This window comes from Scyliorhinus torazame, chromosome 3 (genome assembly GCF_047496885.1).
Source record: "Scyliorhinus torazame isolate Kashiwa2021f chromosome 3, sScyTor2.1, whole genome shotgun sequence".
Lineage (NCBI taxonomy): Eukaryota > Metazoa > Chordata > Chondrichthyes > Carcharhiniformes > Scyliorhinidae > Scyliorhinus > Scyliorhinus torazame.
Genome location: NC_092709.1, coordinates 220,338,392 through 220,410,480, shown reverse-complemented (window position 1 = coordinate 220,410,480; position 72,089 = coordinate 220,338,392).

Here is a 72,089-nt window from a genome sequence, read left to right as displayed (position 1 = left end):
ATCAGGACTCTCCCCATCCCTACAAGCATCAGGATACACCCCACCACAACAAGCATCAGGATACTCCCCCACCTCAACAAGCATCAGAATAACTCCTCAGAAAAATAAGCATCAGGATACTCCCCATCCCAACAAGCATCAGAATAACTCCCCACCCCAACAAGCATCAGGACTCTCCCGCATCCCAGCAAGTATCAGGATACTCCCCATCCCAACAAGCATCAGGATACTCCATATCCCAACAAGCATCAGGATACTCCCCATCCAGAACAAGCATCAGGACGCTCCCCACCCCAACAAGCACCTGGACTCTCCCCCATCCCAACAAGTATCAGGATACTCCCCATCCCAACAAGCATCAGGATACTCCCCATCCCAACATGCATCAGGATTCTCCCCTACCCCAACAAGCATCAGGACTCTCCCCCATCCCAACAAGTATCAGGATACTCCCCATCCCAACAAGCATCAGGAAACTCCCCACCCCAACAAGCATCTGGATACTCCCCCACCCAAAAAGCATCAGGATACTCCCCATCCCAACAAGCACCAGGATAATCCCCACCCCAACAAGCATCAGGACTCTCCCCCATCCCAACAAGCATCAGGACTCTCCCTCATCCCAACAAGCATCAGGATACTCCCCATTCCAACAAGCACCAGGACTCTCCCCATCCCAACAAGCATCAGGATACTCCCCACTCCAACAAGCATCAGGACTCACCCCATCCCGACAAGCATCAGGATACTCCCCACCACAACAAGCATCAGGACTCTCCCCCACCCCAACAAGCATCAGGATACTCCCCCACCCCAACAAGCAGCAGAATAACTCCTCACCCCAACTGACATCAGGATACTTCCCCACGCCAACAAGCATCAGAATACTCCCCAACCCAACCAGCGTCAGGATACTCCCCACCCCAACAAGCATCAGGACACTACCCCACCCCAACAAGCATCAGGACGCTACCCCACCCCAACAAGCATTAGGATACTCCCCCACCCCAACATGCATCAGGATACTGCCCCACCCCAACAAGCATCAGGATACTCCCCACCCCAACAAGCATCTGGACACTACCCCACCCCAACAAGCATCAGGACGCTACCCCACCCCAACAAGCATCAAGACTCTCCCACACCACAACAAGCATCAGAATACTCCCCCACCCCAACAAGCATCAGGATACTCCCCACCCCAACAAGCATCAGGAAACTCCCCCACCCCAACAAGCATCAGGATACTCCCCATTCCAACAAGCACCAGGACTCTCCCCATCCCAACAAGCATCAGGATACTCCCCACTCCAACAAGCATCAGGACTCTCCCCATCCCTACAAGCATCAGGATACTCCCCACCACAACAAGCATCAGGACTCTCCCCCACCCCAACAAGCATCAGGATACTCCCCCACCCCAACAAGCAGCAGAATAACTCCTCACCCCAACAAACATCAGGATACTTCCCCACGCCATCAAGCATCAGGATACTCCCCACCCCAACAAGCGTCAGGATACTCCCCACCCCAACAAACATCAGGACACTACCCCACCCCAACAAGCATCAGGACGCTACCCCACCCCAACAAGCATTAGGATACTCCCCCACCCCAACAAGCATCAAGATACTGCCCCACCCCAACAAGCATCTGGATACTCCCCCACCCCAACAAGCATCTGGACACTACCCCACCCCAACAAGCATCAGGACGCTACCCCACCCCAACAAGCATCAAGACTCTCCCACACCACAAGAAGCATCAGAATACTCCCCCACCCCAACAAGCATCAGGATACTCCCCACCCCAACAAGCATCAGGAAACTCCCCCACCCCAACAAGCATCAGGACACTCCACCACCCCAACAAGCATCAGGATACTCCCCACCCCAACAAGCATCAGGATTCTCTCCCACCCCAACAAGCATCAGGACTCTCCCCCATCCCAACAAGCATTAGTATACTCCCCACCCCAACAAGCATCAGGACTCTCCCCATCCCTTCAAGCATCAGGATACACCCCACCACAACAAGCATCAGGATACTCCCCCACCCCAACAAGCATCAGAATAACTCCTCACCAAAACAAGCATCACGATACTCCCCATCCCAACAAGCATCAGAATTACTCCCCACCCCAACAAGCATCAGGACTCTCCCGCAACTCAACAAGTATCAGGATACTCCCCATCCCAACAAGCATCAGGATACTCCCCATCCCAACAAGCATCAGGATACTCCCCATCTCAACAAGCATCAGGACGCTCCACACCTCAACAAGCATCAGGATACTCCCCATCCCAACAAGCACCTGAACTCTCCCCCATCCCAACAAGTATCAGGATACTCCCCATCCCAACAAGCATCAGGATACTCCCCATCCCAACAAGCATCAGGATTCTCCCCTACCCCAACAAGCATCAGGACTCTCCCCCACCCAACAAGCATCAGGATACTCCCCATCCCAACAAGCATCAGGATAATCCCCACCCCAACAAGCATCAGGACTCTCCCCCATCCCAACAAGCATCAGGATACTCCCCATTCCAACAAGCATCAGGACTCTTCCCATCCCAACAAGCATCAGGATACTCCCCACTCCAACAAGCATCAGGACTCTCGCCATCCCTACAAGCATCAGGATACTCCCCACCACAACAAGCATCAGGACTCTCCCCCACCCCAACAAGCATCAGGATACTCCACCACCCCAACAAGCATCAGAATAACTCCTCACCCCAACAAGCATCAGGATACTCCCCATCCCAACAAGCATCAGAATAACTCCCCATCCCAACAAGCATCAGGACGCTCGCCACCCCAACAAGCATCAGGATACTCCCCATCCCAACAAGCACCTGGACTCTCCCCCATCCCAACAAGTATCAGGATACTCCCTATCCCAACAAGCATCAGGATACTCCCCATCCCAACAAGCATCACGATTCTCCCCCACCCCAACAAGCATCAGGACTCTCCCCCATCCCAACAAGTATCAGGATACTCCCCATCCCAACAAGCATCAGGATACTCCCCACCCCAACACGCATCAGGATACTCCCCCACCCAACAAGCATCAGGATATTCCCCATCCCAACAAGCATCAGGATAATCCCCACCCCAACAAGCATCAGGACACTCCCACATCCCAACAAGCATCAGGATACTCCCCATTCCAACAAGCATCAGGACTCTTCCCATCCCAACAAGCATCAGGATACTCCCCACTTCAACAAGCATCAGGACTCTCCCCATCCCTACAAGTATCAGGATACTCCCCACCACAACAAGCATCAGGACTCTGCCCCACCCCAACAAGCATCAGGATACTCCCCCACCCCAACAAGCATCAGAATAACTCTTCACCCCAACAAGCATCAGGATACTCCCCATCCCAACAAGCATCAGAATAACTCCCCACACCAACAAGCATCAGGATCCTCCCCCACCCCAACAAGTATCAGGATACTCCCCATCCCAACAAGCACCAGGATACTCCCCATCCCAACAAGCATCAGGATTCTCCCCTACCCCAACAAGCATCAGGACTCTCCCCCATCCCAACAAGTATCAGGATACTCCCCATCCCAACAAGCATCAGGATACTCCCCCACCCAACAAGCATCAGGATACTCCCCATCCCAAAAAGCATCAGGATAATCCCCACCCCAACAAGCATCAGGACTCTCCCCCATCCCAACAAGCATCAGGATACTCCCCATTCCAACAAGCATCAGGACTCTTCCCATCCCAACAAGCATCAGGATACTCCCCACTCCAACAAGCATCAGGACTCTCGCCATCCCTGCAAGCATCAGGATACTCCCCACCACAACAAGCATCAGGACTCTCCCCCACCCCAACAAGCATCAGGATACTCCCCCACCCCAACAAGCATCAGAATAACTCCTCACCCCAACAAGCATCAGGATACTCCCCATCCCAACAAGCATCAGAATAACTCCCCATCCCAACAAGCATCAGGACGCTCGCCACCCCAACAAGCATCAGGATACTCCCCATCCCAACAAGCACCTGGACTCTCCCCCATCCCAACAAGTATCAGGATACTCCCTATCCCAACAAGCATCAGGATACTCCCCATCCCAACAAGCATCACGATTCTCCCCCACCCCAACAAGCATCAGGACTCTCCCCCATCCCAACAAGTATCAGGATACTCCCCATCCCAACAAGCATCAGGATACTCCCCACCCCAACACGCATCAGGATACTCCCCCACCCAACAAGCATCAGGATATTCCCCATCCCAACAAGCATCAGGATAATCCCCACCCCAACAAGCATCAGGACACTCCCCCATCCCAACAAGCATCAGGATACTCCCCATTCCAACAAGCATCAGGACTCTTCCCATCCCAACAAGCATCAGGATACTCCCCACTCCAACAAGCATCAGGACTCTCCCCATCCCTACAAGCATCAGGATACTCCCCACCACAACAAGCATCAGGACTCTCCCCCACCCCAACAAGCATCAGGATACTCCCCCACCCCAACAAGCAGCAGAATAACTCCTCACCCCAACTGACATCAGGATACTTCCCCACGCCAACAAGCATCAGAATACTCCCCAACCCAACCAGCGTCAGGATACTCCCCACCCCAACAAGCATCAGGACACTACCCCACCCCAACAAGCATCAGGACGCTACCCCACCCCAACAAGCATTAGGATACTCCCCCACCCCAACATGCATCAGGATACTGCCCCACCCCAACAAGCATCAGGATACTCCCCACCCCAACAAGCATCTGGACACTACCCCACCCCAACAAGCATCAGGACGCTACCCCACCCCAACAAGCATCAAGACTCTCCCACACCACAACAAGCATCAGAATACTCCCCCACCCCAACAAGCATCAGGATACTCCCCACCCCAACAAGCATCAGGAAACTCCCCCACCCCAACAAGCATCAGGATACTCCCCATTCCAACAAGCACCAGGACTCTCCCCATCCCAACAAGCATCAGGATACTCCCCACTCCAACAAGCATCAGGACTCTCCCCATCCCTACAAGCATCAGGATACTCCCCACCACAACAAGCATCAGGACTCTCCCCCACCCCAACAAGCATCAGGATACTCCCCCACCCCAACAAGCAGCAGAATAACTCCTCACCCCAACAAACATCAGGATACTTCCCCACGCCATCAAGCATCAGGATACTCCCCACCCCAACAAGCGTCAGGATACTCCCCACCCCAACAAACATCAGGACACTACCCCACCCCAACAAGCATCAGGACGCTACCCCACCCCAACAAGCATTAGGATACTCCCCCACCCCAACAAGCATCAAGATACTGCCCCACCCCAACAAGCATCTGGATACTCCCCCACCCCAACAAGCATCTGGACACTACCCCACCCCAACAAGCATCAGGACGCTACCCCACCCCAACAAGCATCAAGACTCTCCCACACCACAAGAAGCATCAGAATACTCCCCCACCCCAACAAGCATCAGGATACTCCCCACCCCAACAAGCATCAGGAAACTCCCCCACCCCAACAAGCATCAGGACACTCCACCACCCCAACAAGCATCAGGATACTCCCCACCCCAACAAGCATCAGGATTCTCCCCCACCCCAACAAGCATCAGGACTCTCCCCCATCCCAACAAGCATTAGTATACTCCCCACCCCAACAAGCATCAGGACTCTCCCCATCCCTTCAAGCATCAGGATACACCCCACCACAACAAGCATCAGGATACTCCCCCACCCCAACAAGCATCAGAATAACTCCTCACCAAAACAAGCATCACGATACTCCCCATCCCAACAAGCATCAGAATTACTCCCCACCCCAACAAGCATCAGGACTCTCCCGCAACTCAACAAGTATCAGGATACTCCCCATCCCAACAAGCATCAGGATACTCCCCATCCCAACAAGCATCAGGATACTCCCCATCTCAACAAGCATCAGGACGCTCCACACCTCAACAAGCATCAGGATACTCCCCATCCCAACAAGCACCTGAACTCTCCCCCATCCCAACAAGTATCAGGATACTCCCCATCCCAACAAGCATCAGGATACTCCCCATCCCAACAAGCATCAGGATTCTCCCCTACCCCAACAAGCATCAGGACTCTCCCCCACCCAACAAGCATCAGGATACTCCCCATCCCAACAAGCATCAGGATAATCCCCACCCCAACAAGCATCAGGACTCTCCCCCATCCCAACAAGCATCAGGATACTCCCCATTCCAACAAGCATCAGGACTCTTCCCATCCCAACAAGCATCAGGATACTCCCCACTCCAACAAGCATCAGGACTCTCGCCATCCCTACAAGCATCAGGATACTCCCCACCACAACAAGCATCAGGACTCTCCCCCACCCCAACAAGCATCAGGATACTCCCCCACCCCAACAAGCATCAGAATAACTCCTCACCCCAACAAGCATCAGGATACTCCCCATCCCAACAAGCATCAGAATAACTCCCCATCCCAACAAGCATCAGGACGCTCGCCACCCCAACAAGCATCAGGATACTCCCCATCCCAACAAGCACCTGGACTCTCCCCCATCCCAACAAGTATCAGGATACTCCCTATCCCAACAAGCATCAGGATACTCCCCATCCCAACAAGCATCACGATTCTCCCCCACCCCAACAAGCATCAGGACTCTCCCCCATCCCAACAAGTATCAGGATACTCCCCATCCCAACAAGCATCAGGATACTCCCCACCCCAACACGCATCAGGATACTCCCCCACCCAACAAGCATCAGGATATTCCCCATCCCAACAAGCATCAGGATAATCCCCACCCCAACAAGCATCAGGACACTCCCCCATCCCAACAAGCATCAGGATACTCCCCATTCCAACAAGCATCAGGACTCTTCCCATCCCAACAAGCATCAGGATACTCCCCACTTCAACAAGCATCAGGACTCTCCCCATCCCTACAAGTATCAGGATACTCCCCACCACAACAAGCATCAGGACTCTGCCCCACCCCAACAAGCATCAGGATACTCCCCCACCCCAACAAGCATCAGAATAACTCTTCACCCCAACAAGCATCAGGATACTCCCCATCCCAACAAGCATCAGAATAACTCCCCACACCAACAAGCATCAGGATCCTCCCCCACCCCAACAAGTATCAGGATACTCCCCATCCCAACAAGCACCAGGATACTCCCCATCCCAACAAGCATCAGGATTCTCCCCTACCCCAACAAGCATCAGGACTCTCCCCCATCCCAACAAGTATCAGGATACTCCCCATCCCAACAAGCATCAGGATACTCCCCCACCCAACAAGCATCAGGATACTCCCCATCCCAAAAAGCATCAGGATAATCCCCACCCCAACAAGCATCAGGACTCTCCCCCATCCCAACAAGCATCAGGATACTCCCCATTCCAACAAGCATCAGGACTCTTCCCATCCCAACAAGCATCAGGATACTCCCCACTCCAACAAGCATCAGGACTCTCGCCATCCCTGCAAGCATCAGGATACTCCCCACCACAACAAGCATCAGGACTCTCCCCCACCCCAACAAGCATCAGGATACTCCCCCACCCCAACAAGCATCAGAATAACTCCTCACCCCAACAAGCATCAGGATACTCCCCATCCCAACAAGCATCAGAATAACTCCCCATCCCAACAAGCATCAGGACGCTCGCCACCCCAACAAGCATCAGGATACTCCCCATCCCAACAAGCACCTGGACTCTCCCCCATCCCAACAAGTATCAGGATACTCCCTATCCCAACAAGCATCAGGATACTCCCCATCCCAACAAGCATCACGATTCTCCCCCACCCCAACAAGCATCAGGACTCTCCCCCATCCCAACAAGTATCAGGATACTCCCCATCCCAACAAGCATCAGGATACTCCCCACCCCAACACGCATCAGGATACTCCCCCACCCAACAAGCATCAGGATATTCCCCATCCCAACAAGCATCAGGATAATCCCCACCCCAACAAGCATCAGGACACTCCCCCATCCCAACAAGCATCAGGATACTCCCCATTCCAACAAGCATCAGGACTCTTCCCATCCCAACAAGCATCAGGATACTCCCCACTCCAACAAGCATCAGGACTCTCCCCATCCCTACAAGCATCAGGATACTCCCCACCACAACAAGCATCAGGACTCTGCCCCACCCCAACAAGCATCAGGATACTCCCCCACCCCAACAAGCATCAGAATAACTCCTCACCCCAACAAGCATCAGGATACTCCCCATCCCAACAAGCATCAGAATAACTCCCCACACCAACAAGCATCAGGATCCTCCCCCACCCCAACAAGAATCAGGATACTCCCCACCCCAACAAGCATCAGGATACTCCCCCATCCCAATAAGCCTCAGGAGACTCCCCCACCCCAACAAGCATCAGGATACTCCCCCACTACAACAAACATCAGGATACTCCCCATCCCAACAAGCATCAGGTCTCTCCCCCACCCCAACAAGCATCAGGATACTCCCCATCCCAACAAGCATCAGGACTCTCCCCATGACAACAACCATCAGGATACTTCCCCATCGCAACAAACAACAGTATACTCCCCACCTTAACAAACATCAGGACTCTCCCCCATCCCAACTAGCATCAGGACTATGCCCCAGCCCAACAAGCATCAGGATACTCCCCCATCCCAACAAGCATCAGGACTCTCCCCCACCCCAACAAGCATCAGGACTCCCCCACACCCCAACAAGCATCAGGATACTCCACCACCCCAACAAGCATCAGGATACTCCCCACCCCAACAAGCATCAGGATACTCCCCCATCCCAACAAGCATCAGGATACTCCCCACCCCAACAAGCATCAGGACTCTCCCCCACCCCAACAAGCATCAGGATACTCCCCATCCCAACAACTGTCAGGATACTCCCCCACCCCAACAAGCATCAAGATACTCCCCATCCCAACAACTGTCAGGATACTCCCCCAACTAAACAAGCTCCAGGACTGTCCACCACCCCAACAAGAATCAGGATACTCCCCACCCCAACCAGCATCAGGATACTCTCCCATCCCAACAAGCCTCAGGATACTCCCCACCCCAACAAGCATCAGGATACTCCCCACCCCAACAAGCATCAGGATTCTCCCCCACCCCAACAAGCATCAGGACTCACCCCCATCCCAACAAGCATCAGGATACTCCCCATTCCAACAAGCATCAGGACTCTCCCCATCCCAACAAGCATCAGGATACTCCCCACTCCAACAAGCATCAGGACTCTCCCCATCCCTACAAGCATCAGGATACTCCCCACCACAACAAGCATCAGGACTCTCCCCCACCCCAACAAGCATCAGGATACTCCCCACCTCAACAAGCATCAGGATACTCTCCCATCCCAACAACTATTAGGATACTCCCCCAACCTAACAAGCTTCAGGGCTCTCCCCCACCCCAACAAGAATCAGGATACTCACGATCGCAACATGCATCAGGATACTCCCCCATCCCAACATGCATCAGGATACTCCCCCATCCCAACAACTATCAGGATACTCCCCCAACCAAACAAGCTCAGGACTCTCCCCCACCCCAACAAGTATCAGGATACTCCCCATCCCAACATGCACCAGGATACTCCCCCACTCGAACAATCATCAGGACTCTCCCCCACCCCAACAATCATCTTGACTCTTCCCCACCCCAACAAGCATCAGGATACTCCCCTCCCCAACAAGCGTCAGGATACGCCCCCACCCCAACAAGCATCAGGATACTCCCCATCCCAACAAGCATCAGGACACTCCCCCACCCCAACAAGCATTAAGATACACACCCACCCCAACAAGCACCTGGACTCTCCCCCACGCCAACCAACATAAGGCTCTCCCCTGCCCCAACAAGCATCAGTACTCTCCCCCATCCCAACAAGCATCAGGATACTCCCCACCCCGACAAGCATCAGGAAACTACCCCACCTCAACAAGCACCAGGACTCTCCCCCACCCCACCAAGCATCAGGATACTCCCCCACCTCAAAAAGCATCAGGATACTCCCCCACCTCAACAAGCATCAAGATACTCCCCCACCCCAACAAGCATCAGGATACTCCCCCACCCCAACAAGCATCAGGACTCTCCCCCACCCCAACAAGCATCAGGATACTCCCCACCCCAACAAGCGTCAGGATACGCCCGCACCCCAACAATCATCAGGATACTCCCCATCCCAACATTCAGCAGGACTCTCCCCCACCCCAACAAGCAACAGGATACTCCTCACCACAACAAGCATCAGGGCTCTCCCCCACCCCAACAAGCATCAGCATACTCCCTCACCCCAACAAGCATCAGGACTCTCCCCCACCACAACAAGCATCAGGACTCTCCCCCGCCCCAACAAGCATCAGGATACTCCCCCTCCCCAACAAGCATCTGGATACTCCCTCACCGCAACAAGCATCAGGATACTCCCCCACCACAACAAGCATCAGGATACTCCCCCATCCCAACAATCATCAGGATACACCCCCATTCCAACAAGCACCAGGACTCTCCCCATCCCAACAAGCATCAGGATACTCCCCACTCCAACAAGCATCAGGACTCTCCCCATCCCTACAAGCATCAGGATACTCCCCACCACAACAAGCATCAGGACTCTCCCCCACCCCAACAAGCATCAGGATACTCCCCACCCCAACAAGCAGCAGAATAACTCCTCACCCCAACAAACATCAGGATACTTCCCCACGCCATCAAGCATCAGGATACTCCCCACCCCAACAAGCGTCAGGATACTCCCCACCCCAACAAACATCAGGACACTACCCCACCCCAACAAGCATCAGGACGCTACCCCACCCCAACAAGCATTAGGATACTCCCCCACACCAACAAGCATCAAGATACTGCCCCACCCCAACAAGCATCTGGATACTCCCCCACCCCAACAAGCATCTGGACACTACCCCACCCCAACAAGCATCAGGACGCTACCCCACCCCAACAAGCATCAAGACTCTCCCACACCACAACAAGCATCAGAATACTCCCCCACCCCAACAAGCATCAGGATACTCCCCACCCCAACAAGCATCAGGAAACTCCCCCACCCCAACAAGCATCAGGACACTCCACCACCCCAACAAGCATCAGGATACTCCCCACCCCAACAAGCATCAGGATTCTCCCCCACCCCAACAAGCATCAGGACTCTCCCCCATCCCAACAAGCATCAGGATACTCCCCATTCCAACAAGCATCAGGCCTCTCCCCAACCCAACAAGCATTAGTATACTCCCCACCCCAACAAGCATCAGGACTCTCCCCATCCCTACAAGCATCAGGATACACCCCACCACAACAAGCATCAGGATACTCCCCCACCCCAACAAGCATCAGAATAACTCCTCACCAAAACAAGCATCACGATACTCCCCATCCCAACAAGCATCAGAATTACTCCCCACCCCAACAAGCATCAGGACTCTCCCGCAACCCAACAAGTATCAGGATACTCCCCATCCCAACAAGCATCAGGATACTCCCCATCCCAACAAGCATCAGGATACTCCCCATCTCAACAAGCATCAGGACGCTCCACACCCCAACAAGCATCAGGATTCTCCCCTACCCCAACAAGCATCAGGACTCTCCCCCACCCAACAAGCATCAGGATACTCCCCATCCCAACAAGCATCAGGATAATCCCCACCCCAACAAGCATCAGGACTCTCCCCCATCCCAACAAGCATCAGGATACTCCCCATTCCAACAAGCATCAGGACTCTTCCCATCCCAACAAGCATCAGGATACTCCCCACTCCAACAAGCATCAGGACTCTCGCCATCCCTACAAGCATCAGGATACTCCCCACCACAACAAGCATCAGGACTCTCCCCCACCCCAACAAGCATCAGAATAACTCCTCACCCCAACAAGCATCAGGATACTCCCCATCCCAACAAGCATCAGAATAACTCCCCATCCCAACAAGCATCAGGACGCTCGCCACCCCAACAAGCATCAGGATACTCCCCATCCCAACAAGCACCTGGACTCTCCCCCATCCCAACAAGTATCAGGATACTCCCTATCCCAACAAGCATCAGGATACTCCCCATCCCAACAAGCATCACGATTCTCCCCCACCCCAACAAGCATCAGGACTCTCCCCCATCCCAACAAGTATCAGGATACTCCCCATCCCAACAAGCATCAGGATACTCCCCACCCCAACACGCATCAGGATACTCCCCCACCCAACAAGCATCAGGATATTCCCCATCCCAACAAGCATCAGGATAATCCCCACCCCAACAAGCATCAGGACACTCCCCCATCCCAACAAGCATCAGGATACTCCCCATTCCAACAAGCATCAGGACTCTTCCCATCCCAACAAGCATCAGGATACTCCCCACTCCAACAAGCATCAGGACTCTCCCCATCCCTACAAGCATCAGGATACTCCCCACCACAACAAGCATCAGGACTCTCCCCCACCCCAACAAGCATCAGGATACTCCCCCACCCCAACAAGCAGCAGAATAACTCCTCACCCCAACTGACATCAGGATACTTCCCCACGCCAACAAGCATCAGAATACTCCCCAACCCAACCAGCGTCAGGATACTCCCCACCCCAACAAGCATCAGGACACTACCCCACCCCAACAAGCATCAGGACGCTACCCCACCCCAACAAGCATTAGGATACTCCCCCACCCCAACATGCATCAGGATACTGCCCCACCCCAACAAGCATCAGGATACTCCCCACCCCAACAAGCATCTGGACACTACCCCACCCCAACAAGCATCAGGACGCTACCCCACCCCAACAAGCATCAAGACTCTCCCACACCACAACAAGCATCAGAATACTCCCCCACCCCAACAAGCATCAGGATACTCCCCACCCCAACAAGCATCAGGAAACTCCCCCACCCCAACAAGCATCAGGATACTCCCCATTCCAACAAGCACCAGGACTCTCCCCATCCCAACAAGCATCAGGATACTCCCCACTCCAACAAGCATCAGGACTCTCCCCATCCCTACAAGCATCAGGATACTCCCCACCACAACAAGCATCAGGACTCTCCCCCACCCCAACAAGCATCAGGATACTCCCCCACCCCAACAAGCAGCAGAATAACTCCTCACCCCAACAAACATCAGGATACTTCCCCACGCCATCAAGCATCAGGATACTCCCCACCCCAACAAGCGTCAGGATACTCCCCACCCCAACAAACATCAGGACACTACCCCACCCCAACAAGCATCAGGACGCTACCCCACCCCAACAAGCATTAGGATACTCCCCCACCCCAACAAGCATCAAGATACTGCCCCACCCCAACAAGCATCTGGATACTCCCCCACCCCAACAAGCATCTGGACACTACCCCACCCCAACAAGCATCAGGACGCTACCCCACCCCAACAAGCATCAAGACTCTCCCACACCACAAGAAGCATCAGAATACTCCCCCACCCCAACAAGCATCAGCATACTCCCCACCCCAACAAGCATCAGGAAACTCCCCCACCCCAACAAGCATCAGGACACTCCACCACCCCAACAAGCATCAGGATACTCCCCACCCCAACAAGCATCAGGATTCTCCCCCACCCCAACAAGCATCAGGACTCTCCCCCATCCCAACAAGCATTAGTATACTCCCCACCCCAACAAGCATCAGGACTCTCCCCATCCCTTCAAGCATCAGGATACACCCCACCACAACAAGCATCAGGATACTCCCCCACCCCAACAAGCATCAGAATAACTCCTCACCAAAACAAGCATCACGATACTCCCCATCCCAACAAGCATCAGAATTACTCCCCACCCCAACAAGCATCAGGACTCTCCCGCAACTCAACAAGTATCAGGATACTCCCCATCCCAACAAGCATCAGGATACTGCCCATCCCAACAAGCATCAGGATACTCCCCATCTCAACAAGCATCAGGACGCTCCACACCTCAACAAGCATCAGGATACTCCCCATCCCAACAAGCACCTGAACTCTCCCCCATCCCAACAAGTATCAGGATACTCCCCATCCCAACAAGCATCAGGATACTCCCCATCCCAACAAGCATCAGGATTCTCCCCTACCCCAACAAGCATCAGGACTCTCCCCCACCCAACAAGCATCAGGATACTCCCCATCCCAACAAGCATCAGGATAATCCCCACCCCAACAAGCATCAGGACTCTCCCCCATCCCAACAAGCATCAGGATACTCCCCATTCCAACAAGCATCAGGACTCTTCCCATCCCAACAAGCATCAGGATACTCCCCACTCCAACAAGCATCAGGACTCTCGCCATCCCTACAAGCATCAGGATACTCCCCACCACAACAAGCATCAGGACTCTCCCCCACCCCAACAAGCATCAGGATACTCCCCCACCCCAACAAGCATCAGAATAACTCCTCACCCCAACAAGCATCAGGATACTCCCCATCCCAACAAGCATCAGAATAACTCCCCATCCCAACAAGCATCAGGACGCTCGCCACCCCAACAAGCATCAGGATACTCCCCATCCCAACAAGCACCTGGACTCTCCCCCATCCCAACAAGTATCAGGATACTCCCTATCCCAACAAGCATCAGGATACTCCCCATCCCAACAAGCATCACGATTCTCCCCCACCCCAACAAGCATCAGGACTCTCCCCCATCCCAACAAGTATCAGGATACTCCCCATCCCAACAAGCATCAGGATACTCCCCACCCCAACACGCATCAGGATACTCCCCCACCCAACAAGCATCAGGATATTCCCCATCCCAACAAGCATCAGGATAATCCCCACCCCAACAAGCATCAGGACACTCCCCCATCCCAACAAGCATCAGGATACTCCCCATTCCAACAAGCATCAGGACTCTTCCCATCCCAACAAGCATCAGGATACTCCCCACTTCAACAAGCATCAGGACTCTCCCCATCCCTACAAGTATCAGGATACTCCCCACCACAACAAGCATCAGGACTCTGCCCCACCCCAACAAGCATCAGGATACTCCCCCACCCCAACAAGCATCAGAATAACTCTTCACCCCAACAAGCATCAGGATACTCCCCATCCCAACAAGCATCAGAATAACTCCCCACACCAACAAGCATCAGGATCCTCCCCCACCCCAACAAGTATCAGGATACTCCCCATCCCAACAAGCACCAGGATACTCCCCATCCCAACAAGCATCAGGATTCTCCCCTACCCCAACAAGCATCAGGACTCTCCCCCATCCCAACAAGTATCAGGATACTCCCCATCCCAACAAGCATCAGGATACTCCCCCACCCAACAAGCATCAGGATACTCCCCATCCCAAAAAGCATCAGGATAATCCCCACCCCAACAAGCATCAGGACTCTCCCCCATCCCAACAAGCATCAGGATACTCCCCATTCCAACAAGCATCAGGACTCTTCCCATCCCAACAAGCATCAGGATACTCCCCACTCCAACAAGCATCAGGACTCTCGCCATCCCTGCAAGCATCAGGATACTCCCCACCACAACAAGCATCAGGACTCTCCCCCACCCCAACAAGCATCAGGATACTCCCCCACCCCAACAAGCATCAGAATAACTCCTCACCCCAACAAGCATCAGGATACTCCCCATCCCAACAAGCATCAGAATAACTCCCCATCCCAACAAGCATCAGGACGCTCGCCACCCCAACAAGCATCAGGATACTCCCCATCCCAACAAGCACCTGGACTCTCCCCCATCCCAACAAGTATCAGGATACTCCCTATCCCAACAAGCATCAGGATACTCCCCATCCCAACAAGCATCACGATTCTCCCCCACCCCAACAAGCATCAGGACTCTCCCCCATCCCAACAAGTATCAGGATACTCCCCATCCCAACAAGCATCAGGATACTCCCCACCCCAACACGCATCAGGATACTCCCCCACCCAACAAGCATCAGGATATTCCCCATCCCAACAAGCATCAGGATAATCCCCACCCCAACAAGCATCAGGACACTCCCCCATCCCAACAAGCATCAGGATACTCCCCATTCCAACAAGCATCAGGACTCTTCCCATCCCAACAAGCATCAGGATACTCCCCACTCCAACAAGCATCAGGACTCTCCCCATCCCTACAAGCATCAGGATACTCCCCACCACAACAAGCATCAGGACTCTGCCCCACCCCAACAAGCATCAGGATACTCCCCCACCCCAACAAGCATCAGAATAACTCCTCACCCCAACAAGCATCAGGATACTCCCCATCCCAACAAGCATCAGAATAACTCCCCACACCAACAAGCATCAGGATCCTCCCCCACCCCAACAAGAATCAGGATACTCCCCACCCCAACAAGCATCAGGATACTCCCCCATCCCAATAAGCCTCAGGAGACTCCCCCACCCCAACAAGCATCAGGATACTCCCCCACTACAACAAACATCAGGATACTCCCCATCCCAACAAGCATCAGGTCTCTCCCCCACCCCAACAAGCATCAGGATACTCCCCATCCCAACAAGCATCAGGACTCTCCCCATGACAACAACCATCAGGATACTTCCCCATCGCAACAAACAACAGTATACTCCCCACCTTAACAAACATCAGGACTCTCCCCCATCCCAACTAGCATCAGGACTATGCCCCAGCCCAACAAGCATCAGGATACTCCCCCATCCCAACAAGCATCAGGACTCTCCCCCACCCCAACAAGCATCAGGACTCCCCCACACCCCAACAAGCATCAGGATACTCCACCACCCCAACAAGCATCAGGATACTCCCCACCCCAACAAGCATCAGGATACTCCCCCATCCCAACAAGCATCAGGATACTCCCCACCCCAACAAGCATCAGGACTCTCCCCCACCCCAACAAGCATCAGGATACTCCCCATCCCAACAACTGTCAGGATACTCCCCCACCCCAACAAGCATCAAGATACTCCCCATCCCAACAACTGTCAGGATACTCCCCCAACTAAACAAGCTCCAGGACTGTCCACCACCCCAACAAGAATCAGGATACTCCCCACCCCAACCAGCATCAGGATACTCTCCCATCCCAACAAGCCTCAGGATACTCCCCACCCCAACAAGCATCAGGATACTCCCCACCCCAACAAGCATCAGGATTCTCCCCCACCCCAACAAGCATCAGGACTCACCCCCATCCCAACAAGCATCAGGATACTCCCCATTCCAACAAGCATCAGGACTCTCCCCATCCCAACAAGCATCAGGATACTCCCCACTCCAACAAGCATCAGGACTCTCCCCATCCCTACAAGCATCAGGATACTCCCCACCACAACAAGCATCAGGACTCTCCCCCACCCCAACAAGCATCAGGATACTCCCCACCTCAACAAGCATCAGGATACTCTCCCATCCCAACAACTATTAGGATACTCCCCCAACCTAACAAGCTTCAGGGCTCTCCCCCACCCCAACAAGAATCAGGATACTCACGATCGCAACATGCATCAGGATACTCCCCCATCCCAACATGCATCAGGATACTCCCCCATCCCAACAACTATCAGGATACTCCCCCAACCAAACAAGCTCAGGACTCTCCCCCACCCCAACAAGTATCAGGATACTCCCCATCCCAACATGCACCAGGATACTCCCCCACTCGAACAATCATCAGGACTCTCCCCCACCCCAACAATCATCTTGACTCTTCCCCACCCCAACAAGCATCAGGATACTCCCCTCCCCAACAAGCGTCAGGATACGCCCCCACCCCAACAAGCATCAGGATACTCCCCATCCCAACAAGCATCAGGACACTCCCCCACCCCAACAAGCATTAAGATACACACCCACCCCAACAAGCACCTGGACTCTCCCCCACGCCAACCAACATAAGGCTCTCCCCTGCCCCAACAAGCATCAGTACTCTCCCCCATCCCAACAAGCATCAGGATACTCCCCACCCCGACAAGCATCAGGAAACTACCCCACCTCAACAAGCACCAGGACTCTCCCCCACCCCACCAAGCATCAGGATACTCCCCCACCTCAAAAAGCATCAGGATACTCCCCCACCTCAACAAGCATCAAGATACTCCCCCACCCCACAAGCATCAGGATACTCCCCCACCCCAACAAGCATCAGGACTCTCCCCCACCCCAACAAGCATCAGGATACTCCCCACCCCAACAAGCGTCAGGATACGCCCGCACCCCAACAATCATCAGGATACTCCCCATCCCAACATTCAGCAGGACTCTCCCCCACCCCAACAAGCAACAGGATACTCCTCACCACAACAAGCATCAGGGCTCTCCCCCACCCCAACAAGCATCAGCATACTCCCTCACCCCAACAAGCATCAGGACTCTCCCCCACCACAACAAGCATCAGGACTCTCCCCCGCCCCAACAAGCATCAGGATACTCCCCCTCCCCAACAAGCATCTGGATACTCCCTCACCGCAACAAGCATCAGGATACTCCCCCACCACAACAAGCATCAGGATACTCCCCCATCCCAACAATCATCAGGATACACCCCCATTCCAACAAGCACCAGGACTCTCCCCATCCCAACAAGCATCAGGATACTCCCCACTCCAACAAGCATCAGGACTCTCCCCATCCCTACAAGCATCAGGATACTCCCCACCACAACAAGCATCAGGACTCTCCCCCACCCCAACAAGCATCAGGATACTCCCCACCCCAACAAGCAGCAGAATAACTCCTCACCCCAACAAACATCAGGATACTTCCCCACGCCATCAAGCATCAGGATACTCCCCACCCCAACAAGCGTCAGGATACTCCCCACCCCAACAAACATCAGGACACTACCCCACCCCAACAAGCATCAGGACGCTACCCCACCCCAACAAGCATTAGGATACTCCCCCACACCAACAAGCATCAAGATACTGCCCCACCCCAACAAGCATCTGGATACTCCCCCACCCCAACAAGCATCTGGACACTACCCCACCCCAACAAGCATCAGGACGCTACCCCACCCCAACAAGCATCAAGACTCTCCCACACCACAACAAGCATCAGAATACTCCCCCACCCCAACAAGCATCAGGATACTCCCCACCCCAACAAGCATCAGGAAACTCCCCCACCCCAACAAGCATCAGGACACTCCACCACCCCAACAAGCATCAGGATACTCCCCACCCCAACAAGCATCAGGATTCTCCCCCACCCCAACAAGCATCAGGACTCTCCCCCATCCCAACAAGCATCAGGATACTCCCCATTCCAACAAGCATCAGGCCTCTCCCCAACCCAACAAGCATTAGTATACTCCCCACCCCAACAAGCATCAGGACTCTCCCCATCCCTACAAGCATCAGGATACACCCCACCACAACAAGCATCAGGATACTCCCCCACCCCAACAAGCATCAGAATAACTCCTCACCAAAACAAGCATCACGATACTCCCCATCCCAACAAGCATCAGAATTACTCCCCACCCCAACAAGCATCAGGACTCTCCCGCAACCCAACAAGTATCAGGATACTCCCCATCCCAACAAGCATCAGGATACTCCCCATCCCAACAAGCATCAGGATACTCCCCATCTCAACAAGCATCAGGACGCTCCACACCCCAACAAGCATCAGGATTCTCCCCTACCCCAACAAGCATCAGGACTCTCCCCCACCCAACAAGCATCAGGATACTCCCCATCCCAACAAGCATCAGGATAATCCCCACCCCAACAAGCATCAGGACTCTCCCCCATCCCAACAAGCATCAGGATACTCCCCATTCCAACAAGCATCAGGACTCTTCCCATCCCAACAAGCATCAGGATACTCCCCACTCCAACAAGCATCAGGACTCTCGCCATCCCTACAAGCATCAGGATACTCCCCACCACAACAAGCATCAGGACTCTCCCCCACCCCAACAAGCATCAGAATAACTCCTCACCCCAACAAGCATCAGGATACTCCCCATCCCAACAAGCATCAGAATAACTCCCCATCCCAACAAGCATCAGGACGCTCGCCACCCCAACAAGCATCAGGATACTCCCCATCCCAACAAGCACCTGGACTCTCCCCCATCCCAACAAGTATCAGGATACTCCCTATCCCAACAAGCATCAGGATACTCCCCATCCCAACAAGCATCACGATTCTCCCCCACCCCAACAAGCATCAGGACTCTCCCCCATCCCAACAAGTATCAGGATACTCCCCATCCCAACAAGCATCAGGATACTCCCCACCCCAACACGCATCAGGATACTCCCCCACCCAACAAGCATCAGGATATTCCCCATCCCAACAAGCATCAGGATAATCCCCACCCCAACAAGCATCAGGACACTCCCCCATCCCAACAAGCATCAGGATACTCCCCATTCCAACAAGCATCAGAACTCTTCCCATCCCAACAAGCATCAGTATACTCCCCACTCCAACAAGCATCAGGACTCTCCCCATCCCTACAAGTATCAGGATACTCCCCACCACAACAAGCATCAGGACTCTGCCCCACCCCAACAAGCATCAGGATACTCCCCCACCCCAACAAGCATCAGAATAACTCTTCACCCCAACAAGCATCAGGATACTCCCCATCCCAACAAGCATCAGAATAACTCCCCACACCAACAAGCATCAGGATCCTCCCCCACCCCAACAAGTATCAGGATACTCCCCATCCCAACAAGCACCAGGATACTCCCCATCCCAACAAGCATCAGGATTCTCCCCTACCCCAACAAGCATCAGGACTCTCCCCCATTCCAACAAGTATCAGGATACTCCCCATCCCAACAAGCATCAGGATACTCCCCCACCCAACAAGCATCAGGATACTCCCCTTCCCAAAAAGCATCAGGATAATCCCCACCCCAACAAGCATCAGGACTCTCCCCCATCCCAACAAGCATCAGGATACTCCCCACTCCAACAAGCATCAGGACTCTCGCCATCCCTGCAAGCATCAGGATACTCCCCACCACAACAAGCATCAGGACTCTCCCCCACCCCAACAAGCATCAGGATACTCCCCCACCCCAACAAGCATCAGAATAACTCCTCACCCCAACAAGCATCAGGATACTCCCCATCCCAACAAGCATCAGAATAACTCCCCATCCCAACAAGCATCAGGACGCTCGCCACCCCAACAAGCATCAGGATACTCCCCATCCCAACAAGCACCTGGACTCTCCCCCATCCCAACAAGTATCAGGATACTCCCTATCCCAACAAGCATCAGGATACTCCCCATCCCAACAAGCATCACGATTCTCCCCCACCCCAACAAGCATCAGGACTCTCCCCCATCCCAACAAGTATCAGGATACTCCCCATCCCAACAAGCATCAGGATACTCCCCACCCCAACACGCATCAGGATACTCCCCCACCCAACAAGCATCAGGATATTCCCCATCCCAACAAGCATCAGGATAATCCCCACCCCAACAAGCATCAGGACACTCCCCCATCCCAACAAGCATCAGGATACTCCCCATTCCAACAAGCATCAGGACTCTTCCCATCCCAACAAGCATCAGGATACTCCCCACTCCAACAAGCATCAGGACTCTCCCCATCCCTACAAGCATCAGGATACTCCCCACCACAACAAGCATCAGGACTCTGCCCCACCCCAACAAGCATCAGGATACTCCCCCACCGCAACAAGCATCAGAATAACTCCTCACCCCAACAAGCATCAGGATGCTCCCCATCCCAACAAGCATCAGAATAACTCCCCACACCAACAAGCATCAGGATCCTCCCCCACCCCAACAAGAATCAGGATACTCCCCACCCCAACAAGCATCAGGATACTCCCCCGTCCCAATAAGCCTCAGGAGACTCCCCCACCCCAACAAGCATCAGGATACTCCCCCACTACAACAAACATCAGGATACTCCCCATCCCAACAAGCATCAGGTCTCTCCCCCACCCCAACAAGCATCAGGATACTCCCCATCCCAACAGGCATCAGGACTCTCCCCATGACAACAACCATCAGGATACTTCCCCATCGCAACAAACAACAGTATACTCCCCACCTTAACAAACATCAGGACTCTCCCCCATCCCAACTAGCATCAGGACTATGCCCCAGCCCAACAAGCATCAGGATACTCCCCCATCCCAACAAGCATCAGGACTCTCCCCCACCCCAACAAGCATCAGGACTCCCCCACACCCCAACAAGCATCAGGATACTCCACCACCCCAACAAGCATCAGGATACTCCCCACCCCAACAAGCATCAGGATACTCCCCCATCCCAACAAGCATCAGGATACTCCCCACCCCAACAAGCATCAGGACTCTCCCCCACCCCAACAAGCATCAGGATACTCCCCATCCCAACAACTGTCAGGATACTCCCCCACCCCAACAAGCATCAAGATACTCCCCATCCCAACAACTGTCAGGATACTCCCCCAACTAAACAAGCTCTAGGACTGTCCACCACCCCAACAAGAATCAGGATACTCCCCACCCCAACAAGCATCAGGATACTCTCCCATCCCAACAAGCCTCAGGATACTCCCCACCCCAACAAGCATCAGGATACTCCCCACCCCAACAAGCATCAGGATTCTCCCCAACCCCAACAAGCATCAGGACTCACCCCCATCCCAACAAGCATCAGGATACTCCCCATTCCAACAAGCATCAGGACTCTCCCCATCCCAACAAGCATCAGGATACTCCCCACTCCAACAAGCATCAGGACTCTCCCCATCCCTACAAGCATCAGGATACTCCCCACCACAACAAGCATCAGGACTCTCCCCCACCCCAACAAGCATCAGGATGCTCCCCACCTCAACAAGCATCAGGATTCTCTCCCATCCCAACAACTATTAGGATACTCCCCCAACCTAACAAGCTTCAGGGCTCTCCCCCACCCCAACAAGAATCAGGATACTCACGATCGCAACATGCATCAGGATACTCCCCCATCCCAACATGCATCAGGATACTCCCCCATCCCAACAACTATCAGGATACTCCCCCAACCAAACAAGCTCAGGACTCTCCCCCACCCCAACAAGTATCAGGATACTCCCCATCCCAACATGCACCAGGATACTCCCCCACTCGAACAATCATCAGGACTCTCCCCCACCCCAACAATCATCTTGACTCTTCCCCACCCCAACAAGCATCAGGATACTCCCCTCCCCAACAAGCGTCAGGATACGCCCCCACCCCAACAAGCATCAGGATACTCCCCATCCCAACAAGCATCAGGACACTCCCCCACCCCAACAAGCATTAAGATACACACCCACCCCAACAAGCACCTGGACTCTCCCCCACGCCAACCAACATAAGGCTCTCCCCTGCCCCAACAAGCATCAGTACTCTCCCCCATCCCAACAAGCATCAGGATACTCCCCACCCCGACAAGCATCAGGACACTACCCCACCTCAACAAGCACCAGGACTCTCCCCCACCCCACCAAGCATCAGGATACTCCCCCACCTCAAAAAGCATCAGGATACTCCCCCACCTCAACAAGCATCAAGATACTCCCCCACCCCAACAAGCATCAGGATACTCCCCCACCCCAACAAGCATCAGGACTCTCCCCCACCCCAACAAGCATCAGGACTCTCCCCCACCCCAACAAGCATCAGGATACTCCCCACCCCAACAAGCGTCAGGATACGCCCGCACCCCAACAATCATCAGGATACTCCCCATCCCAACATTCAGCAGGACTCTCCCCCACCCCAACAAGCAACAGGATACTCCTCACCACAACAAGCATCAGGGCTCTCCCCCACCCCAACAAGCATCAGCATACTCCCTCACCCCAACAAGCATCAGGACTCTCCCCCACCACAACAAGCATCAGGACTCTCCCCCGCCCCAACAAGCATCAGGATACTCCCCCTCCCCAACAAGCATCTGGATACTCCCTCACCGCAACAAGCATCAGGATACTCCCCCACCACAACAAGCATCAGGATACTCCCCCATCCCAACAATCATCAGGATACACCCCCATTCCAACAAGCATCAGGACTCTCCCCACCCCAACAAGCATCAGGACACTCCCCACCCCAACAAGCATCAGGACTCTCTCCACAAGCATCAGGACTCTCCCCCACCCCAACAAGCATCAGGATACTCCCCCACCCCAACAAGCATCAGGATACTCCCCCACCCCAACAAGCATCAGGATACTCCTTATCCCAACAACTGTCAGGATACTCCCCACCACAACAATCATCAGGATACACCCCCACTCCAACAAGCATCAGGATACTCCCCATTCCAACAAGCATCAGGACTCTCCCCACCACAACAAGCATCAGGACTCTCCCCCACCCCAACAAGCATCAGGATACTCCCCACCCCAACAAGCATTAGGATACTCCCCATCCCAACAAGCCTCAGGATACTCCCCACCCCAACAGGCATCAGGACTCTCCCCCACTCCAACAAGCATCAGGATACTCCCCATCCCAACAAACCTCAGGATACTCCCCACCCCAACAAGCATCAGGACTCTCCCCCACTCAAACAAGCATCTGGATACTCCCCACCCCAACAAGCATCAGCAAACTCCCACATGCCAACAAGCATCAGGATACTCCCCATCCCAACAACTGTCAGGATACTCCCCACCCCAACAAGCATCAGGACTCTCCCCCACCCCAACAAGCATCAGGACACTCTCCAACCCCCCATACAGAATGAGGTACCCCCTTGAATGGTGTTCCCCAGAAGACCCACCCTTGGCACTGCACCCTGGTACAGCCATGGGGATTGTAAAATCTATGATTCTAAATCACGCCCATAGTTTCAAGTCAGGATGCTCTGTGGTTTGGAAGGGATTTGCTGGTGATTATGCTTCTAACCATCTATTGCCCTTGTCCTGCAAGGTGATAGAGCTTGCAGCTTTGGAAAGTAATGTTGAAGGACTCACATTTTGGGCTTGTGGCAAGAGCATGAATGAAATGCAATGTAACATATTGTCAAGTTATCCACCTGTGAGGATAATTCAAAAAGCAGAATATTTTGAGGATAATGAGTGAAGAAAAATCTTGTCACTCGGAGGGTCCTGGGTGGCTTAGTACATTGATGACTCTTCGTCAAAGCGATGAGGATGATATTTATACTGTTCTGAGATTGAGGTGGAGGGGTGGAGGCTGAGGCGGTTGGGGGGGGGGGGGGGGGGGGGCGGTTAGGGGGGGCTGCTGAGGGGGTGTTGTTTGGGCTGGAGAATTTGAAATTGGATTAGACTCAACAATGCCATTTTTCAATCATTGCAGAGTAACAACCAACAAAGCAAACTGAACACTGAACTACATAAATGAAGAGGGTTAAACACCATTGTGATAGATAGATGAGAGAAATTGGGAGATTTGTGTTTTCCAATTCTTGTATTTCTGGTATATCTGGAGTTAAAATGGAAGCTGTCTTCCTGTCGTAAACTGCAAGCTAAAGGTCATAAACTAATTGTTTTCCAGGCCTGGTCAGGTTCATTAATTTGGAAATTAATCCAAAGATGGGAGCTAGTTGCAGGCGCTAATTAAATACTGCATGGCCAAGACATTAACAGGTCAATGAAAGATCGATCACCTGTTCACCATTGTTTCAAACAAAAACTCATCTTTTGTCAGGGATAATTAACTGGTCTGACTTCAGGGGCGTCATTCTCCGACCCCCTGCCGGGTCGGAGAATGGCCGTTGGCCGCCATGAATCCCGCCCCCGCCGAAGTCTCCGAAGGGAGAAAAGTCGGCGGGGCGTTAATGGCGCCGCTGCCGCGGAGAATGTCACGGGTCTGCGCAAGGCAGCCGATTTTCGGCCTGCCGATATTCTCCCTTCCGGATGGGCCGAAGTCCCGTCGACGTGATGACCGTTCACGTCGACGTGAATCAAACCTCCTTTTCATCGGCGTGACCCGGTGCTCCAGGCTCACGCTGACCAGCGAGGAGGTGAGTGACGGCCTGGGGGGTTGGCTCTGGGCAGGAAATGGCGTGGCCGCAGACTGATTGCGTGAGGAGAGGTGTGTCTCGGCTTGTGTGTGTGTGTGTGTGCGGCGGCGGGGGGGGGGGGGGGGGGGGTGGTTAGAGTAGGCTGGGCTCCGGGGGAGTGCCGGGAGGGGGTCCGTGCTGGGGTGGAGGTTGGGGGTTGGAGGGGGTCCGTGCTGGGGTGGAGGTTGGGGAGTTGGTCCGTGTTGGTGTGGAGGTTGGGGAGGGGGTCCGTGCTGGGGTGGAGGTTGGGGAGGGGGTCCGTGCCGGGGTGGAGTTTCGGGAGGGGGTCCGTTCTGGGGTGGAGGTCGGGGGTTGGAGGGGGTCCGTGCTGGGGTGGAGGTTGGGGAGGGGGTCCGTGCTGGTGTGGAGGTTGGGGAGGGGACCCGTGCTGGGGTGGAGGTTGGGGAGGGGGTCCGTGCCGGGGTGGAGTTTGGGGAGGGGGTCCGTGCCGGGGTGGAGGTTGGGGGTTGGGGGGGTCCGTGCTGGGGTGGAGGTTGGGGAGGGGGTCCGTGCCGGGGTGGAGGTTGGGGAGGGGGTCCGTGCTGGGGTGGAGGTTGGGGAGGGGGTCCGTGCCGGGGTGGAGGTTGGGGAGGGGGTCCGTGCTGGGGTGGAGGTTGGGGAGGTGGTCCGTGCTGGGGTGGAGGTTGGGGAGGGGGTCCGTGCTGGGATGGAGGTTGGGGAGGGGGTCCGTGCCGGGGTGGAGTTTGGGGAGGGGGTCCATGCTGGGGTGGAGGTTGGGGGTTGGAGGGGGTCCGTGCTGGGGTGGAGGTTGGGGAGGGGGTCCGTGCTGGTGTGGAGGTTGGGGGGGGGGTCCGTGCTGGGGTGGAGGTTGGGGGGGGGTCCGTGCCGGGGTGGAGTTTGGGGAGGGGGTCCGTGCCGGGGTGGAGGTTGGGGGTTGGGGGGGTCCGTGCTGGGGTGGAGGTTGGGGAGGGGGTCCGTGCCGGGGTGGAGGTTGGGGAGGGGGTCCGTGCCGGGGTGGAGGTTGGGGAGGGGGTCCGTGCTGGGGTGGAGGTTGGGGAGGGGGTCCGTGCCGGGGTGGAGGTTGGGGAGGGGGTCCGTGCTGGGGTGGAGGTTGGGGAGGGGGTCCGTGCCGAGGAGGGTGATGGGAGGGCAAATGAGTTGGTCCACCTGGCCAGGTGCCAGCCTCCAACAGTTGGACCCATGCGGTCCATGCCACCTGGCTGGGGGGAGGAGGGGATATGGGCAATTATGACATGTCGTCGTTCCCCTCCCCCCCCACCAGACCGTCATGTTTTCAGACCATCCAGCGATCTTGGCCGCCGTGGTGGCAGCCGCTCATGCCTATGTTGCCCTGGCTGAGGAGGAGGAGGAGGAGGAGGAGGAGGAGGAGCGTGCCAGAGAGGCGGCGCAGGCTGCCGCAGAGGGGCAGGCGGCAGCCGCCCAGGCTGGAGGGACACCTGACCGACAGGACGAGGAGGGGGAGGAGGACGTCGCGGCCCCACGGCAACGGAGGCACCCGAGGGCGCCCCGTGTGTACCGGCCCCGGCAGTCATACCAGGACCTCACAGACCGGGAATGCAGGAGGAGACTCCGGATGAGCCGGGAAACCGTGGCACACATCTGCCACCTGCTGGCACACCTGTCACCGCGTGGCACTGGCGGGGGACACCCTCTCCCCGTGTCCGTCAAGGTTACGGTGGCCCTAAACTTTTATGCAACGGGGTCATTCCAGGCACCGAGTGGGGACCTGTCCGGCATATCGCAGACATCGGTGCACCAGTGCATCCGGGCAGTGACAGATGCCTTTTATGCCATGGCGCACCGCTACATCCGCTTCCCCGTGGACCGGGCCAGCCAAGATGCCCGGGCCGTGGGCTTCTCTGCCGTTGCCGGGTTCCCCATGGTCCAGGGCGCGATCGATGGGATGCACGTCGCCGTGCGGCCACCTGCAGATAACAGGGCCGTGTTCACTAATAGGAAGGGGACCTATTTGATGAACGTACAGGTGGTCTGCGACCACCGCATGATGATCCTGCACGTCTGCGCCCGTCACCCAGGCAGTGTACACGACTCATTCGTGTTGTCGCGGTCATCCATCCCCGGCATGTACGAGGGACGCCATCCCCGGCTGAGGGGCTGGTTGCTGGGCGACAGGGGCTACCCATTGCGATCGTGGCTGATGACGCCTATATGGAGGCCACGCAATGAGGCGGAGAACCGCTACAATGATGCCCATGTAGCGACAAGGGGAGTGATCGAGAGGTGCTTTGGCGTGCTGAAGATGCGTTTCAGGTGCCTGGACCTCTCTGGGGGCGCCCTCCAGTATGGTTAGATAGGGTCGGCCGCATCATTGTGGTGTGCTGCGTCCTGCACAACATAGCCCAGCAGAGGGGCGATGGGCCGCAGGCAGAGGAGGGCGGAGTGGAGGAGCAGCAGGAAGAGGCACAGTCCTCCCCAGATGAGGGGGATGGGGGCAATGGTCAGGGCAGACGGGGTAGACACAGGCGGGTGGCTGTCCACCGTTACCGGCTGGCCCAGCGGGCACGGGACAGACTGATAGCCGCCCGCTTCACTGACTAGATGGGCGTGGGAATCGGGTAGTATGGCCACAGACCGCACACCATGGCAACAGCCGACCACCCACACCCCCCACCCATCCACCCACCCAGCACCCTCACCCCCCTCCCCAACCCCACACACCCCACCCGCATGCACACCCCCCCCCCAATTGCCGATCCACCGGCGGCACAACGGGCCGGGCTCACCCAGTTGCGGGTGGACGCGTGTCTATCGCAGGCCATGGAGGATGATGACAACCCGCCCTGCGATGAGCTCCTGGCTCTACATCGTTGGACTATGTCTGACCCATGGCCACAGTACCACCATCCACCCGGACCATCCCTGCATGCGGCTGTGACACTGCAGCGCACGGTCCCGTCCTCTGCCCGGGGGATGTTGATGGCGGCCCAGGGGGAAGGGGGCAGATTCACCTGGGGCTGAGGTAAGACCACCCCTCACACACACACTTGCGCTCAACGTACATGACACGCCCGCACACTTTGGACAGAGCACAAAGGCAGCTTCGGTAGGTGTAACATTGACTTTAATAACCAAAGGAGTTCATGCACGTGCCCTAGCCCCTAAAATTCATCTGTGCCCTGCACCCGTGCCAACTTACTCAGTGTCTAATTGTTTGGCCTTACGGGCCCTTTGACTACGTCTACGTGGTTCCCCAGACGGTACAGCAGAACTGGAGGTGGACTCCTGTGATTCCTGCCCTCTGACACTGGATCCCTTTGGCGGCCATTTCCTGGGGCGTCCTGGCCTAGATGGGCCAGGCTGCGGCCCGGGCGACTGGGATGGCGAGCTGCCAGCCTGTCCTGCCCGTTGCCCACCCGATGCACCTGGGACGGAAGGGGGGGAGTCCGAGGTGTCGCGGTGTACTGGGACCTCCCCTACAGAGGGAGCCGGGATGGACCACACCACCTCCTCCTCCCTCGGGGTGCCCGATGGCCCCCAGGCCTCTACATGGGTGGGGGATGCGAACGGACTGGCCATCCGACGCCCCCCCCCGACATCTGGCGCTGCCAGTCCTGGAGGCCCGTGCTGGTATCGACAGGGGTCTGCAGGTTTGCAGCCATGGAGCCCAGGGTGTTGTCAAACCCTGTCTGTGACAGTGCGACGCCGGCTCGCACATGGCCACTGGCGCCGATGCCCTCAGCGATGGCCTGCTGAGACTGGGCCATGGCCTGCAGAGACTGGGCCATGGCCTGCAGAGACTGGGCTATGGCCTGCAGAGACTGGGCCATGGCCTGCTGAGACTGGGCCATGGCCTGCTGAGACTGGGCCATGGCCTGCTGAGACTGGGCTATGGCGTTGAGCGCCTCTGCCATCTGGCGCTGGCACTGGCTCATGGCCTCTTGTGAGAGGGCAGCCATTTCCTGGGCCACAGACGCCGCCTGCACGGAAGGCCCCAGGCCTCGCAAACCGTTCCCCATGTCTGACACCGTCGCACCCATTGCCTCCACCGCGGACGCCACCCGTGCGGTGTCAGCCTGGGTGGCATGTATGACCGGGACCACTCCCAGCTCCTGGACGCGGGTGGACTCCTCCACCTGCGACAGCAGCCGCCGCAAGCCACCCGTCACCCTATTCGCTCGTCTCCGTGTCGGTGGTTGCATCGGATCTATGTGTGGGTGTGGTAACTCCAGGAACCCGGGATCCATCTGAGCGGCAGATGTTCGCTTGGCCTGAGCTGCCCTCCGACCGCCCGGTCCCTCTGCTGCTCCTACCTCCACCTGCTGTACCGGGACGGCTGTGTTGTGCGCACCAGTGAGTGTACCATGCGCCTCATCACTAAAGTGCCCAACCGTGGTGAGTGTTTCTGCGATGGTGGAGGGTGTTGGTGACAGCAGTGGCGTTGTGTCGTGCTCTTCGTCCCACTCTGACTCCATGGCACTTTGGGGTGGGGGTTCGTCTCCACCCATCCACTCTGAGTCACTGTCCGGTATTTCGTCTTCCCGGGTAGGGGTGTCCTGGGTAGTGCTGTCCCGGGTACTGCTGTCCCGGGTAGGGGTGTCCTGGGTAGTGGTGTCCCGGGTAGGGGTGTCCCGGGTAGGGGTGTCCTGGGTAGTGGTGTCCCGGGTAGGGGTGTCCTGGATAGTGGTGTCCTGGGTAGTGGTGTCCTGGCTCGGATGTGACGGGGGCCTGTGGCTGCCCCCCTCATCGCTGGGTGGTCGCTCCCGCACGTGACGGGGGTGTCGTCTCCCTGTTGCTCCAGGTCTCTCCGTCTCCCGTGGTGTGCGAGGGGCATCCTGCAGGCGTCGCATGCTGGAGGGTCCGGGTCTCTCCGTCTCCCGTGGTGTGAGAGGGGCATCCTGCGGGCGTCGCATGCTGGAGGGTCCGGGTCTCTGCGTCTCCCGTGGTCTCCGAGGGGCATCCTGCGGGCGTCGCATGCTGGAGGGTCCGGGTCTCTCCGTCTCCCGTGGTCTCCGAGGGGCATCCTGCGGGCGTCGCATGCTGGAGGGTCCGGGTCTCTCCGTCTCCCGTGGTCTCCGAGGGGCATCCTGCCGGCGTCGCATGCTGGAGGGTTCGGGTCTCTCCGTCTCCTGTGGTCTCCGAGAGGCATCCTGCGGGCGGTGTGCATCTGCGGGGATGGGTGCCTGGACGTTTGGTCCTGCGATACACAATGAAGCATGCATGGTTAGACATCAGGCAGTGATCAGGTGATACGGGGGAGGGGGATATAGGGAAGGGGGGATATGGGGACGGGCTGTTGGTGGCTCACTTGCTCGTGGGCCCCCGACCTCTGCATCAGCAACCTCCCGGTCCTCAGGTCCGCCAGCCAGTTCCAGGGCCCTTTCCTCGTGTACGGTCAGTGGCCTCTCATCAGCGGGCCCTCCTCCAGTCCTCACATGCTCCCTATTGTTGTGTGCGCGCTTCTCCTGTGGGGGGGGGGGGGGGGTGGTGGCAGGGGTAAAAGGCAACAGTGTTAGGCAGGTATATGAATGCACGCCATCGGTTGCGCGTGCATTGCAAAGGTTAAGGTTAGGGCTGGATTCACTTGGGGATATGGGGGATATGGGGGATATGGGGGAGGGGGGATATGGGGGATATGGGGGAGGGGGGATATGGGGGATATGGGGGAGGGGGGATATGGGGGATATGGGGGAGGGGGGATATGGGGGATGGGGGGATATGGGGGAGGGGGCGATATGGGGGAGGGGGGAAATGGGGGAGGGGGGTATGGGGGAGGGGGGATATGGGGGAGGGGGGGATATGGGGGAGGGGGGATATGGGGAGGGGGGATATGGGGGATATGGGGGAGGGGGGATATGGGGGAGGGGGAATATGGGGGATGGGGGGGATATGGGGGAGGGGGGATATGGGGGAGGGGGATATGGGGGAGGGGGGATATGGGGGAGGGGGGATATGGGGGAAGGGGATATGGGGGAGGGGGGATATGGGGGATATGGGGGAGGGGGGGATATGGGGGAGGGGGAATATGGGGGAGGGGGGATATGGGGGAGGGGGTGATATGGGGAGGCTCACCCTGCCTGCTCTGACGAGGTCGTTCACCTTCTTGTGGCACTGGGTGCCTGTCCGTGGTGTCAGGGCCACAGCGGTGACGGCCTCTGCCACTTCCCTCCACAGACGCCGGCTGTGGCGTGGGGCAACTCTGCGGCCGTGCCCGGGATACAGGGCGTCCCTCCTCTGCTCCACCGCGTCCAGGAGCGCCTCCACATCGCGTGACTTGAACCTCGGGGCTGAGCGACGGCCAGCCATCCAGTCGGGTGTTGCGGTCGGGTGTTCCGGTCGGTTGGGGGGGGGGGCTGCGCGGCCTTATGAGCCGTAACACCGTGCAGCGCGTATGACGCTGCACGGCGTGAACCACTGCGCAAGCGCGAATCCCGTTACGTCGCTGCTAGCCCATTTCGGGCCGGAGACTATCGTCCCATTTTTATGACGTGACGCAAGTGGGATTTGCGCCGTTTTTTGCGCCGATCGGCAGACTTTCCGCCGATAACGGAGAATTTCGCCCCAGAAACCTTTGAACTGATTGAATATGGGGGACCGAGTCAAGTGAAGATTTCAATATGGAGAAAATTGACATGCTAATGGGAAGTAGTATTTTGGCTGTATCTCTTTGAAACAGTGCTCGGCATTGACCTTTTGATGCAGGATCAATGACCACTAAAGCGAGGTTGTAGTCCAACTGAAGGCTTTAATAAGCTAGATGTTTCCCCCAGCAGCTCAGGTACAGAAAGAAGGCTGCTGGGGCGGCACGGGCTCTTATACCCCATCTTGCAGGGCGGAGCTACCATACAGCTTGACCAATAGGAAACATACAATATCTATCAATGGTGTTTCAGCATTATCAGGTACCGTAATACCTCTACACAGACTACCACACCTTTCCTACACCTTTCTGATCTTAGTGAACAACATAATCTTGACCCTCATCTAAAAGCCCCAGTATTATCTTGGTGTGTATGTGTGGTGGGGGCAATGTGGGTTGTGAACTGTCTGGCCCTGTGCACTGAGACTTGGGTGACTTTGGTTCATGATCCTTATTTAACTTTCACATAGCTAACTCTTTCCTGACGCCGGCTGGGTGAAATGGAGGTTGATGAAAAATGAATGAATGAAAATTGCTTATTGTCACAAGTAGGCTTCAAATGAAGTTACTGTGAAAAGCCCCTAATCGCCACATTCCGGCGCCTGTTCGGGGAGGCTGTTACGGGAATCGAACCGTGCTGCTGGCCTGCGTTGGTCTGCTTTCAAAGCCAGCGATTTCGCCCTGTGCTAAACAGCCCCGTGGGTAGAGATGGGTGGAGATGGAAAATTGTGTTGTTATACATCGTTACCAGGAACTGAATGGAATGGTTTCTCGCAAAGTAAATGAGTAAGGAGCAGGCTTGCAATGATCTGAATCTGGGGCTGGGAGAAAGCCAGTGCAGAAACAGCCCAACGTTTACTCCTGGTTCATAAAAGCCTTAAAATAGTGGTTAGGACTGTTTCTCCACAGCACCAGGGATCCAGGTTTAATTCCCTTCTTGATAACTGTCTGTGCGGAGTCTGCACGTTCTCCCTGTGACTGCGTGGGTTTCCTCCGGATGCTCCTGTTTCCTCCCACAAGTCCCGAAAGATGTGCTTGATAGGTGAATTGGACATTCTGAATTCTCCCTCTGTGTACCCGAACTGTGTGGCGACTACGGGATTTTCACAGTAACTTCATTTCAGTGTTAATGTAAGCCTACTTGTGACACTAATAAAGATTATATTTTATCTCTATTTTTAGAATCCCAACGGCTATTTGGTCCATCCAGTCTGCATGCATCCTCCAAAAGAGCATCCTACTTAGGCCCAATCTCCACCCTATCCCCATAATCCCAGAACCCCACCTAATCTTTGGACATTTAGGGACAATTTTGGCTCATCCACCTAAACTGCACATCTTTGGACTGTGGGAGGAAACCGGAGCACCCGGAGGAAACCCGCGCAGACAGGGAGAGAAAGTGCAAACTCCACACAGTCACCCAAGATCGGAATCAAACCTGGGTTCCTGGCACTGTGAGGCAGCACTGCTATCCACTGTGCCTTTGACTTGCTGATGGTTCACACAAAAACTTGAGTTTCGATGTTCCCACAGGCAACAAGCACAATCTCTTGCCTCTCCTCAACCCTCAGTCACTGCAACAGCCAATGGATATTTGGATTGGATTGGATTTGTTTATTGTCACGTATACCGAGGTACAGTGAAAAGTATTTTTCTGCGAGCAGCTCAACAGATCATTAAGTACATGGGAAGAAAAGGGAAGAAAAGAAAATACATAATAGGACAACACAAGGTATACAATGTAACTACATAAGCACTGGCATCGGATGAAACATACAGGGGTGTAGTGTAGTGTTAATGAGGTCAGTCCATAAGAGGGTCATTTAGGAGTCTGGTAACAGGGTGGAAGAAGCTGCATTTGAGTCTGTTCTCAGACTTCTGTATCTCCTGCCTGATGGAAGAAGTTGGAAGAGTGAGTAAGCCAGGTCTTTGATTATGCTCCTCGCTTTCCCCAGGCAGCGGGAGGTGTAGATGGACTCAATGGATGGGAGGCAGGTTTGTGTGATGGATTGGGTGGTGTTTACGACTCTCTGAAGTTTCTTGCGGTCTTAGGCCGAGCAGTTACCATACCAGGCTGTGATGCAGCCCGATAGGATGCTTTCTATGGTGCATCTGTAAAAGTTGGTAAGAGTCAATGTGGACATGCCGAATTTCCATGGTTTCCTGAGGAAGTATAGGCGCTGTTGTGCTTTCTTGATGGTAGCGGCGACGTGGGTGGACCAGGACAGATTTTTGGAGATGTGCACCCCTAGGAATTTTAAACTGCTAACCATCTCCACCTCGGCCCCGCTGATGTTGACAGGGGTGTGTACAGTACTTTGCTTCCTGAAGTCAATGACCAGCTCTTTAGTTTTGCTGGCATTGAGGGAGAGATTGTTGTCACTACACCACCCCACGAGGTTCTCTATCTCCCTCCTGTATTCTGACTCATCGTTACTCGAGATACGGCCCACTATGGTCGTATCGTCAGCAAACTTGTAGATGGAGTTGGAACCAAATTTTGCCACAAAGTCGTGTGTGTACAGGGAGTAGAGTAGGGGGCTAAGTACGCAGCTTTGCGGAGCCCCGGTGTTGAGGACTATTCTGGAGCAGGTGTTGTTGTTCATTCTTATTGATTGTGGTCTGTTGGTCAGAAAATCGAGGTTCCAGTTGCAGAGTGGGGAGCCAAGTCCTAGGTTTTGGAGCTTTGATATGAGCTTGGCTGGGATTATGGTGTTGAAGGCTGAGCTGTAGTCAATAAATAGGAGTCTGATGTAGGAGTCCTTGTTGTCGAGATGCTCTAGGGGTGAGTGTAGGGCCAGGGAAATGGCGTCTGTTGTGGACCGGTATTTTATGGGCTTCTCCTTTATATTCTTGAAGCACTGCAGCCGATGTGGTGAATGTGCTTCCATGGTGCTGTATGTAGGAGTTTCAGCATGTCAACCCAACAATCATGAAAGAACAATGATGTTGATGCCAGTTTGTTGTATGACCTAGTTGGAGATGACGGTGTTCCCAAGCATTGCTGCTCGTGTTTTCTAAGCAGCAGAAGTGATGGGTTTGGGAGGTCTAATGAATGTTGCTTGCTGGCAAATTCATGTGTCCTGGAGTTAAATTGACATCAGGGTCAGTATTACATTGTCGGACCCCTAAATTTCAATACCTTTGAGCCCCCCCCCCTTCCCTGTAGTGGGTGGCCTTGATGTTATCGGAAACAAAGAAATCAAAATAGTTGTGGGGCAGTGGGGAGGGAAGAGGTGTGGGACTAAACTTTGTGAACCCCACAGCGTGTCTCATCATTTCCGCCCGCACACATTGTTCTGTCATGAGGGATTAGAATCCATGCTGAATCCTCAGGGTTCATGAAATAGTATCAGCAGATTATTTAAAATTATTTATAACCAAAGGTGTATGATCCAATGAAAATGTTAATTTTCTTACATTGAGAAAAACTGATTTCTGGGGCGAAATTCTCCCCCAACGGCGCAATGTCCGCCGACTGGCGCCAAAGACGGCGCCAATCAGACGGGCATCGCGCCGGCCCAAAGGTGCGGAATGCTCCGCATCTTTGGCGGCCTAGCCCCAACATTGAGGGGCTAGGCCGACGCCGGAGGGATTTCCGCCCCGCCAGCTGGCGGAAATGGCGTTTGTTGCCCCGCCAGCTGGCGCGGAAATGCGGCGCATGCGCGGGAGCGTCAGCGGCCGCTGACAGTTTCCCGGCGCATGCGCGGGAGCATCAGCGGCCGCTGAAAGTTTCCCGCGCATGTGCAGTGGGGAGAGTCTCTTCCGCCTCCGCCATGGTGGAGGCCGTAGCGGAGGCAGAAGGGAAAGAGTGCCCCCACGGCACAGGCCCGCCCGCGGATCGGTGGGCCCCGATCGTGGGCCAGGCCACCGTGGGGGCACCCCCGGGGTCAGATCGCCTCGCACCCCCCCCAGGACCCCGGAGCCCGCCCACGCCGCCTGGTCCCGCCGGTAAATACCAGCTTTGATTTACGCCGGCGGGACAGGCAATTTCTGGGCGGGACTTTGGCCCATCCGGGCCGGAGAATTGAACGGGGGGTCCCGCCAACCGGCGCGGCCCGATTCCCGCCCCCGCACAATCTCCGGTACCGGAGACTTCGGCGGGGGCGGGGGCGGGATTCACGGCGGCCAGCGGCCATTCTCCGACCCGGCGGGGGGTCGGAGAATGACGCCCCTGTTCTCTAGACCCTGGTGATACAAAAACAGCTTGAATGGCATAGTATAATTTCAACACTTATCTCTCAAAAAAACATTGCCGACATCTGCAGACTAGCTTGACCACAGGACCAGTTACAACTAATGGCAACCAAGGTCACTGCCAACGTCAAATGCCATAACTCTATCTCTTTCCAGGTTGGCATAGGATTCATCTGCAATTTCACACAAGGTGCTGACCACAGATGAAGGGTGCGATTTCAGTGATCTGCCAGGAACAAAGGGTGCATTGCTCGAGAGCCCCAAATTAGGATCCACGCCAGGCGATCTCTCATCATCCAACGCGCTCTGCCTGCCGTGATCTGGATCTCACCCTCTCATCCAGATCTGCATATTTAAATGAGCCTGAAGGGATGGGTGAAGATTGTGGCTGACGATCAAAACGGTGCCCCGATCGCCGAGCAGCCATTTGCCAGTACATAATCTCTCTAGCCACTGCAGTCACTGAGAATCAACCAAACGTGCTCGAAAGCGGACTTAGTTTTAAGTCCGTTCAATCACAGCCATACTAACAGATCTTGCTTCATTTGTATGGAACCTTAGTTAGACCGTAACTGGAGTTTTACTTACAATTTCTTTTTAAAAATCACTTCCGAGATGTGGGCATCGCTGGTTGGCCATCCCTAGTTGCCCTTCAAAGGATGGTGGTGAGTTGCCTTCTTGAACCGCTGCGGTCCCTGAGGTGCAGGTACATCCACAGTCTTGTTAGGGAGGGAGTTCCAGTATTTTGACCCAACGACATTGAAGGGTGGTGAGTGACTTGGAGGGGAACCTCCAGGTGGTGGGGTTCCCAGGTATCTGCTGCTCTTGTCCTTCTAGATGGTAGTGGTCATGGGTTTGGAAGGTGCTGTCTAAGGAACCTTCGTGAGTTACTGCAGTGCATCTTGTAGATGGTACACATGGCTGCCACTGTTTGTTGGTGAGGGTTTGAATGTTTGTGGAAGGGGGAGCAATCAAGCGGGCTGCTTTGTCCTGGATGGTGTTGAGCTTCTTGAGTGTTGGAGCTGCACTCATCCAGGCAAGTGAAGAATATTCCATTAAACTCCTGACTTGTGCCTTGTAGATCGTGGACAGGCTTTGCGGGGTCAGGAAGTGAGTTACTCACAGTAGGATTCCGAGCCTTTGACCTGCCCTGGAGCCACAGTATTAACATGGCTAGTCCAGTTCAGTTTCTGATCAATGGTAACCCCCAATATGTTGATTATGGGGGATTCAGCGATGGTAATGCCATTGAATGTCAAGGAGCAATAGTTAGATCCTCTGTAAGCGATGGTCATTGCCTGGCAATTGTGTAGTGTGAATGTAACTTGCCACTTGTCAGCCCAAGCCTGGATATTGTCCAGGTCTTGCTGCATTTAGAAATGGACTGCTTCATTATCTGAGGAGTTGCGAATGTTGCTGAATATTGTACAGCCATCTGCAAACATCCCCACTTCTGACCTTATGATGGAAAGGAGGTTATTGATGAAGCAGCCGAAAATGATTGGGCCTAGGACACTCCCCTGAGTAACTCTTGCAGTGATGTCCTGGAGCTGAGATGATTGACCTCCAACCACCACAACCATCTTCCTTTGTGCCAGGTATGACTCCAACCAGCGGAGAGTTTTTCCCCCTGATTCCCATTGACTCCAGTTTAGCTAGGGCTCCTTGATGCCATACTCGGTCAAATGCTGCCTTGATGACAAGGACAGTTACCCATATCTCACCTCTGGCATTCAGCTCTTTAGTCCATGTTTGAACCAAGGCTGTAATGAGGTCAGGAGCTGAGTGACCTATGCGGAACCCAAACTGAATGCCCGTGAGCAGATTATTGCTGAGTAAATACTGCTTGGCTGCACTGTTGATGAATCCTTCCATCACTTTGCTCATGATGTACAGTAGACTTATAGGGTGGTAATTGGGTTGGATGTGTCCTTTTTCTTGTGTACAGGACATACCTGAGCAATTTCCACATTTGGCATTTCTGGCTGAAAATTGTTGCAAATGCCGCAGCCTTATCTTTTGCACAGATGTGCTGGGCTCCTCCATCATTAAGGATGGGGATAGTAGTGGAGCCTCCTCCTCCAGTGAGTTGTTTAATTGTCCACCACCATTCAAGGCTGGATATGGCAGAACTACAGAGCTTATATCTGATGCGTTCATTGTGGAATCGCTTAGCTCTGTCTATTACTTGCTGCTTATGCTGTTTGGCACACAAGTAATCCTGTGTTGTAGCTTCACCAGGTCGACACCTCATTTTTTGGTATGCCTAATGTTGCCCCTGCGCTCTTCATTGAACCAGGGTTAATCCTCTGGCTTGGTGGTAATGGTAGAGTGGGGAAAATGCTGGGCCATGAGATTGCAGATTGTGGTTGAATACAATTCTGCTGCTGCTGATGGCCCACAGCACCTCATGGATGGCCCGTCTGGAGTTGCTAGATTCGTTCAAAGTCTATCCTATTTAGCACGGTGGTAGTGCCACACAACACGATGGACGATATCCTCAATGTGAAGAGGGGACTTTGCCTCCACAAGAACTGTGCGGTGGTCACATCTACCGATACTGTCATGGACAGATACATCTGCAGCAGGAAGGTTGGTGAGGATGAGTTCAAGTATATTCTTCCCTTTTGTTGGCTCCCTCACCACCTGCTGTAGTCCCAGTCTAGCAGTTTTGTCCTTTAGGACCCGGCCAGCTTACGAAAGGAAAGATATACTTGCCATAGAGGGAGTGCAGTGAAGCTTCACCACACTAATTTCTGGGATTGCGAGACTGTCCTATGAGGCGAGATTGAGGAAACTGGGGTCTCCATTCTTCTGGCATTAGACAGGTTAGATGCAGAATGTATGTTTCTCTGACTGGCGGTTAGGGCAGGAAATCCGAGTGGGTGGGGAGGGGAGGGGAGAGATAGGGACTATTTTATGCACTGCGCCCGTGCCAACCTAACTGGTGTCTACCTTTATGGCCTTATGGGCCCTAATGCTAGGTCTAGGTGGATCCCCGGATGGTACAATAGGAGTGGAGGCAGACTGCTGTGATTGCCGCCCTGTGACCTGGGTCTCCTTCCGCGGCCGTCTTCTGAGGTGACTGGGCCTGGATAGCCCTGGCTGCTGCTCGGGTGCCCCAGGTGGTGTTGTGCCACCCTGATCTGGCCGCTGCCCATATGATGCCGCAGGGACTGTGGGCTGCGGTGTTCCAGCACCTCTCCTGCGGGAGTCACCGGCATGGGTCTCCTCACCTCCTCCTCTCTCGGGGTGCGCGATGTGGGCATGTTATTTTTAGAAGTGCCCTTTGATTTCTGCGAATGATGTTGCCATCAGCTGTTTTTAAAATGTAGGATTTGGGTGCAGCTTGTTGAATGATGACAGCTGGAGCAGACCAACCTCCATCAGGTACTTTGATTCTGACGGTATCATCTGGAGATAGCTGCCGTAGTAATTTTTCTGATCATCACAAAGCTGTTGCACCTTCTTTATCACCGGTAGGTGATCTGGATCAGTTAGTTGTATAGCTGAAAGTGTTGTTCTCAGATCCCTGTTCATCAGAAGTTGAGCTGGTGACATGCCAGTCGATAATGGAGTAGCATGATATGAGAGTAGTGCTAAGTGAATGTCGGATGTGGAATCCGATGCTTTGTTGATGAGCTGTTTGACTATGCGCATCCGCTTTTCAACTTTGCCATTGGACTGCGGGTAGTGCGGACTAGAGGTGATGTGCTTAAAGTTGTAGCATTTTGCAAATGAAGTCCAGTCTTGACTGTAAAAGCACGGTCCATTGTCAGTGTTCGGTGTGCCATGACGAGAGAAAGTTTATTTGCATGGTCTTTGAGGTGAGGTCAGACAGCTTCATTACTTCAGGGTAGTTCGAGTAGTAGTATATAAGGAGTATGTTGTCACGACCATTGGAGTGGAATAGGTCAGGGCCTACCGTGGACCAAGGAGAGGTTTCCAAGTCATGTGGTTGAAGAGTCTCATTACACTGTGTTGATTGGGACTTCTGACAAGTCTCACAGCCCAAGACCATGTCCGTGATGTCCCTATTGATGCCAGGCCAGTAGACGGCTGTTGCACTATCAATTACGACGAGACGAGAGTAGAGAGTAATTGAGGCTTTATTACGCAGAGATGTGTGGCCTCCTACAGCTGCTGCCGAAATGGTTGCAGCTCGGTGAGCACACACATTTATACTCCACCTACTGGGCGGAGCCAGCAGGCAGGGATCTACCCCTGTACCTGTAATACAGGAGCCTTACCGTATTACATCTCATACGTGCACTATATACAACAGTGGTGACTACCATAACGGCCTGTCTAGCCCTCTTCTGCATTTTTCAATTCCAAGGTGTCCCTCGTGAATTTGACGAAGTACCATCGGCCTGATGCTTAGTGGAATGACTATTCTGTTCAGCCTCAACACTATTCCATTAATTATCGTTAAGACGGCTTTAACATTGTGGAATTGCGGACATTGCCCTTTCAGCCACCCATTGTTGAGGTTATGAATGACTCATTGCAGCAATGGATTTTTTTTCATTTCTTCTCTGATGAGAATTATTTTTTTGTCCGTTGCAGGAAGGTTGTCTGTGCACAATTGTACCTGAGAATCGATGTGTTGGATTATCTCTAGTGGTTCACTTGGTGAAGTGACTGAACGAGACAACGCGTCTCCAATGATTAGATCTTTGCCAGGCGTATATACAAGATTGAAATCATGGGTGGGATTCTCCGATCCCCCGCCAGGTGGGGGAATCTCCGGCGGGGGGGGGGGGAGACGCGAATCCCGCCTCGACGCCGGCTGCCGTATTCTCCGGCACCGCTTTCCGGGCAGGGGCAGGATTCCCGCCGCGCCGGTCAAGGGCCATTGCCATCAGACCCACGGCAAATTTCGAGGCCCCGATGGGCCGAGCAGCCATCCATTTTTGGCCAGTTCCGCCGGCGTGGGTTTCTCAGGTCCCACATGACGGGATGTGGCAGGTGTGTTTCCGTGGGCAGCCCTCGGGGGGGCGTGCGGGGATCCGCCCTGGGGGGGGGGCTCCCACGGTGGCCTGGCCCACGATCGGGGCCTACCAATCTGCGGGCGGGCTTGTTCCATGGAGGCACTTCTTTCTTCCACGCCGGCCCCTGTAGGGCTCCATCATGGCCGGCGCGGAGAAGAGAACCCCCGCGCATGCGCCAAAATACGCCGGCCGGTCTGTGCATGCGCAGAATCACGCCGGCGGTTCCGTGCTTGCGTGAGATCATGCCGGCCCTTCGCCGCATGTGTGAACTCGCGCCTTCCCTTCACCGCCAGCTGGAGCGGCGCCAACCCCTCTGCCGTCCACCTAGCCCCGACAATGCGGAGAATTCTGCACTTTCAGAAGTTGTTGACGCTGGAGTGGTTGGCACCGTGGGTAAAATTCTCCCCCAACGGCGCGATGTCCGCCGACTGGCGCCAAACACGGCGCCAATCAGACGGGCATCGCGCCGGCCCAAAGGTGCGGAATGCTCCGCATCTTTGGCGGCCTAGCCCCAACATTGAGGGGCTAGGCCGACGCCGGAGGGATTTCCGCCCTGCCAGCTGGCGGAAATGGCGTTTGTTGCCCCGCCAGCTGGCGCGGAAATGCGGCGCATGCGCGGGAGCGTCAGCGGCCGCTGACAGTTTCCCGGCGCATAAACGGGAGCGTCAGCGGCCGCTGTCAGTTTCCCGCGCATGCGCAGTGGGGAGAGTCTCTTCCGCCTCCACCCTGGTGGAGGCCGTAGCGGAGGCGGAAGGGAAAGAGTGCCCCCACGGCACAGGCCCGCCCGCGGATCGGTGGGCCGATCGCGGGTCAGGCCACCGTGGGGGCACCACCCGGGGTCAGATCGTCCCGTGCCCCCCCCAGGACCCCGGAGCCCGCCCACGCCGCCTGGTCCCGCCGGTAAATACCAGCTTTGATTTACGCCGGCGAGACAGGCAATTTCTGGGCGGGACTTCGGCCGATCCGGTTCGGAGAATCCAGCGGGGGGTCCCGCCAACTGGTGCGGCCGGATTCCCGCCCCCGCCCAATCTCCGGGAGCGGAGACTTCGGCGGGGGCGGGGCGGGATTCACGGCGGCCAACGGCCATTCTCCGACCCGGCGGGGGGTCGGAGAATGACGACCCGGTTCTCTTGCCGGGATGGGGACTTAGTCCCCAGAAGGGAGAATCCTGGCCCTTAAGCGGGATTCTCCGTCCCCTTGCCGGCCCGGAGAATCCCTGGGGGGCAGCGTGTATCCCGCCCCGCTGCTCCGACGCCGGCTGCCTTATTCTCCGGCGCCGGTTTTCAGGCGGGGGTTCACGCAATGCCGGTCGGGGCCTTGGCAGCGGACCCCCTGCGGCAATTCTCTGGGCCCCAATGGGCCTAGCGGGCGTCGATTTCTGGCCAGTCCCGCCGGCGGGACTTGGCTGTCAGGCCAGCTGGTGTGGTCCTCGGGGGGGGCGCGGGCGGATCCAACCCCATGTGGGCCCCTCCGGTGGCCTGGATCGGGGCCCAGCGATCTGCGGGCGGGCCTGTGCCATGGGGGCATGCCTTCCTTCCACGCTGGCCTCTGTAGGGCTCCGTCATGGCTGGCGTGGAGAAGACACCCCCCCTGCGCATGTGCAAGAATACGCCGGCAGGTCTGCGCATGCGCGGAACCACGCCGCCGGTTCTGCACATGCGCTAACTCACGCCAGCCCTTCGGTGCTGGTTGGCGCTGCACCAACCCCTCCGCCGCCGGCCTAGCCCCCGAAGTGCAGAGGATTCCGTAAACTTCCGGTTGGCCCAACGCCAGAGTGGTTCGCGGCATTTTCTTACGCCGGCGTCGGGCTATCTGCGGTTTCGAGAGAATCCTCCGAAGTTTGAGTAGTATTCTTTGTAATCGAGGGGTCATGTCATTAAGGCTCTTTTGAATGATGTGCACCAGCGGTCAGTGATCCATTTCAACGGTGAATGTTAGACCATAAGACCATAAGACATAGGAGCGGAAGTAAGGCCATTCGGCCCATCGAGTCCACTCCACCATTCAATCATGGCTGATTTCAACTCCATTTACCCGCTCTCTCTCCGTAGCCCTTAATTCCTCGAGAAATCAAGAATTTATCAACTTCTGTCTTAAAGACACTCAACGTCCCGGCCTCCATTGTCCTCTGTAGCAATGAATTCCACAGACCCACCACTCTCTGGCTGAAGAAATGTCTCCTCATCTCTGTTCTAAAGTGACTCCCTTTTATTCTAAGGCTGTGCCCCCGGGTCCTAGTCTCCCCTGTTAATGGAAACAACTTCCCTACGTCCACCCTATCTAAGCCATTCATTATCTTGTAAGTTTCTATTGGTAGGCCGTAGACATAATCATGGAATTTTAAAATACTTGTGAGAAGACGTAAGCACTCCTTTTCAATTTGAGCGTGCCGAGTCTCTGTCGGTGTCATTGCCCGTGATGCATATGCTACTGGAATCCATGACGAGGTGTCATCTTTCTGCAGCAACACTGCTCCAATTCCATCCTCTCTTGCGTCAGTCGAAATCTTGATCTCACGCTCTGGATCAAAGAACGTTAAGACGGGTGCAGTGGTGAGTTTCGCCTTTAACTCCAACTACTCTTTTTGATGTTCCTGTCGTGTTGGGTGTTCTGGAGCACAAACGATCCAACACGGCTAGAGATGGTGTAACTCAATTTTATTAACTACTCAACTGTAACAGCACACTGCTAACTTGGATACGTGCATTATCAGCTAATCTGTGGACCCTGTCCTACTACTATCTGGGTGAGGCACTCAGCACATGGTGAATGTCTGAGTGGCAGGCTCTGAGCTCGGTGCTCTGAGCTGTCTGTTGCTGGAATGAGCGGGAACTGTAGTATCCCCTGTTTTTATAGTGCGTGTGCTCTCACTGGTGATTGGCTGCAATGTTGTGTGTGTGTTGGTTGGTCCTACTACGTGTCCATCAGTGTGTGTGATTGCACCATGATATGCTGATCTAAATATCATGACAGTTTCGTTGTCCACTCAAACTTCACCACTGCAAGGAAGCGAAGAGCTGCTTTCTTGTCCTTAATGGCTTTTATCTTGTCTGTGTCTGGCCGTACACTGTGTTCCGATATCTGGTCACCCAGGAACTTGAACATGGACATGCCAAAGCTGCATGTGGATTTGTTCAGCTTGAGTCCATGCTCATGTGTGCATTTGAAAACTCTCTGCAGTCTCGACACATGTTCCTCTGGAGTCAAAGACCAAATGATGATATCATCCACGTAGACATGAGCTCTGTCTATTCCTTCCATCATCTGTTCCATGATGCGGTGGAATATTTCAGTTGCCAAGATGATCCCAAATGGTATTCTATTGTAACAAAATCTGTCAAGGTGCAGAGCTTTCTGCTGGATTCTTCTAGTTCTATTTGCCAGAATCCTTGGTGAAGATGCGCGCGTGTGCCATCTCGCTTGGAATCTCTTCTCTTTTCGGGATCGGGTGGTGTTCCCGCATAATGTTTCTGTTTAGATCCTTGGGGCCGATGCAAATTCTTAAATCACCCGAAGGCTTTTTTACCCACACCATCGAACTGACTCAGTCAGTCGGTTCCCTGACTTTGGAGATGATGCCTTTCTTTTATAGACTTGTGAGTTCTGATTTTAACCATTCCCTCAGTGGAGCAGGAAATCTCCTTGGTGGGTGAACTACTGGCTGCGCATCAGCACGCAGCAGAATTTTGTATTCAAATGGAAGTGTGCCGCTTCCGCTGAAGACATCTGAGTATTGATTCAGTATCCCTTCAATTCTGCTCTGAAGAGCTTGATGAGACAACGTCAATGTGTAAATCCTTTGGATAAGGTTCAACTGCTTGCAGGCTTTCGCACCTAAGAGTGACGACTTGTCTGATTGGACAATCTCAAATCTCAGGCTCATCTCTATGTGTTTGTTGGACACTACTAAATGGCATGACCCCAATGATGAGATTGTGTTGCCATTGTAGTACTGAAATTTGCAGGCAGCTGGAAGGAGTTTGGGAGTTTGCTTGATCTTCGTGAAGTCGAGCTTCGAAAGCAGGTTAACGAAGGCACCTGTATCTAACTTGAATTTAATCGGGCATCTGTTTACATCCAACACTGTGTTCCATTCAGCTTCGGAATCAATGGCATGGATGGATTGCATTTGTGATGTATTCTCTGTGGAGTTTTCAAACTTTTCAATAATTCCCACTTGGAATGTTTTATCCAGGCAAACATCTTCTGGATCTGTTGCACTATCTTGATCAGACTCATCTGTTTTGAGTTGTACACTTCTAATGCGACGTTGTTTTAAATTCTGTCTTTGACTTTTAAATTCTAGTGCAGGTCTGCACTGAGCAGGGTAGTGGTTTAGTCTCCCACATGGAAACATTGCCTTCTGTGGGGCATCTTTTTCGAAAGTGGGCGGTTCCACAGCTTGTGCACGTCATCGCATCAACGTCATGGCGTTCCATGCGTCTTCGCGTTTTGTAAGGGCCACGAAGAATCCAGCACGAGTTTTAAGGATACAAAATAATAACGTTTATTTACTATAACAATATATACATAACAGTAGCAGTAACTTCCCTTGCTACCTTCTCCTTCCTGCCGGTTCCTGAACTGGCCAGCTTATTTATACGAGGAGTTTCTCCGCCCCCCTCATTGGGGAAGTTCATACTCCCATGGGATTGTGGGATAGTCATTAGTCCCCAGCCAATCGTAAGTAGGCAGGTTATAACATCCCTCCCCCCCCAAAGTCCAAGGAATCCACCGAAGACCCTGGCGAAGGAAAGCGGCGAACTCGTTTGGCCGCAGGCCGGACGCCATTTGCACGCGGCGCTGGATCAGGCGGCGTATAACAAGACGGAGACCGGCGCTTCCGTGATGAACGGCGCGGTTGTACATCCACGGCCTGTGGACCCGAGGATTCCCCCTCTGATTCATCCTGTGTCTCCATCTCGGAGTCAGAGTCTGCTGCCTCCGTCATGTCAGCGTCTCTATCTCCATTCGGTCCTGTAACGCCCTGCGCAGGCTTCGAGTGAGGCACCAGTGGAAGATTTTGAGGACTACCTTCCCTTGTCTCTGGTCTTTGCGGCTGTTGAACTGAGCTCCGGGGGCGGGGAATCTTTTGAGGGGATGATCTTCTGGACCGGACGTGGTCTACATGTTTTCGCTGGAGACGACCCTGGGCTTGCACTTGGTAAGATATAGGGCCCGTTTGGCGAAAGATTACACCAGGAACCCATTGGGCACCACCAGCAAAATTCCGCACGAATACTGGGTCACCGGGCGCAAACTGCCGAATCGGACGATGCCGAGACAATCCCTGTCCCTGCCGTTCTTGTGTGCGGCGTACTTTTGCGCCAATGTCCGGGAAGACCATACTAAGGCGGGTGCGAAGTCTTCGGCCCATTAGGAGTTCTGCGGGAGCTACCCCAGTCACTGCATGGGGGGTGGTCCTGTACGTAAACAAAAAGCGAGCCAGTCTCGTGTCCATTGATCCGGAAGACTGCTTCTTTAGGCCTCTTTTGAATGTTTGCACTGCGAGCTCCGCCAACCCATTTGAAGCCGGGTGGTAAGGGGCAGTGCGGATATGGCGGATGCCGTTCATCTTTGTAAACCAAGCAAACTCCTCACTCGTGAATGGAGTGCCATTATCCGTGACCAGCACCTCGGGGAGACCAGGCGTACTAAATGATAAACGCATCTTTTCAATTGTTGCGCAGGACGTTGTCCCCTGCATCTTATGCACCTCCAGCCATTTGGACTGGGCGTCAATTAGTAGAAGGAACATGGATCCCTGAAAAGGGCCTGCGAAATCTGCATGTAAGCGTGCCCAAGGCCACCCTGGCCATTCCCAGTGATGTAGGGGCGCGGCCGGCGGAAGCTTCTGATGCTCCTGGCAAATGGAGCAGTTTTGGGCGACCTTCTCAATGTCGGTGTCGAGGCCTGGCCACCAGACATAACTCCGGGCCAACATTTTCATTTTGGTCACACCTGGATGCCCATTGTGCAAGTCTGATAATATCAGCTCCTGGCCTTTTTCCGGGACAATCACACGCGTCCCCCACAAGAGGATGCCGTCTTCCACGCTGAACTCTGACAGCTTGGAGGAAAATGCCCGCAACTCGCCTGGGAGCTGTCTATGCTGCCCACCATACAGGACTATGTGCCGAACCTTTGACAAGACTGGCTCCGTCTGGGTCCACTCACGGATCTGTGATGCCGTGACAGGCAAGGTGTCCATAAAATTTAGGGTTGCAACCACCTCACCGGTCGTGGGGGTCGACATGGGGCCGGTCGATAAAGGCAATCGGCTCAGTGCGTCGGCATTTGCTATCTGCGTACCTGGTTTGTGCTCCAGAGAATACTCATATGCAGCAAGCAACAAAGCCCAGCACTGGATCCGTGCAGAAGCAATGGGCGGTATTGGCTTATCCTCTCTGAAGAGTCCCAGCAGGGGCTTATGATCAGTCCCGATAGTGAAATGGCGGCCGTACACATACTGGTGGAAGCGTTTCACCGCGAAAACCACTGCCAGGCCCTCCTTCTCGATCTGCGCGTACTTTTTCTCCGCTGCAGTCAATGTGCGGGAGGCGAAACCTATCGGTCGCTTGGCCCCGTTCTCCATCTTGTGGGACAGTACAGCCCCAATACCATACGGGGATGCATCACATGTGACGAGCAAAGGCTTTCCCGGATCATAGTGGGTTAGTAGCCCCGACGACGACAATTGTTGCTTTACCCGCCGGAAAGCGGTTTCCTGCGGCTGACCCCAAACCCAGGTGTGATTTTTCTTTAGCAGCAGGTGCAAGGGGGCCAGCGTAGTTGCCAGATTGGGGAGGAACTTCCCGTAATAGTTTACGAGACCGAGAAAAGAACGAAGATGCGAAGTGTCAGTCGGGGTGGGGGCATGTTGAATTGCACGCACCTTTTCTGCGACGGGGTGCAGACCGTCGGGATCCACCCGATAACCTAGGTAGACGACTTATTTTGCCTGAAATACGCACTTTGTGTGACGTAAACGGACTCCAGCCTCCGAAAGGCGTCTAAGGACAGCCTCCAGATTTTCCAAATGCTCTTGCTCCGACGTCCCTGTAATCAACACGTCATCTAGGTAGACAGCCACACGTGGTAAACCTCTCAAAATGCCCTCCATAACACGTTGAAAAATTGCGCAGGCAGAGGATAGGCCAAAGGGCAACCGTGTATATTCATACAGGCCCCGGTGTGTGTTAATTGTTGCATATGGTCGGGAGGCAGGGTCCAGCTCCAACTGCAGGTAGGCGTGACTCATATCTAATTTTGTGAATGAGAGTCCATCTGCAAGTTTCGCGTAGAGATCCTCTATGCGAGGCATTGGGTATCGGTCGAGTCGGGAAACTGTATTCACTGTAAGTTTATAGTCGCCACACAAGCGAACTGTGGCATCTGGCTTCATTACTGGTACAATTGGTGCTGCCCAGTCAGCAAAACGGACGGGCCTGATAATACCCAAACTCTCCAAACAAGTGAGCTCCCCTTCTACCTTCTCGAGCAAAGCGTAAGGCACTGGGCGCGCCCGGAAATAGCGCGGCGTGGCTCCTGGTTCAACTTGGATACGGGCTACGGCCCCTTTTATTTTCCCCAAACCAGGCTGGAATACCTCTGGGTATCGTCCTAGCACCTCAGTCAACCCTCCAGAAACTGTTTGGAGGATGTTCTGCCATTGCAACTGCAAATGGCGCTACCAGTCCCGACCCAACAGGCTGGGCCCATGGCCACGCACTACGATAAGTGGGAAACGCCCCTCCTGGCGTCCATAGACAACAGGGGTCATTGTAGTTCCTGCAATGTCCAGTGGTTCCCCCGTGTAGGTGGCCAACCTGGCCTGTGAGTCAGTTAATGTAAGGGTCTGTATACCCTGCTTGATGCGGTCGAATGTCCTCTGGGCGATCACGGAGACCGCTGCGCCAGTATCCAACTCCATCTCCAGCGGGTGGCCATTGACCCGTACTGTCACCTTAATGGGGGCCACACGGGGAGCTGCCACACAATGCAGCTGCAGGCAGTCGTCCTTCGTCTCCACGTCCTCAGGAGTGGTTGCCGCAGGTTCATCCACATGGAAGGTACGGCCTCTGGGCTGGTCCCAGTTTCGGTCGGAACGACGGCGCCTCTGGCGTCCCCAGGACCGCTGTCCGCGACGGGGTCGGCGCCTACAAGTCTGACACGGACATGGCTCCTCATCCATTGGCTCTGGAGAAGGCACCCTTCGGGGAGGAATGTCCGATGGCCACTGGCGTCGGTCCGGTCGTTGCCTCACCCAAGGTACCGCAGGAGTGCGGGGGGACGTTTTTGGGCGGAAAGGGTTGCGCCCCAAGGCATGCACTTCCATTCCCTGTAGCTCCTGTACTCCTCGCTCTGCGCTCTCTCGGGACAAGACTATTTGTATTGCCTGTTGAAAAGTCAATGTTGGCTCCGCTAACAACTTTCTCTGGGTTGCTGCATTGTTAATACCGCAAACCAAATGGTTGCGTAACATTTCTGACAAGGTCTCACCATAGTCACAGTATTCCGCAATCCCGCGTAGCCTGGATAAAAAATCGGCAAGGGATTCTCCAGGGGTCCTCTCAGCGGTATTAAACCGGTAACGCTGGACTATCATGGACGGGGTTGGGTTAAAGTGTTGCCCCACTATATTCACAAGTTCGTCAAACGTTTTGGTGTCCGGCGCAGCTGGGTATGTAAGGCTCCTAATCACCCCAAACGTATGCGGCCCGCAGGCGGTGAGCAATATGACCACCTGGCGCTCGTTTTCAGTCATATTGTTTGCCCAGAAATAATAACGCATCCGTTGTGTGTACTGGTTCCAGCTTTCCAGCGCAGCATCAAAAACATCCAAACGTCCATACAGAGGCATGGTATAATAGAAAACAACTTCCAACCTGTATCCAACAAAAATCCAGGGAGGTGGCTTCAGCAGTGTAGACAACTATTCACTTTTACCTTCGTCGCCAGTTTTGTAAGGGCCACGAAGAATCCAGCACGAGTTTTAAGGATACAAAATAATAACTTTTATTTACTATAACAATATATACATAACAGTAGCAGTAACTTCCCTTGCTACCTTCTCCTTCCTGCCGGTTCCTGAACTGGCCAGCTTATTTATACTAGGAGTTTCTCTGCCCCCCTCATTGGGGAAGTTCATACTCCCATGGGATTGTGGGATAGTCATTAGTCCCCAGCCAATCGTAAGTAGGCAGGTTATAACATCGCGCATACGCAGTAGAGTTCTCGGCCATTTTGCATCTTTTTGCACACTGCGCATATGCAGGGCCCCAGTGCACGCTCGCAAGATGGCTGCATTCGGAAACATGGAGCCGCTTCAACTGTGAGACTGCCTGGATGCACTTGGCCTCATGGAGGGACTTTGCACCACTTTCACCGAACTTGTTCTGTAAGTATTGGTTCTTTGATTGTTCATACACCAAGCAAATTTCCATTGCGGTTTCAACAGTCAAATCTTTTTGCTTAAGTAATTTCTCTCTAAGATGTTCATCAATTATTCTAAAATCTGGCCTCAGATCATTGAATTATTTAGTGCAACAAAATTGCAGGATTGAGCTTACAGTTCAAGATCAGTAAAAAAGCTGTTAAAGGATTACGCTTTCCCTTCCTTGACATTAAGATCACCGGTGATCCTGAGGTGATGAGGAGCTTGTGGTCTGTACATCGTGCCTGGAATCAGCGAAGCTTTGTTCTGTAGGTGATGCTTCTGTTGCCGAATGGCTGTCTCTTCTTCTCTCTGTACTCACTAAATTGAACTAGGTAGATTCAGTAGCCACTCCTAGTACCATCTTATATTACTTGCTTTAAGTAATATATGTCGTTACTAATTGTAGACGATGTTGAAGAACACTCAAGACTTCGAAGTAAACTGAAAGAATTTATTCAGTAATGACAAAACTAATAAATTAATTTGACACTCTACTGATTTAACTCTAGCAATAAAGTAAGAATAACTAACTGTTCAAATTGTATCTTGAGCTTCACGTGGTGGCTGGGCTGAGATCTTTCTGCCACACTGGTGTTCTTCTTGTAACTCCTGGAAAAAAGAGCAAGAGCTTCTGCGAGTTCAGTTAATATAGTGGTTTTTGTAATGCCCTCTAGAGGTTATGCCACAGCTTATGATTAACCCTTTAAGTACATGTCTGTCTACATATCATTACATCCCCCTTTTTTATTTAAATTTCTTGCCTGGTAACAAGGAAAAATGGATAACAATATTAAAGGTAAGAACATGATATGCATGACTTATATACACAGCAGATATATGAAACCAAATGTTCATAAATTCAGTCTTTTAGTTACCTTCTTGTTCTCGATTACCTCCTTACAAGTTGCCGGGTGTGAGGGGAGGTGTAGGCGTGGTGGTGGGGGGGGGTGACACAAGCACCATGGGGATCACAACTAGCGGGGTCTCACTGTGTCTCCTGATGAGACAATGAGCCGTGTGCTCCACGCTGCCGGCATGCTATCCCCCAGCAAAAGGGGGAATCGGTGGCCATTCTCCAATCGGAGAATCCAGCCCCCCATTGGCCGGCTGACAAGACGGAGAATCCCGGGGGTGGCTGGTGCTCAGGACGGAGAATCCCAGTCCATATCTTCCCTCATACGTCAGTCCTACCATTTCAGGAAGCAGTCTGGAGCAAACCTTCGCTGCAGCCCATCTGGAGCAAAAACCTACTTTCTCAGATAGTCAATCAAAACTGCACACAAGTTGTGGACTCACCAAGGCCCTATATAATTACAGCAATACATCTGCCACACAGAGTTTTGGATGACGTCAAGTTTATGGAAGGGCAAGATGGACTGTCAACCAGGAGAGCATTTAAATAGTCGAACCTTGGTCTTTCAGACGAATGAATGAGAATTTTAACAGTAGATATACTGAGGCAAAAGAAGAAATTGGCGATTTTGCTGATGTTCAAGTAGGTAACCCTGCTGATAAAGATGATATACGGAAGCTCACTACCTTCAATGGAGCTGGGTGTGTGTGTGTGTCACTGAACTTTAACTTGACTGGCCATATATATGCTGTGGCTAGACTGCAAGTCAGAGGCAGGGGGCTAGATTCGCCACAACCCGACGCCGAAACCGCGTTCAGCGACGGGGCGGGGAATCCGTTTTCCCACATGAATTCGGGACCGGCACTAGTTCCGCTATTCTCTGCCCCCGAAAATCAGCATACTCGGGGAGTACGCCACGCCGAGGATCCACCACCTCAGGCCATTGCCTGAGGCCCACCCCGCTATTCTCCGTCCCCGACCGGCTGAATTCCTGACGCCATGTTTCTAATGTGGTCCTGCCATTCGGGAAACTTGGGAGGCGGCTATGGACGCCATTTTGAAAGCCTGTCACTGCCGGCATTTTGAAAGTCAGTCGTGGCCACGATCGAGAACGCTGCAAACGATGGCTCCACAACCCGTCCGCGACCCACTAGCTGGTCGCAACCCTGAGTTTGAAAATGACTGATCGAGAAGATATAGAATTATTACAGGATAAAAAGAGGTCACTCGGCACCTGCTCTCCAAATGAGCACAACATCTAGTTCCAATCCACGGTCTTCTCTTCATAAATCTGTGCAATCTTCCTTTTCAGATAACAATCCAATTCCTTCTTAAATCTGTCAATTGAACCTGCCTCTACCATACTCTCAGGCAATGAATTCTGGATCTTAACTATTCATTGCATGTCAAGGTTTCTCTTCATGTTGACATTGCTACTCTTCCCAATTACTTTAAATATTGTCCTCTAGTTCCCTATCCCTCCACTAATGGGATAGGGAATTAGAGGACACTGTCCAAACCTCTCAGAAATGTGAACACCTGTAACAAATCTCCTCTCAAGCTTCTCCAAGAATATAGTCCCAACTTCTCCAATCTATGTGAATGTACTTAAAGGTCCTCATCCTTGGAACCAAACTCGAGAACCTTTTCCTGCTCTCTCTAATACCTTCACAGCTTTACTAAGCATGGCACCCTGAGCTGGACATTATATCCAGTTGATGCTGAACCAGTGTTTAATACACAAGTCATGAGTGTGATGGAATACTCTTGGATGAATTCAGTTCCAAAATCACCCAAGAAGCTTACACCATGTAAGACATAGCAGCCCACTTGATTGACACCTCACATCCCGTAAATTAATATTTTTAAAAATGGAATGAGCCCAGGATGGTACTAGTCTAGAAGGTAGAGCTGTCCTCCTGCTTTATCATCTTCGAGTTCCAGTGAGACATGTCAATTATACATAACAGGGTGTGTTCAAAATGAGTAGATGATAATGAGTGGATGCAACATTTGAAATATTTAAGTGGGAAGTAACATCTGACCAGTCTGAGCCTGGAATTTATGCAACCATACTATCCTGTCACATATGTGGGCGGCACAGTAGCACAGAGGTTAGCACTGTTGCTTCACAGCACCAGGGTCCCAGATTCGATGCCCGGCTTGGGTCACTGTCTGTGCGGAGTTTGCACGTTCTCCCCGTGTGTGCGTGGGTTTCCTCTGGGTGCTCCGGTTTCCTCCCACAAGTCCCGAAAGATGTGCTTGTTAGGTGAGTTGGACATTCTGAATTCTCCCTCAGTGTACCCGTACAGGCGCCAGAATGTGGCGACTGGGGGATTTTCACAGTAACTTGTGATAATAAAGATTACTATTATGCAGAAATGGGAACACTCTGGGTGGAAATTAAATTAAAATATATAATATGTATTAATTAATTGTTAATAAAACAAAATAACAATGAATGATTACAATTCAGTATTCGTGGTGCATTATGTTAATCCTTATATTGAAAATACATTTTCAGTTCACTTATTATTTCAGCCACTGTAAAATAATGTGATGATAACAATTATATTTGCCCAGAGAGTCCTCAGCAATAAAGTGTACCTTATCTTCAATTAAACACTTCAGTCTGTAGCCTTGGCATTTACTCAGCTCAAGGGCTACTTATTGTCATAAATAATAATGATAAATTGAAGTTATGGTCTATGTTGATAGTTGTGTTAGATTGAAGACAGTCACATTTCGAATTTTAAATAGACACCCAGAATGCACAAATCTATTCAGAAACCTGGAGCATCACTGACAATTGCAGGCCATTGGCCAATCAGTCAGACCACTGGATTATAATCATTCATCCAAGCAGCCCATACTGAGCTTCTGACTGTACAGAATGAGTCCAGTATAGTTCTAATGGACCTTTTACTGTCGTCATTGTTCCATGACTGAGTTGTTAAATTTCAGGTGAGCTCCCCATCCAATTCAGTTATATATCACAGCATTATATAGAGGAATTTAAAAATCTTCCAAGTCAAAACCTAATTTAACAGCTGGAGTGCATCATACATATGGGGCGAGATTCTCCGCAGACTGAGGTCAAAATCGGGAAAGTGATTGGGCAGAGAGTCGGTCTTGACGCCGCAATCGTGGCGGATGCCAGTTCACACCAAATCACAATTCTCCAGTACCTCGACAGCGGCGTCAATGCATTTCATTCTGCACGTATAGTAAACGCCGTTGGCATATCATTAGCAGGCCTGACCCAGCTGGTATTCTCCTTGACCTCCATGATGCTCCGCCTACACCGGAGGGAATTCCCGACAGCGAGGTTCACTTGTGCTATTAAAAATCAGGAAACATGCACTGATGAGGGAGAGAGAGGTGGTAGGGCACAGAGAGGCGCTATCGTGGGCTGTCGGTCCTGACACTGGCCGGGGGTGTGTGCGGGGGGGGGTGACGAGTGGACAGGCCATGGGCCGGGGTGTCCAGGCATGTACCGCCATTGCCGCGGCCTGCAGGTCAGTCAGCTTGCTGCGCACTCCACTCACAACCCACCTTGAGTCCTGGTTCTGCAGAGTGACACCAGCCGTATGGGTACCCCCTTGACTCCACCACCCCAGCACTCCAACCCCCGCCATACTTCCTCCCCCAATTAGCTGGCACCCATCAGCGGTGCATCACAAGGCCCACCCAAGGACAATGCCCACAGCAACCCCAATAGGAGGGTGTGGACGGGGGCCAGAGAGCGTACCGCTGGCAAGGGCTGCGTCAGCCAACGGTACCCCTGGCAGCAGGAACAGGTACCAGGGTCAAAGGCCTCCACAGTGCTGGAGCAGTGAACCTTGGATGTATTGCGGTCCCTGGGCCAAGCCTACCCACAACGTTTGCCCGTTCCTCTCTGCGGCCAGCCCACACCAGTCCATCATTCACAATCTTCTAACAGAGCACCGAGACAGGTTGTAACGTTGTGCACAGGTTGTTAGCTTCCAGCTGCTGTTAAGTAAAGAGTCAAGAGTTCTGCTCCTTTTCACAAACACCTTTATTTTCCTTGAATACACTCTCACACTCTGTACAAAACTCTATCACCACATCACATGCCACAAGAACCACCTGCAATCTCTTTACATAATCAGTGTCAATTATTGGATACTTAACATTAATGAGACATCTAATTAGAATGTCTCTTAACCCATTCCTTAACAGTCTCCCCTTCCTTGGAGAAAAAAAGAATTGGTACATATTGGTCCCCCCCCCCCCCCGAAAAAATAAAATTACAAGAAACACACGCAATTCCCCCCCCCTTTATGTTTGAAAAAGTCACAGAAACAAGTGCCCTTCATTAATAATATCCAAATGTTTCTGTGAACTAGCCCCTCTTTTCGTAAAGCAATCGGACAATTGATAGCTAATGTCGACCCATTTAATTTTTGCTATTTTTGCTACCGGGCAGTACGGTAGCACAAGTGGATAGCACTGTGGCTTCACAGCGCCAGGGTCCCAGGTTCGATTCCCCGCTGGGTCACTGTCTGTGCAGAGTCTGCACGTTCTCCCCATGTCTGCATGGGATTCCTCCGGGGTGCTCCGGTTTCCTCCCATAGTCCAAAGATGTGCAGATTAGGTGGATTGGCCATGCTAAATTGCCCTTAGTGTCCAAATTGGAGAATCCAGCCTCCCGTCTATATCGGTTAACTGGTCTTCATAGTTCTGTTACATGTGCGTACCAGATGACACTGGTTCCTCATCATGTCTGTTTGTTCTGTCTAAATTTGAAAATTTGTAATCTGTACCCATTATCCTTGATGAATGTACCCTAATAGTCTGATTGCCATGTTGCAAAACAATTGTTTTGCCATCTATGCCTATGATCTTCCCTGGGCCTTTGCATTCATTACAATTGTCCGTCTTATAGTATAATATGCCTCCTTGCTGAAAAACGGTATTTGATGGCTGTGCATTATACCTTAAAGCACTGAAAATTCTTTCAGCGACTTCTGCTTCCAAAAAAGCTTTTCTACTGCTATGGAATGCATTTAAATGCTCAACAAAGGCAGAGCTAATTGTAGCCCTTCCCAAGCTGGAGGCTGGTCATCCGAAATGGACGGAATTTTAGGATTTCTACCAAACACTAATTGATAGGGACTATAGCCCCTAACCAGCTGCAATGAATTCTTTGCATGTATCGTTCATGCTAAGGCTGAATTTGACTTGCAATTAGGTCTATCTGCCAAATTTTCCAGAGCGTGTCATCTATTACAGCATGGTTTCTTTCACACACACCATTACTAAATGGGCTTTCCGCAGCTGTATTCATAATTATGATATTCACATTTTCACACATATCGCTAAACTCATCATGAGCAAATTCTCCCTCATTGTCTGTAAGGAATTTTGCCAGTGGGCCCATTTCTGTCACAATCCATTTTCCATGATCTGATCCAGAATTACTCTCATTTCTTTACTTCGTACAATGGTTGATTGACTAAATCTGGTTGCTAAATCTACAAAGCAAAATAAATATATTGTTAGCTTTATTCCAGATCTAAAGGTCCATGGCCACAATGCTATTAAAATCCCTGTTCAAAGGTAGGGTTACTATCGGTCGTACTGGTGTCCTTCTGTACTTCCTACAAACCTCACAGCAATCACTAGCCTGTTCTATCAGCTTAGTATAGTCTTAATCAATTTTTCAGCCTCCAAGGAGATGGATGCGCAAGTTGCCTAAGCAGTTTCAATACAAAAGCTTTTTATCAGCTAAAGTCCCATTTCCAGATGCCAATAACACATCCATAACAACTGCATCGTAAATATTATTTGCCAGTAATGGAATACAATAGTTTTCTAACTGTAAATTGTAAGTCCACCATCTTTCCAAAAACTGTTGCCTTATCCTAATCCATATCCAGTTTCATGTGTGCTTTCTTCATCGACCGTCTTCTCAGAAGTGAAGGTATCTCACTTGATACAACATCTGTGCTAATGAAATGATTCACTCCGGCAATATTGCAAGGGGTCACCACTTTTTTTGGTGACTTCAGAGTCTTATCATCCCCAAACATGAAACTTGTGGCACTTTCAAATTCCTTAACCTTGTTACGATTTTCAGCATTCAAAGAGTCCAGGTAACATTTTAAGCAGTGAATTCCACACATGGTAGATGTGCAGCCACTGTCTAATACAGCACAGTTGAAGGATTCTGCAACCAACACTCTCATTACTGGAGTAAAACTGCTCTTTAACAGGACAATGCCTTCTTTCTGGTCACTATCTTTTCCTCTTCTGACTCTTCCGTGTCATGTGTAGCTTCAAACACTCTATTATAACATGTTGTTGGACAGTTGAATGCATAATGGTATTGAGAGTCACACCGAAAACATGCCCTTTTATCATGCCCTGGGCATTTCTGGGGTTCATTTTCCTATTACCATTCTCCATGTCCCTCCTTCTGTTATAGGTTTTAAATGGGTTTCTGTCCTCATAAGTTCCAGGTCCCGATCTCCTTCCATACTCTCGTAACCGATTTGTAGCCTTACGATCTCGCCATCCTGTCAGTAGTGTATCTTCCATAGTCTGCTTTATTGCTGACTGACCCATTGGCTTGTGGCGTACTCAGCGGTGATGCCATTTTTGAGGGGGCAGAGCATCCGAAAAACGGCGCCAGCCCCGATTTCAGCGTGAAAACGGATTCTCCGGCCAATCGCTGAACACGATTTTGGAGTCAGCAATCGGAGAAACCAGCCCTCAGTCTCAGGAATGGCGAATTCTGCCCATGAGATAGAGCCTGGACAGTTACCCAGTGAGTGGAAAATCTGTTGATTTTAAAGAAAATGGAGAAGAGTTTGAGACCAAATTTGGCAATAATTAGAAGGCTAATTTTATTTAAACTTTGCTGAAAATGCACTGTTTGCTTGTCAAAAGTCAAAATGTATATTTTTCATTGGAATACACAAATAAAAGTATATTGTGTTCAATATGGCAGAAACAAAAAAGAGGCAGTTGTAGCTTAAGTTTATTTACCTTGATTGATGATGCACAAGTATTGAATTGAAGGAAATAATTTTAATATCTGTAGGGGATATCTCTTTGAAGGTTCAGATGTTGATATGTGATCATTGCTTTCAGAAATTGTTTCGGTCTAACAGATTTGTTTTCCTCCGAAGGGAACTTGATTTGATTTGATGTCTTTCTTGATAAGGAAAAGGAAAAGATGACTGATTATTTGACAGACCTGGATGGGTTAGAATTGTTCATGTCAAGGCATGGTACAGACAAGGCTAATGCAAGTCAACAACAACATGCTCGTTTTCAGCTTGATATCGTCATCCAAGAGGTCATTTATGATCACAACATAATTAACAGTTCAAGAAGCTGTCAAATAACATTTACATGACAGCTATAAACTGATTCACACAAGATTTACCTTTATATCCAATTACAGTAATGCTGTGAAATAAACCAGCTAACCTCCTTGTAAAACTTTGGTATCACTGGCTGTGAATCCAAATGACTACTATTTAATTTGGAAGAAAGGAAAAATCTTCATCCTCTTTTGTTATCTGAGCTGATTGTATAATTTATCACATGTTAAACCAGAAGGAAGCTGAAAGAGAATACGCCATACTACCTTGGAGGATTAATTAATTTTGGATCAATGGACCAAAATAAAGTTCGAATGTCCATGCATACGTTAAGTTAAAGGATAATACTGGAAATGAGTATTGCTGAAAAAAAGAGACATGCCATCGCAGCTTTTTGTCTTGCACTGCACTCATGAGGATACTCACAAGAATACCAAATTTCAAAAAGAGCAACAATTTATATTGCATAAGAAAAGGGTGCTGATTTGTTGCCAAGTTGATTCTAATTGGTTGAAGTATTGCTGTGGGGAATGCACCAAGAAACTATTATCCCCCATGCTTTTGTTTAAATCAAGAAATGCACAATGTTTGGACATGTTCTTTCTGCTTGTAGAGGACAAGACCTTATGTATGAATATATGTAACTTTTCACATTTGGGAGCATGAGGTCTAATGTTAAGTGTGATCCCATCATTGGACATTACTTACTGAAGAATCCTGTGTGTGATAAGACTTACACAAACAACTAATTAAGATTATCAGTCAGGCTCACAATGCGTACCTTGCGAGAAGCTACATATATACATATGTAAGGAACTCTCCTCTGCAGGCAAAAGGAACGTCTTGTGTATGTGCTGATGAGAGCAAGACAAAAAGTTTTGATCTTTGTTCAGCAATACTAAAGTTCTATTCAACTAAGTGACTATTAATATTGAAAATATTATCCGATGATTTTATAAATGATGAAGAGAAATATAAATCAGTTGCAAATAAGAACATAAGAACTAGGAGCAGGAGTAGGCCATCTGGCCCCTCAAGCCTCTCCACCATTCAATAATAATTTCCATCCAAATGGATTCACCCTTTCTCTATAGAACCTATATCATCTCTCACTACCACCCTGATGTCATCCTTAATTCTCAGAGCTACACTGACTCTCTTACCTTCCTGTCTGTCCTTCTGAATAGTCTGATACCCCTGGATATTTAACTTCCAGTCGTGACCACCTTGCAACCATGTCTCTGTAATGGCCACTAAATCATACTCATTTGTGATCATTTTTGCCGTCAACTCATTTACCTTGGGCGTGATCCTCCAGCCATGCTGCACCAGCAAAGCAGCGCGCCATGGTGCAGCATGGCTGGTGAAAGCCGGGAACTACCCGGCTCGCAACGCCTCACGAGATTCAACACAATTTCGCGAGACGTTGCAAGGGAGCTTCCGGCCACAATGGGCGGGGTCACTTTTAGCAAATCTGTATATTAGAGCGAGGGAGTAACCCTTACTCTAATGTGCAGATTCCTGAGGTACCTGAGGCTTTGGGATTCAATCCCTTTGCATTGGGAACCTAGGGCATAGGCTGTTTGGTACTGGTCCCCACAAATGGGAACCAGGCAGAACGTGGGGGTCTCCAAGGGGATCAGACATCCTCAGCTGCATGCCCTTTGGGCAGGGTGGTCCCTGGCAGTGCCAATCTGGCACACTGGCACTGCCAAGCTGGCATTTTTTTGTGTGTGCGCGATTGGGCCGGGGTTGCCCAATGTGGGTGTTGGGGTGTGCGGGCGGGGGACCCTTCCATGTAGCGTTAGGGCTGGGCTAGGTGGTCGGGGATTCTTTTTTGGTGCTTCGGAGATTGGGATGCCATTGAGAAATCGTGTCCCGATCTCTCGCTACAATGGGGAGTTCGGGCAAGCCGAGCTCCCCATTGTAAAAAATGGGGCTATGTGCGACCTCAGCGGCGTGCTCCCCGTTTAGGCCCCTTATTCAAAGCGAGTCGCGTTGAATAGCCATGTGTTTCTCGGCACTGCGAGTGCCCGGAAACACGTGGCTAAGTCGCTCGCTCAAGGACATTGTTCCCTTTTGGGAAGATCATACCTCTTGTTCCAAATGCTACGAGCATTCAGGTAAAGTATGCTATGCTAGTTTTTCTACTTTCTTTTTGAATCCTAACACCTCCATTTATAACATCTCCTGAGTTCTTCTTCCCTTTAACTTTTTTCATAATTTTCCCTGGAGTTGAACCCACCTCCCCACGTGCTAATCAGCTGCTTTGTTTCCAATTAACCATTTTACTTCCTGTAATTTTACCCTTCCCTTCCCCCATGCAGGGTTAATGTTGAAGATGTATTTCAGGAATATTTTATTCTCATTAATGAGGAAGTGCAGCTTGTGAGGGCGAACCTTATCTCACTAATGACTCATGCTAAATTCCCATTAAGAAATTCTCATGCACAAGCAACTACTCCCTCCTTGACATTTAGTTTCAAAGACATTTAATCAGGCCCATGGTATACCACATGTAATTACAGAGTAATTCTTACAGAGCTGTTAACATAATCCCTCATCAATACTTAATCTTTTGTTTGAAAGTCTAACACTTGTCATTGGACATATTACCATAAAATAACAAAATTTTCAAACTAATAATTATATTTGATTTAATTTCTCAATATAAAAGTACTTTAGAATCATACGTGCTGCAGTTAAGGGAAAATTTTAATTGTCTAGGACATGGTTAAAACAGAATGTGTTACTGGGCTTGACTGTTGTCAGGACAGAGAAAGCAGTTGAGGCCAAAATGTTGTGTCCTCAGCAGGAGGAGGGGGAGGCAAGGTCAACCAATCTCATCAGCACTCAGAAGGCTACTGGGGAAAGGTATCTGAATTCCAAGTCGGATAACACTGCGATCAGCCCTGCCTGAGATGCTGGAGTTGCTGTGAGAGGCAGGAGAAAGATCAGGCAGAGGTTTAAATGCCCCTCAACAGAGTGGCACGTGAGGCAGAGGGATCTGTCCACATGCTCTCTGATGAAGTGGTTCTAATCTGTGTGTGCATGGAAGTTTCCACAGAGAGGGTGGCCAATACCATGGAGAACCATGTCTAGCAGAACGCCAAGTTTCTCTCAGAGATGCATGGAGACCTACACTCCATTGCTGTAGCCATGGGTGAAACGTTGCGCTGGCTATAAAAGAGGGGGATAGAAACATAGAACCATAGAAAATAAGCAGGAGGAGGCCATTCAGCCCTTTGAGCCTATTCATTGCTGGTCATCAAGTTCAATACCCTGAACCTGCCTTCCCCTCATATCCCTTGATCCCTTTAGCCCCAAGAGCTATGTCTAATTCCTCCTTGAAATTCCACAACATTTTGGCCTGAACTGCTTTCTCTGGTAGCGACTTCCACAGACTCACTGCTCTCTGGTTGAAGAAATTTCTCCTCGCCTCAGTCCTAAAAGGTAATTTCTCTGGAAAATGGTAACCAATTTGAGACAAAGCACAAACAAATAAAACAGGAGTGTTTGTATGATTGTGGTTTTGTAGGTGTGACCTGTCAGTCGTTTTTAAAGGAGTTTCCTTTTACATCTATATGGTGCCATAGTTTCCAACTTCAATAGATTTCCCACCTTTCTCAAATAAACAAAATGAAGTGTTCTGAAGTATACAATACAGCCATTACCAAAACACTTCCAAAACTCCATTTGCAATGTTTATGGCAATAGCCACATCATAAATTTAATGTAACAAAAAATACAGTCAGTATGTTTGAGAAAGATAAGGTAAAACTTTGTCACTTGCCTACTGTGTTAAACTGTTGGTTGCATCAGGTTTGCTTTGACCGACAAACAATCATCATTATTTTGTAATGACAATCGAAAAAGAAATCAGCAGAGAAAGTTTTATGACGAAAAATAACAACAACTTGTATTTGAAAAGCGACTTTAATAAAATATGCAAGGGATTTCACAAAAATATTATCAAATAAGTTTGACACAGAGCCACAAAAGGAGATATTAGGGCAGTTGACCAATAGCTTAGTCAAAGAGGTAGGTTTTAAGGAGCCCCATAAAGATTATTAGGAGAGGAAGTTAGGCAAAGAGATTTATCCATTTAAAATTCCAGAGCTTAGACCCATAGCAGCTGAAGAATCGGTTGCCAATAGTGGAGTGATTGAGTGTGCTCAAGAGGTCAGAATTTTATGCGGGTATCTTGAGTCATTGGGTTGACCGATATTACAGAGATCGGGAGGAAAGAAGTTAGGGCAGGACTTGAGGACAAGGATGGCAACTTGAAATTTGCAGCATTATTTAATCAGGAGCCAATGAAGATCAGCGAGCACAGGATTGATGGATGAATGGAATGTGAGACATGTTAGGGCACAGTCAGCAGACTTTTGGTTGACCTTGCTTTTACACATGTTAGAATGTGAAAGGCCAGTCAAGTGTGCTTTGGAATAGTCAGGCCTAGTGATAACAAAGGCATGGACAAGGATTTCAGCAGCAAATAAGCTGCAACAATATCCAAGTCAGCGATGTTATAGGGAAGGAAATAAGTGGTCATAGTGGTGTGCATTTATGATTGGAAGTTCATCACTGGATCAAACATCACACTAAGGTTGTCAATGGACTAGTCTTATTTCTTTTCAGACTCAACAAGCATCAACCTTCACCGTTACTTAGAGGCTGTTTGCCATGGGAGGAAACCCATGCAGACACAGGGAAAATGTGCAGACTCCAGACAGACAGTGACCCAAGCCTGGAATTGAATCGGAGACCCTGGAGCGATGAAGCAACTGTGCTAACCACTGTGCTACCGTGCTGCCCACACTCCATTAACGTCCATATATAGTAGCTAAATTGTTCCACCAAAATAATGTACGTCAATTCCAAGTTCCCTAGCAAGTTCCCTCATGCCGTCAATGCTTGGCAATCCAGCTTTTCCCATTGTATAATGAAGGACAAGAATCCAATTCAGGCTGGTAAGGGAACTTGATTATCCATTGTTGCCATGATCAATGACACTCCTGTGAACAGACTCATGTGTCGACCAGAGTGAATCTGGAGTACACAATGGGTACATTGAAGTTGAGCTTTTATTCCTTGCCTCATTCAGGGAGGCCCCTGCAGTACAATTTTTCAAGAGTCTCCATGCTCATCAGAGTTTATAAGACTATAAGAGCCTGAAGGGAATTGGCAGGGTTGATGTTGAAGGGATGTTTTTCCTGGATGGAGAGACTAGAGCTAGTGGACACAGTTTAAAAATAAGGGGCGGGATTCTCTGCAATCGGCGCGATGTCCGCCGACCGGCGCCAAAAAGGGCGCGAATCAGTCCGGCATCGCGCCGCCCCAAAGGTGCGGAATTCTCCACATCTTGAGGGGCCGAGCCCTCACCTTGAGGGGCTAGGCCTGCGCCGGACTGATTTCTGCCCCGCCAGCTGGCGGGAAAGGCCTTTGGTGCCCCGCCAGCTGGCACGGAAATGACTTTGCCGGGCGGCGCATGCGCGGGAGCGCCAGCGGCCGCTCACGGCATCCCCGCACATGCGCAGTGGAGGGGGTCTCTTCCCCCTCCGCCATAGTGGAGACCATGGCGAAGGCGGAAGGAAAAGAGTGCCCTCACGGCACAGGCCCGCCTGCGGATCGGTGGGCCCCGATCGCGGGCCAGGCCACCGTGGGGGCACCCCCCGGGGCCAGATCGCCCCGCGACCCCCCCCAGGAGCCCGGAGCCCACCTGCGCCGCTTTGTCCCGCCGGTAAGAGAGGTGGTTTGATTCTCGCCGGCGAGACAGGCTTTCCAGCAGCGGGACTTTGGCCCATCGCGGCCGGAGAATCGCCGGGCGGGGGGGGTCCCGCCAACTGGCGCGGCGCGATTCCCACCCCCGCCGAATATCCGGTGCCGGAAAATTCGGCAACCGTCGGGGGCGGGATTCACGCCAGCCCCCGGCGATTCTCCGACCGGGTGGGGGGTCGGAGAATCGCGCCAAGGGGTCTGCAATTCAACACAGAGATGAGGAGAATTTTCTTTCTCTCAGTGGGTCATGATTCTATTCCCCAAGGAGCAGTGGAGGCTGGGTCATTGAATATTTCGAGGGCTGAGTTAAAAAGATTCTTAACTGACAAGTGAGTCAAAGGATATAAGGGATAGGAAGGAAAATGGAGTGGAGGTGGAGCAAGGACTGAATGATCTACTCCAGTTCCTAACTCATATGTTTGTTCATTTTAGCTGACTGTGATGTATATGAATCCTGGGCTATAGGTACCTGGAAGAACAGGAGGTGCAGGAGACAAAGGATGAACAGGAGATTTTCCAGATGAGAAAAACAAAGAGTCAGAGAGAACAAATGGCAGTTGAACAGCGAAAAAAACAATCTGATTGATGCTTTCTCTTGATTCTCTCACGCAGCCTAATCTGGGGCGGGATTCTCCGCGAACCGGCGGGGAGGACAACTCCGGCGCGAAGGAATGGTGTGAACCACTCCGGCGTCAGGCCGCCCCGAGTGTGCTGGCGTCATCCCAGCGCATGCGCAGGGGGGGTTCATCTCCGCGTCGGCTATGGCGGACTGTTACAGCGGCTGACGCGGAGGAATAGAGTGCCCCCACGGCACAGGCCCGCCCGCGGATCGGTGGGCTCCGAGGGCTCCCGGGGCCTGATCCACCCACGCCCCACCGAGGACCCCCGAGGCCGCCCGCAGAGCCAGATCACGCCGGTAAGTACCTGTTGTAATTTACGCCAGCGGGACCGGCCGTAAACGGGCGGCCACTCGGCCCATCGCGGGCCCGAGAATCACCAGGGGGCAACTGCCAACGGCCGCCGACCGGCGGGGCGCGATTCCCGGCGGGATTCATCCCGCCCCTCAGCGATTCTCTGACCCGGTGGGGGGGTTGGAGAATCCCGCCGATCTTCCTCAGTAATAAAACCATCGCTGAAAAACCAACAGACTCAAGCACAAAATCGTTGGTAACATTTTATAATTTATTTAAATTTTAGGCTGGAATTTTACAGCTATTGGTAATCCCAGCTGTGACGCACCCCCGCTCGTGGGATTCTCAGCAGCTTGGGGTGGCTTCAATGGGAAATCCCATTGGTAAACAATGGGAGTAGAGAATCCCACAACCAGTGAACGGCGCGCTGCCAAGACACATATGGCTGGGTGAACGGAGAATCCAGCCCCTATTCTTTCAACGGATATAGGTGTCACAAGCAAAACCAGCTCTCATTGCCTATCTTCAGTTGCCCTTGAGAAGGTGGTAAGTGTTTTGTTATGCTCGTGATGTAGCATGAGCTGCTTCCTTGATGTGCACTCTGACAAAGGAAGGTTCAGACTTGGAGATAGCTTTAACACGTTTATTAAACTATTAACACTTCTCCTACTTGGATTTGATTCTACTGTTAATCATGATATAGCTACTCAAACCCGACGAACCAGTCTGCTACAATCCAAGTGGTGGGAGAGATGTTCAATGAACCCTGTGTCTGTACTCAATGAGTGTCTCCACTGGAAAGAGACTGAGCATGTGTGATGTGTCGTTTTATATGGGTTGGTGTCATGCCCTCCTGTGGTAGTGTCACCTCTGTGTGTATCGTGAATGCCCATTGGTCGCATCCTATCTTACTGACCTATTGGTTGACTGTCTGTGTGTCATGTCTCTGGTGTTCCCTCCAGTGTCTAGCTAGGTGTAGTGTATGTACATTAACCCTTTGTGTACTTACAGTGCTGTATATCACCACATCTCCCCTTTTTTCGTGTTACATATTTTCTGTACAGTGTTCAAGAACAAATTACATAGATGAGTGATACTCTGTGCAAGTTATGATAACAGTGATCATTAAACAATAAGTCCAAATCATATGCATGAGTCCAAAGTTCATTAATTATTATGGTCGAGTGGCTTTCTTGTTTGCTTGGTGAGTTGGTAATGTTGATGGTGGCATTGCATTGTAAACGCCATCAGCGTCCCAGTGCTGAAGGAACCAAGAAGTGGTCAAATCACTTCGTTGTCGGATTTGGACTCTTTTTTTTTTCTTTTGATGCTTGTGGTGGTAATTCTTGATGGCATCTGTCCTGAAAGCCAGGTTGCCTGTTGGTAGTGCAGCAAACGTGAATTGGTAAGATGCATCTTCCTGCCATGGCATGTCATTGTACTGAGCTGAGCAGTAACAGTGTCCCTCATGGGCAGAGTTGTACCATGTCGTACCAGTCATAGTTCCATAGTTGTTTTTGTCGTGCTTGTTGCCGACGTTGTTGCCTTTGGTAAGCTTCTTCCTATTGTCTTTGATGTTGTTGTTGTGGTGTTTGGTTTTGTTGCCGTGTTTGCTGCGCTCAAGGACTACACTCTGTGGATACTACGAGTCCTTCACACAGTTACTCGTGTCTCCTTGAGCATGCCGTCACTGATTTGCGGCGCTCCCCGTCTGGAGTGATGTCCGGCTTACTTGAATTAGCTTTGGCTTGTCGATGCTCCCCGTCTGGAGTCTGGTCTGTTTCACCTGAGTCAGTTTTGGCGTCTTGATGCTCCCCATCCGGAGTCATTTCAGGTTCACTTGCATCTTCTGAAGTTTTGTGATGCTCCCCGTCCGGAGTTGAAACAGTCAGGAATACATTTTCTTGTGGAGAGTGTGGTGTTGGGTGTTCTGACACACAGATGAGCCAACACAGTTGCATATGGTACAACACTTGTTTATTTAAACTCACTATTTACAACTTGGTCTTTGCACTCTGCACGTGGGGGGCTCCCTGCTTGTGGTGTTTCAACAGCTCTTTCATGCTTCCTTCTCCCCAGACCTACTGACCTCCAGGTGTCGTGCTCGTGCTTTTTATGTGGTTGGTGTTCTTGTCTGTGATTGGTTGTGGTGTTGTGTACTCTGATTTGCCTGTTAGTGTGTCCATCATGATGTGTGTGTTTGAATATCATGACATCCCCCCTTTTTACAAAGATATGTGCCTACGTGGTAATAAATATGATCGTGACGTGAGTGCATCTAAGAGTGTGTGTGTGTCGTGTGCAGCATGTGTCTATGACGGAACTATGTACATGGGGCGATGTCGAGTGCGTCACATGAATCCAGTTGTACCATAACATAACAGAAATGCGAACGAGAGAAGAAGAAAAAAAATTTTGAACAGTTGTCCAGTCAGACGACATCTGGAACGATAAACAACAACAGGTTATCATGTAAAATTGTCCAACTTATTAAACATATGAACTGTATTATAAGTCCATTCTAATGGGTTTGCGACGAATTCGGGTTGACCGCCTTAAGGGTGGATCAAGAACCACCGGCTGCTGTGCAGGCATGGCCATGGGTGGCGATGGAAAGGGCGTGATGTGCGGCAGCTCCACAAAGTCATCCTCGGAAGCCTGTTGAGGATCTGGCGTGTTGTGTGGCTGTGAACGTGGAAGTCGGCGAAGGGCGCGCCGATTGCGGCGACGCACGGAACCATCCGGCATGCGAACCAGGAACGAGCGGGGAGCCACTTGTCGGAGGACTTCGGCCGGTGCTGACCAGCCACCATACGGTTGATGGACGCGTACTTTGTCTCCGGAGGACAGGGGGGGCAGGTCCGTCGCTCGTGTGTCGTACCGACCTTTCTGGCGATCACGCTGCAGTTGCATGTCCCGAAGAACCGCCTCATGGTCTGTTGTCGGTGCCAGGACGGAAGGTACCGTCGTCCTGAGGGAGCGACCCATTAGTAGCTGCGCTGGCGAGAGGCCCGTGGATAACGGGGCCGATCGATAGGCCAGCAAGGCAAGGTTAAAGTCCGATCCGGCATCAGCCGCCTTGCACAGGAGCCGCTTTGCGATGTGGACACCCTTTTCAGCCTTCCCGTTCGATTGTGGATGCAGAGGGCTGGATGTCACATGAGTGAAACCATATGCTGCGGCAAAGGACGACCATTCACGGCTGGCAAAACAAGGTCCATTGTCTGACATGACAGTCCTTGGAATGCCATGGCGAGCAAACGTTTCCTTGCAGGCCCCAATGACTGCGGACGACGTCAGATCATGGAGAGGCATGACTTCCGGGTAGTTTGAGAAGTAGTCTATAATAACAATGTAATCTCTGCCGAGCGCGTGAAATAGGTCAACACCCACCTTCGCCCAGGGGGACGTCACCATCTCGTGTGGTAGAAGTGTTTCCGGAGGTTGCGCCGGCTGAAACCTCTGACAGGTTGTGCAGTTGAGCACCATGTTGGCTATGTCTTCATTAATACCCGGCCAATATACCGCCGCCCGGGCCCTTCGTCTGCATTTTTCGACACCCAAGTGGCCTTCGTGTAGTTGACGAAGAATCATCTGGCGCACACTGTGTGGAATGACGATCCTATGCGATTTCATAAGGACCCCGTCTATATTGGTGAGATCATCTCGCACATTGTAAAACTGGGGGCACTGCCCTTTTAGCCACCCTTCCGTCATGTGGCGCATCACTCGCTGCAGCAGAGGGTCAGTCGCCGTCTCTGCGCGTATGTGGGCCAGACAAGGATCATCAGCTGGCATATTTGCTGCTGTCAGAGTCACGTGTGCCTCAATTTGACGCACGAACCCCTCCGCATCTGGTGGTGTGCTCACTGCTCGGGAAAGAGTGTCCGCCACTATGAGTTCCTTCCCCGGAGTGTAGATCAGTTCAAAATCGTACCTCCTGAGTTTGAGTAAGATGCGCTGGAGGCGAGGAGTCATGTCGTTCAGGTCTTTGTTAATGATGTTGACCAGGGGGCGGTGGTCAGTTTCGACCGTGAATCGTGGCAGGCCATACACATAGTCGTGGAACTTGTCCAGTCCAGTTAACAAGCCCAGGCATTCTTTTTCGATTTGCGCGTAGCGCTGTTCGGTAGGGGTCATGGCTCGTGAGGCATACGCAACCGGGGCCCATGATGACGTGCTGTCTTTTTGCAGGAGTACCGCTCCAATACCAGATTGGCTGGCGTCTGTTGAGATCTTTGTAGGGCGAGTCGCGTCAAAGAAGGCCAGCACTGGTGCCGTGACCAGTTTGTGCTTGAGCTCCTCCCATTCCTGCTGATGCGACTGGTGCCAGTTGAATTCCGTCGATTTTTTTACGAGATGGCGCATGTTTGTTGTATGAGAAGCCAGGTTGGGAATGAACTTCCCAAGGAAGTTGACCATGCCCAGGAATCTTAAGACAGCCTTCTTGTCAGCCGGTCGTGGCATGGCTGTGATGGCGCTAACCTTGTCTGCATCGGGACGGACCCCGGACCTTGAGATGTGGTCCCCGAGGAATTTCAGCTCCGTCTGGCCGAAAGCACACTTCGCACGGTTGAGACGCAGGCCATTTTGCCGTATGCGGGTGAAGACACGTCGAAGACGATGCATGTGTTCCTGCGGAGTGGTGGACCAAATGATGATATCGTCCACATATACACGTACCCCTTCGATGCCTTCCATCATCTGCTCCATAATGCGGTGGAATACTTCAGATGCCGAAATGATGCCGAATGGCATCCGGTTGTAGCAGAATCTGCCAAAAGGGGTGTTGAATGTGCATAGTCTTCGGCTGGCCGGGTCCAGTTGGATCTGCCAGAATCCTTTGGACGCATCCAATTTAGTGAATATGTTGGCTCGCGCCATCTCGCTGGTGAGGTCTTCTCGTTTTGGGATGGGATAGTGTTCCCGCATGATGTTGTTGTTCAGATCTTTTGGATCTATACATATACGGAGCTCGCCAGAGGGCTTCTTTACACAGACCATGGAGCTGACCCATGGCGTGGGCTCCGTGACCTTGGATAGGACCCCTTGGTCCTGAAGAATCTGCAGTTGTGCCTTGAGGCGGTCTTTGAGAGGCGCAGGAACCCTGCGAGGTGCGTGAACGACAGGGATGGCGTCCGGTCTGAGTCGAATCTTGTACGTGTGTGGCAATGTCCCCATGCCTTCAAAAACCTCCTGGTTGTGAGCGAGGAGGGAATGGAGATTCGCGTGGAACTCAGCATCCGGGAAGTCGGATATCTCATCTGGAGAGAGAGACATGATGCGCTGTACCAGGTGAAGGACCTTACACGCTTGTGCGCCCAGTAACGAGTCCTTTGATGAGCCCACAACTTCGAAGGGGAGTGTGGCCGTGTACCTCTTGTGAGTCACCTGTAGCTGGCAAGATCCTACGGACGGGATAACGTTCCCGTTATAGTCAACCATCTTAAGCCGGGATGGTGTGATGAGTGGTTTGACCTTCATGGCCTGGACTGCAGAGTAAGCAATCAGGTTGGCGGATGCGCCGGTGTCCAGACGGAAGGCGACGCGCGATCGGTTGACCGTCAGGGTGGCACACCACTCATCGTCTGGATTGATGGCATTGACCTTGTTGACATCAATGACGGCAACTCTGAAGTCATCCTGGTCATCTGCATCACTTAACTGGAAGTCTTGATGCGTGGGCTGGACGGTCCTGACTCGTGTGCGAGGTTGTCGAGGATGCGCCGGATCCATGGGTTGAGCCGCACGACAGCGGGCTGCGTAGTGGCCTATCATGGCACATCTGTTGCACTGTTGGTATTTTGCAGGACATTGCCCTTTTAAGTGTAGACCTCCACACTTGCTGCACGTCATGACGTCACGGCGTTCGTTGCGCCACTGCGCATGCGCAGTGCGATCTTGCGGTGGGCGCGCCTGCGCAGTGCGTCCCTCGTTGTGGCCGTTATTT